This window comes from Jaculus jaculus, chromosome 2 (genome assembly GCF_020740685.1).
Source record: "Jaculus jaculus isolate mJacJac1 chromosome 2, mJacJac1.mat.Y.cur, whole genome shotgun sequence".
Lineage (NCBI taxonomy): Eukaryota > Metazoa > Chordata > Mammalia > Rodentia > Dipodidae > Jaculus > Jaculus jaculus.
In genome coordinates this window covers 99261198-99333286 of record NC_059103.1, presented here as the reverse complement: position 1 = coordinate 99333286, position 72089 = coordinate 99261198, and the positions used below count along the sequence as shown (strand labels likewise).

At 37.5% G+C, this 72089-nt stretch overlaps 1 protein-coding gene across 3 annotated transcripts; it reads right to left on the bottom strand.

Moving 5' to 3' along the window:
• Positions 1–26104: 26104 nt before the first annotated feature.
• On the bottom strand, positions 26105–54403 carry Cxxc4 (CXXC finger protein 4). Of its 3 annotated transcripts, XM_045144767.1 has the most exons (4): positions 54099–54403; positions 53896–53971; positions 50102–51421; positions 26105–29948 (listed from the first exon to the last, which is right to left on the bottom strand). In XM_045144767.1, exons 3-4 carry the CDS (start codon positions 51158–51160, stop codon positions 29904–29906), a joined length of 1104 nt encoding a protein of 367 aa, XP_045000702.1. In that variant the 5' UTR covers positions 51161–51421; positions 53896–53971; positions 54099–54403; the 3' UTR covers positions 26105–29903. The 3 variants fall into 3 exon arrangements, with proteins under 3 accessions (XP_045000702.1, XP_045000703.1, XP_045000701.1); XM_045144768.1 differs by lacking the exon at positions 53896–53971; XM_045144766.1 differs by lacking the exon at positions 54099–54403 and having other exon boundaries at positions 53896–54068.
• Positions 54404–72089: the final 17686 nt, after the last annotated feature.

Here is a 72089-nt window from a genome sequence, read left to right as displayed (position 1 = left end):
AGGCGGGTAAGGAAAAGACATCAAGTCATCACATTGAATCCATAGACATGGGAATGTTTCTGTGTGTGTCTATAGAAAAGTACTATTTGTCAATTTGAATAAAATATTTTTAAATAAAATAAGCAAAAGCATTTATAGCTAGCTTCTAAGAAAAACTAAAATAAGAACATAAAATGTTAAACCAATATAATGAAGCACAGTTTCCAAATATGTAAAATAAATGTTTTCATTCCTCCAAATAAAATATTTTATAGGATGGCACATCATATAGTATAGACAGGAATTTCTATCACTAGAACTATTTCTTATGGATCCCAAGTGTACCTTATCTACACTTTCCTTCATTTTTATTCATGTCCTGTACTTACAAAGATTGCTAAAATAAAACAATAAGGAGATAGTAGGTTATTCTGGAGAGGAGCTAGAAGATTTAAATTCTAGTCTAATTTTCATTAGTTGGTAGCATTGTGAACACAGCCTGCCACTGTAAATCAGAACTTCTTCACTTTGAGATTAACAAAGTGAGATGCCTCTAACCTTGGGACATGATAACAATCTAATTAGACATATGACAGTGACTACTGAAATGCCTACCACCCTTGGAACTATTTTTAATTTATTTCTTAGATTTTGCTGCTACAATCTTTGTTTTTCTCACTAAGTAAATACCTTTCCTAAGCTACCATAACAATAACCATACAATAGCAGTAGCAATAGTAGCAGTCTAGGTTTTATGGTGATGCTCAAATTTATGGCATTAACCCAGAGTTTTTCTCTGAACTGATTCTCTACACATGTCCCATAGAAAATCCTATCCCAAAGTGGACTCATTACCATCACATGTTTTACCTCAGATAATCTTCCCTTGTTTTCTGTTCCACAAAAGGATGCCAAAACTTCCAAGCCAGAGAACTATAGATATCCCAGGGTTCTCTTTTCCCTTCATCTTCATTTCCAATACATAGAGAGGTCTTATCAGTTCTGCCTTGTTAATGTTTGTTTATATCAGTGTTACTTTAACCAGCTCCTTACCTCTTTCCTTATCTTTTTGTCCTCTATATTTCCATTTTATTCTCTTTCAAATGAGTATTACTATTGCTAATGTGATTTATCTAAAGACAGTTTTTTGGTGTGTGTGTGTGTGTGTGTGTGTGTGTGTGTGTGTGTGTGTGTGTTTTGTTTTGTTTTTGCATTTGTGGCATATGGTTTTCAAGATCCCAGTGACATACAGAAAGGAGTCCAAATTTTTTATTATACCATACTATTACCCACCATTGAGATTTGTCTGAATCTTCTCTTCTACTATAAGCTCTGAGCATCATGAATTTGCAGTTGTCTGCAAGGCAATGATGCCATGCTTTGTTGCCTTACCAGTGCTACTCTCTCACCTCAGGATGCCCTTTAGGCCCTGGCCACAGCCCCATCCTTTCATAAATCCATTGATATCTAATCTAGCTGTCAAGGTATCACCTTAGCATTACTACAAGAAGCCCCCGCTGATATTCTGTTCCCCCTCAAACCAATCATCTTGTTTGGTATGGCCTCTTTGAGTCTTATATCTGCTTCTACCACAGGTGCTATAACTCATAACTCATTCATTTTTTTTATATGATCTATGACATCATTTCCACAGTCCCAGTGCCTCCAAGCTAACAACTGCATCTAATTCTTCAGGCTATACTTGGTGTCTGCAGTACTCATTTGAGATTGCTTCCACAAGCAAAGTTTGTAATATGGGGAGTGTTCAATTGTGAGATTTACTTAATATGCCTGTCTCTGCTAACCGTTGATTTCACAGTTATCCTGTGTAACTTAGCAAGAACCTGTCATAAAATTTAAAAATAAATAAAAACATAAATATATATAAATGGTCTATGAATATAGCTCAGTGATGCAACAACTGCGCTGGGTTCAAGTCCCAATACCACTAAATAAATAAATGAATAAAAATAAATAAGCAAATATTTCAAGGAATATAGGAAGGATTTGCGGAAATCAATAAAGGATGTCTGTACATGGAAAATAACACAGAGGAAAGCGATACTGAAGGGCAAGGGAAAGAACTAATTCTAGAACCCAAAGAGAATAGCAACATGGCAAGTTTTCTGCAGCCTACAAGCATGCTTTTACCATAGGGTACAGCCAGATCAAAGCAAACCCCACATGGAAAGAATAACAAATATTCTCTCCCTGTCAGTGTCTCCCATCCTCAGAATCCAACCCAAGACCCAGAAGCAATATACACAGGTCATTGATATAGCCTTTGCAGTTAGCTCTGCAATGAGGGAGGGTGGAAAGAGTATACTAGGACAAAAAAGAAAAATACATGGTGCAGAATGTAAAGGCACTCACAGATCTTAACTGCTTGCACGATGTGTGTTGAGTGAAATTTACTTGAAAGATAATGCATGAGCCTTTGAAAGCTGTACAAAGCGGGCAGTAAACAGTTAAAGGCAAACGCTCTGAAATAGCATTTCTGCCAGCTTTCCACAGGATTATGTTGTGCAGCCACTTAGCTGCAGCAGCAGAGAAATGCTTTAAAGGGGAAGAACAGGAAACAGTAGAAAGAAAGGTTCTGGCATGGTGCGGGGCGGGGTGGGGGGGCTGTCTTCCTGGTGGTGGTACCCAGGAGGTGGTCCTTCCTTACAAAATTGTGATGAGTATGGAGGACTGAGGAAAAAGTAATTAAGACCTGCATGTAAATGCAAATAAACAAGTAGACACAACCAGAGTGGTTTCTAAATGAGAATGTCAACAGCACAGGGAAAGAGTAAGTTTTAGTGAAAGAAAGAAGGGATGCTGCTGCAGCATGATTAGAAAGGAAGGAGATGGTGGAGAAATAAGGTGAGATAATCAGGATTTACTGCAAAGAAAGCAGGCAGGAGTATCAGCAAGTAAATGAGATATCCGCAGAAGAAATCTGTAAATCTCCTACAAAACTCATAACAACTGTGAGAGCCTTGGAATAGCATGTCTGCCAGCTTGGAAAGATTGTCCAGGAAATGACAGCCAGCTCAGCCAGCGGGATGTGTGAGGACAATGCAGACTCTTAAGGAAAACAAAACCAAAAGATGTGAAGAAGCAGCTTGGGACCCACACCATCCAAGTCGAGACTAATGAATTCCAAACAATTACTTAGAGATGCCTCTCATTAACTGTCCGTGTACAAATTAATTCCTCACTAAACTGATTATCATTTTAACATTCTGTGTTTACAGAACTAGTTTCAAATAAATCAAATAGTTGATTAAGCTTCTAATCATAGTGTTGCAAAATTTGCCAGCCAGGTATTGTCTGTGGAAGAAATGCATGACTTCATACAAGTGACCAACACCCTGAGCTCAAGAATATGGACTTAGTATCTGACAAACCTTTACTTTCATTCCGGCTCTATGTCCAGCATGTATGTAAACTTGATGTCAGTCTTGAAATGAGAATAATGCTTCTCCCTACTCCAGAGGTTTCTTAAAGGATTAGAAAGGTTGAGCTACTTTAAAATATATGTGGTTAATGGAGGTGAACACAGTGCCTTACATACATGTTGTCAAATCCCACAATATTGAAAAAAAATCCCACAGTATTATTTCTTGCTTACCATTTATTTGACTTGCTAGGTTGTAAGAAAACATGAATATTTTTATATTTTAACGATTGCAAACTATTAGATAGATTTAAGATACTGTTATTGCATGGAATTACTCATGACATATAGGGATTGATTTCAAAAGGGGTCTGAAAATGGAAATTTTTAGGGCTTAGAAAAGCCGTATACATATTGAATTGCTAAATGATCATATAGCACTATAATTATACAGAAAGATAAATATAGGTCACTATTTTGTGAATTAATTGTGTATTAGCTAATAACCTATAATGTGGTAAAGTATCCAAATATTCTACCATTTTAAAATTCTATTTTCTGGAGTCATATAGTTCTAAAAGTAATGTATGGAGGGACATGCCATATGTGTAGCATGTAAATTATACAGTGCATTAAAAATTATTCCAGTTTAATATATAGTGAGTGCAGGATTATGAAATCCTGAAAATGTCAGACTAAATAAGTGAGGTTTGCATCAATCAAATTGCATTTTGTCAAAGGCAACCATATTGAAAGAAAATCTTAGTTACTGATAGTTTTAATTAAATGGAAATCTGTAAATATAACTGTTGAAAATTACAGGTTTTGTATGTTGTATTGATGAGTGGGAGCCAACAAAAGCACATACGACACTGTATGTCCTCATTCTGCACCACTTCACAAGTTCCTCCTCCAGCAAATGAAAACTCAAGGAAGCCAAATCTATTGTGTGAAATAATTTGTTTGCCTTAACTATAAAATACGATTGTTTAGGGGGTAGATCACAGATGAGCCTAAATAATGGTACCAAACTGCCTGTACTCACTGAAAAGAAAACTAATAAATTAAATTAGAAAAAAAATACGATTGTTTAAATGTGTTTTCCATATTTATTTATTTATTTATTTATTTATTTGAGAGAGAGAGAATGAGAGAGAGACAGAAAGAATGGGCATGCCTGGGCCTCCAGCCACCGCAAATGTGTTCCAAGTACATGTGCCACCTTGTGCATCAGGCTTAAGTGGGTCCTGGGGAATTGAACCTGGGTGCTTTGTCTTTACAGGCAAGTTACATTACCACTAAACAATCTTTCCAGCCCTAAAATATTATTTTTTTAGCAAAAACATCTGGTTTTCTGTGCTCTATTTTCATTTTTCTCTAGACTTATTATAGAAGGATATCTGAGAAACATCTCCATTTATCAATAAAGTAGCTAAAGGAGGATTTGACTCTGGAGTAGTAAACTAGAAGTCTTTGAGGCTGCAGTGCTCAGGAAAAAAAGAAAACATGGACCCACTTAGGTGAATTTTTTATTCATTGTCAACAACACATGCTAGTAAAATAAAAAGAACAGAGGTCAAATATTTAAGCTATTTTAAGTTTGAACTGAAGCCCTGAACTTTCTCTTTTGTGTGACTAGAATGTCTGTGAAATTAAAGCCATAGGTGCTCTGCCCTGGTGCCTTTGTTCAAAGTGACCACTGTACTCGGTTGACTGTGATTCTACACAGCAATGATAGGACTTCTAAAACAGAGGCATGGGAGAGAAGTCAAATATATATATTCTACCTTAGACAGAAACAATGATCTTAATGGATTCTCTAGGGGAATATACATTCTTTTCATACTGTCTCCTTGATTAGTATTTATGTAAAGCAAAAAAAGAGAGAGAGAGAGAGAGAAATGCAAGAAGAAAACTTCATAAGCTAAAATTTACTCCTAATGTACTCTATTCAAAACAAAACTAAAAGTATAAGAAGATGTCCAACTTTTTAAGTGAGGTACTTTAAATACAGAGAGGATAAGTAGCTATAATCATAGATCAAGTTGTGAGAAATAATGTGTTTAAATCCCATATGTATGGCTGTAGAGAGCACAATTGATGGAAGACACTGAGGAGCCTCAAAACTCATCAAAGCTAAAAGCAAGAGGCTTTTGAGAGCCTGGCATTAAATGAGATATCTATCACACATTCTATAAAGCTCAGGGGATATTGCAGAAGAGCCACAGCTTTAGGAAGAGGATTTGAGAGGACTCTTCTCTGGACATAAACTGACTGGTGCATTCATGACTCCCACAAGACCTGCACTGTTCTGAGTCCATCAACATTTTGGCATGGAGGACTGAGGAGGACAAAAGGAATGAGACAACAAAACAGAGAAAACATTATACAGAAAGAAGAGGCTCCTTGGTGGAATGGGAGCAGGGGAGAGGGAAAAAAAACAGGATAATGAGATGAGAATATCAAATTATAGTATTAAAAAGTATAGTATTATATAGCTAAGTTCTACTTTTTTCTTTTCTTGCCCATCTTCTATTCATCCCTCAGAATAGCCTTACTTACAGACTATATCAAACCTTATTCAAAGGTGTCTTCTCCTTCCTCCCAGAGAAGCACAGGCCTCACTCCAATGGGGCTCTTTAGCAACTTCGAATCCAGAAAGTCACCAAAGCCATCATATGCCAAGCTCTGTGCTAGCTATGTACATCTTTTAACCGGCTTTGTTTTAACAATCTCTAGCTTTGATGAAAATCCTTTCCTCAATTTTGTACTTCACTACCTGGCTGTATTTGATGAGTTTTTAGTTGCAGTCAAGAGTTGCATCTGATGAAATTGATATTAATGACCCACAGTAACAGGCAAGGCCTATTCACACTATCATGAAATGTAGGTAGAAATTCAAACCAAATGGAAAATCTCTTATTTCAGTAATTTAATTAATATAGATTCAACATTTTTAAGTTCTTCATGTGTTAGACTATGTTAGATACTGAAGGTAATATAAGTACTAAACATGACTTTTTTCCAGTCTACAAGAAACATATAATCTAGGGGAAAAACAGAATATGTAGTAGACCACTTAAAATGAATATAGCAAGGACCACCATTATAAAGCAGGGAGGAAAAAAACTTGAGTCTTAGTGACTAAAAAAAAAATTCCCACAAAAGACATCTGAATTTCAGCTCAAATACATATGACTAATTGATGACAAAGAAATTTCAGAAATAGAAAAAAACAAAAATTGAAGCAATATATAGGGATAATATTTTGAGATATTAGCCAAGATTTTCCTATTGCCATATAGTTCCTCTTTGTCTTTCTTTCCTTCCCTTCCACATTAGAGAGCACCATAATTTTATACTGTGCAAATAAAAGGAACCTTTTTTTATTTTCAAAAATTGAAGCTTCTGATCTTAAAAGGCCAGACATTTTCAGTGAAAGAACCTAAGTCCCAAATCATTCAACACCAACAAGGTTCAAAGTTTATACTATAAACAAGTAATAAAGAGCCAGATCTCTGTCCTTAAACTACGTAAAAACTCTGCTAACTACAGGAAATAGAAAATAACCCAAGAGGAAGTTAGGGTTTAGATGCTGGTAACTTTCTTAAAAGAAGTCTGTATTTGGCTTCACCTTTATTTGGAAGGCATAATTAAACTCTTAGATCAGAATGAAATACCAACAACAGGATGAGGCCTATTCAACACAAAGGTAAGAACATTAGGAGTTTGACTTGTGCTTACTTAATATAGCCAGGTATTATTTAGCAAAGTTTATTTGAAATAATCACCTGCTTATGAGAAACCATAACAGTAACAGCATTTTAAAGATAACAAAACCAGGACACAGAGAAGTTATGAAAAGTATCAAGAGTCATTTAATTACTGAAGGCAGAGCTGATATTTGAGTTTCAGTGGCCGCTTTATATACAAGGCTTAATTTCATTGTGCTGAGGGTGACACATCATTACCCAGTATTTGCTTTAACCCAATCAAGGATGAACAGTCAGCATGAAACCAAGTTCAGCTACAAAAAAAGAAATTGTTTTTGAATGAGACTCCAGTGAACATAGTTCTAATAACATAGTCTAAAATGAATAACTTTTTAAATCATTTATTTGTTTTGAGAGAGAAAGAGAGAATGGGCATACCACGTCCTCAAGCCATTGCAAACAGCATGTGCCACCTCGTGCATCTGGCTTACATTGTGTACTGCAGAATCAAACCTGGCTCCCTAGGCTTCACAGGCAAGCTCTTTAACTGCTAAGTCATCTCTACAGCCTCCATGAATGACTTCTTTTAATCTTACTAAACTATTTGCTAAGTGAAATTATTCACAACAACTTAAAAGTTTATAAGGTCAAAATTTATCTAGAATTATATAGGTAATTTATGCCAAATAGTATGTGTGAACCCTGGCAATCTGATTGCCAAGCCAATGTCTCTAATCATTGTGTCATCCATGTTCCTCGTGTCAGGAAATGTCAGGAAATGACAAGTTCTGTTCATGAAATGTCCATGAAAAGGAGCTGCTTTAAATGAGATGCTACACAGTTGGCAGATTTCTCCAGCTAGTATCCTGTATCCACCACGCATGGCAAGGTTTCATCTAAGACTACTCCAGTGTAAATTTTTGGTTCAGCAAGTCTCCCATAGCCAAACCAAACTTCTATTAAACAGTAGACTGCAACTCTTTCTACCCAATCTTCCTCCCTTTTCTCTTTCATCACATTTGTCAAACACACAATGATCTGAGCCTGCTCTCCCCTTCTTTCTCCAATAAGTGTCATGCATTTGTAACCCATCATTGGCACATGCTTCTTTGCATACATGATGTAATATCAGAGTGAGCTGGAGAAAATGATAGATGTGAATTTAGTTATGGTTCACAGGCTACCCATTCTAAATAGTGAGTCCATAACACAAGATCTAATCTCTAAAGTCTTCACTGGGTGCTGATCTGCTTTGCAGGTGTCATGGTTCAGTCATGGCAGTGGAGCTGGCTAAGAAATGTTAAATTATACTGGTATTGGGCTGGAGAGATGGCTCAGCTCTTAAGATGCTTATTGAAAGCCTAAGGACCAGAGTTTGATTACCTAGTACCCATGTAAAGCATGATGCACAAAGTGGCTAAGGATCTGATACAGCACCCACGATTTGAAAATGTAGAGCAAAGGCATATATGCTATGTTAACTTCAGGGACATGGTTCAGAAGACCTGGGATCCTGAAAATAGAATGAGAAAATGTTGGTGAATATGGTGAATGCCCCTAAGAATGTTCATTCTGAGAATTCCTCTGATCCATCAGAACTTACAGAAAAAAGAAAGAAATTCAACATTCCACCAAGATACAGAGGAACACCACTCCTCAAGGGAACAGGTATCCACCCTCATGATTAATGCACAACTGTCTTCCTGATTTCTGAAATCATAACTAAACTCAGTACCAGAATTATCCAGCTACCTGTGGCTGGGCTCAAAAAAGGAGGGAAAGGACTATATTACAATAAACTTGCAAAAATGAGTTCACATCAAGAATCTGTCCTAAAGTTATATTAGAAACTACTTACCCAAGATGAGAAGGAAGTAAGACTAGTAAGGAAAATTTATGACAGAAGTCCTCAACAAATGGGCACGTTTACTCTGCATACAGACCAGCTTTGGAAACTCCTTCTTAGAGATGTGCAGCAACCTAACACTCATCCTACTAACTGTCCCATCCCTAACCTCTGTTTACACAGGTGTCAAACATCTATCATTACTTTCCCATGAACCTTCTGAAAGATTTGCCTTGCATTTCTAATATCATCATATCTCCCTCTTCTCAATGAACCTACACAATCTCCAAAAGCAAACATAGCTATAGGTTTTATCCAAACAAAAATAGAAAAGGAGAATAGAAACAAAGATCTGGATACGATCATATACTTTTAAAACCTAGAATGAGAAAGCAGTATCTCAACCCCATGAGAAAACTGATGATTTATGGTTAGTGTTTAACATAAACAAAATTTCTGTCATTATAATGTTTTTTGGTGAAGAGTATTTTGAGAATGTTGAGTCAAAAATTTTTGAAAGTTATTTAAAACTTCTTAGGTTTGAGGTCATAAAGCATGCATCATTTATGTAGATTTATGAGATGTTTGGTACTGCTATCATAAAATAGAAATGATTAGACAAAAGTCCAAGTTAAAAAAAAATGTTTTCTGGGCTAGAGAGATGGCTTAGTGATTAAGGTGTTTGTTTGCAAAGCTAAAGGAAGCAGATTCAACTCCCCAGGACTCACATAAGCCAGATGCACAGGTAGCACAAGTGTCTGGAATTCCTTTGCAGTAACTAGAGGCCCTGGTGCACCCATTCTGTCTCTCTCTCCCTATCTATCTGCCTCTCCCCCTCTCAAATAAATAAAATTAAATATTAAAAAATAAAAGGAAGTGTTGTCTGATTACATGTGGACAATGGACACATTTGTAAATAACTGTTCTGACTCCATGGGTTGGCTGAAGCCTGATGAAATATCATTACATAACAATGAAAGGAGTTATTTGCTGTCATTGGAAAAGGTGTGACTAACTTGATGACCCACCAAAGGCCAGTGGTAAGACCCTATTGCTGAAGACTCCATATGCAGCTGACATGTAAAATGGAATGGCATGGCTGGAAGCCAGGAGAGAGTCATTCCCTAGACAGTCAGCGTGTCTAGTGCCAGAAGGTGCTACATGGGCAACTGGGAGAAATGACCAATATCTGTCCAAGCAATTCATGGTCTAACCTAATTAGCAACAAATAACCTGATGAGATGCCCACACAAGTGCAATAGTGGCACACGGCCATGGTGGGGAACCAACTACTCTTGATTTGGCTAACTGATCCCCTCAGTGGTACGAGACCCATAGCTGGGGCTGGGAAACAAGTCAGAACCATACCCAAACATAAGCCCACTCTCCAATATCAAGCTACCATCAATCATGGGGTACAAGAGGGCCTACACCTATCAAACTCTCTATCAAAAAAGTAAGTGTTACCTCAATTTTCCGGGTGTAACTTACTCTCCGTTGGAGAATCTGCTTCTCTTTTTCAGATAGATGCAGATCCTAAGGAGAGAACTGCCCCAATATACCTCAAAAGGGCCCTGACTGAAACTAAGAATAATTGGCAAAACAAGCAAGGGTGATGTTTTCCTGATGAACCAGATACCAGCACAAACGGGAAGGAGACCAACACAGAGAAAAATCAACTCCTACCAAATCAGAGAGCCAGAGCCTCAGAGGCCCCCAACACCTCAGCACTGAAGCAGACCAAAAATGAACCCAACATGGCTCAGGGAAATTTTGCGCAAGAGGGGGTGGAAAGAATGTCAGAGTCACATGTTGGGTCATGATATGCAGAGACATTTATCATACCAATAACTGTGGGCTAACTCCACAATGCACGACTCATTTATATCAACAAGGAGGGTCCATTGGGAGGGGGTAGATCATGGATGAGCCTAAACAATGCTACCAAACTGCCTGTATTTGCTGAAAAGAAAACTAATAAATTAAATTAAAAAAAAAAAGAAGTAAATAAGAACATATCAGGTAGCAAACTTCAGCACTTTTATTTTCGACTTTACACACTCCAGAATTATAAGAATCACACTTTTCTATAAACTATTCATCCTATTAATTTGTTACAACAGCAAGGAATATACCAAGACAGGGGATTTCTTAGGAAACCATTTTTCTCCAGGTTTATATTCTGTTATGTAACTTCTAGGACCTTAGGATTTGTCATTTCCGGGCATGTTTGTGGTTCCTAATGGGGAACATTAGCCAGTCTCATAGCCAAATGCAAAATAACCCCATGCCATGTGAAGAACATCATCTTCCTGCTGGTTCCATTCTGAGAAATTCCCTGTGTGATGCAGAAAGAGATTAAGGGAAGTAGATTATGCCAAAGACAAGTAACACATGATGAACGTTTTGAACTGTTTTATGCAATGGATGTTAGCTTTCTTCTATGGATGGAGTTGTTGAGCCCTGAAAGGCCCAGGCGTAAGGCTTAGTGGAACTTCCTGAGCCTAGCTAAAGTTTGGTGATCTGCCTCGGACTCAGCAAGACGCCTAATGGCTTCTGGCTGCTTCTTCCGCACAGGAGTTGGAATTATCCTTTCAATAGTTACAGTTTACTATTGGCCTTTACCTTTCTCCCCATCCTAAAATCCCTTCCTTTGTCCCCAACATTATATAGGCAATTGCTTGTAACAAGAAAGCAAGTTCCTCCTTTAAAAAAAAAAAAAAAAAAAGGTGTGACTAATGCTGAATTCCACGTGGTGGAGGGAGACTTCAGGAGGGCAGACCTCTCTCAAAGTACCTAAAGTTGTTTTTAGCTCCCACTGCCCACCGCAATGATTTCCTGTTTCTATAAATTCTATTTTACAAGATTGAAAAACTTATAAGAACATCAAGTATTCATTCCATTAAAATGTAAGATAAACTGAAATTAATTCATGCTCATAGAACAGTGTCTAATATAAAAAGGCTTACTTCAAGGTACGTTTGTTTGCAGTCTACTTTTTTGCAATGAAATCTGGAAAGCATAATAGTTTGTGTGAGCATTACATTTTCAAGGAACATAAAGTAGTAAGCTCTAAGGAGCTGGCTTTTTAGTAATGAGTGAGCATGAGATGATTCATTGAGACAGCATCCTCATCTTAAAGAAAAATCAGGCACTGGGCATGGTAGTACACACCTTTAATCCCAACACTTGGGAGGCAGAGGTAGGAGAATTACCATGAGTTCAAGGACACCTTTAGGCTTCATAGTGAATTCCAGGCCAGCCTTGGCTAGAATGTGACCCTACCTCCAAAAAAAAAGAAAAGAAAATTAAAGTAAAAATAAAAACAAAGAAGAAGGATCATGCAAGTTAATAAACAAGAAATTATGCCAAAAGTTTGGATCAATAAAAAAAGCAGTATGGGTCACAAATTTATAATCTCAGTACCAGGAAGATGAAGCCAAAATAATCATGAGTTTGAGACCATCTGGGTAACATAATAAGACCCTGTCTCAATGAAAAAAAAAAGAAAGAAAAAAAGAAAAAGAGAGAGATAAAAAAAGAAAGATGAAAGAAGGAAGGACAATAAAAATAGAGCATCTTTATTTGAATGAAACAACCTCAAATATTAGCAGACTAATCCTCTTATTCAACTAGTTAGGGTTGATATGTGAACTCACCAGAATTATCAATGATGCAAACTGAAAGCTTTTTGATTTTAGAATGAGTAATACTGCTTTTTAAAAATCAACATTATTGTATATATTGTGCTAATAACTTAGGAATGACAAATAATTTGAAAATTCATAAATATAGACATAGGCACAGTATTACCTAACCATTATTTAAAGTAAGAAATAACATTTTAATTAAAAGCATTCATTGTCATCTACAGATGAAAACATTTTCTATGAATATATATATAGGTCAATGCACACAATGAACAAAAATGAGTTTAAAAAAAAATAAGGACTGTAGAGATGGACCAGCAGTTAAGGCACTTGCCTGTAAAGCCTAAGGACCTACGTTCAATTTCGTAGTACCCACATAAGGCAGATGCACAAAGTGACACATGCAATTAGAGTTTGTTTGCAATGGCTAGAGGCACACCCATGCTTACTCTCTGTCTCTCTCTCTCTCTCTCTCTCTCTCTGTCTGTCTCACTGCTTGAAAATAAATGAATAAAATATGTTTAAAAATAAAAAGAAAATAAATAAATAAATATCATGTTGGACATAACAGTGTCTCTGGATAAAACTTTTCCCATTAATAACTCCACCAAATTTCATCTTATTATTCAAATTTAATTTGAAGCCCAACATGAGATTTTACAAATAATTCTTCCTTAGCTTGTTTTATTTTAGGAATTTTATTTTTACACATACATATTTTAATCCCTGTATGTCTACTTCAATACAAAAGGTCAGATGATCTAAAATTTAGTTTTCCTTCTCAAATGAAGAAGAGAAAAGAACTCATATGTATACAAAGAACCAAATGTAAAACATCGTCACAAAGCAAGTAAGTTCCCCTCTCAGTCCCAAGGCTCAGTAAGGCTGACTGCACCACCCTAGCATTGGGGAGGGGGGCAAATACATTCCATTCACCTGTCCTGATTAACAAAGAAATTCTATTACATGGGATCAGTGACTGGGGAAAGGTATAATGTCATGCCAAACCAAGACAGAAAAATTTCCATCTCTTTCTCTATGAAATTACAGGACAAAAGAAAACCCTCTTTGTGCTGAGGTGCCAAGATGGCACATGATACGATGTAGTTACTGTTCAGAGTGATAGGGTGTAATCCAGTTGCAATTGAGGTTTTGACATCTGCCACTAATGAGTTCATTAATTAATCTATAGACAATAAGGAAAGGTAGTGAAATAACACCTAAACAAAGTTGGGGAACCACGGCTGTAGCTATTTAAACACTACAAGGCTTACTCATATTCTATAGTATGTGAAGCCAAATGTTTGGTTGACAGCTGTCAGTCAAATAAACCACTCCAAGCCTGAATGGCTGAATATTGAGGAAAAGGGACCTAACCTATTAAATAAATTGGTAACTTCATTTTCTCAGGAGGTTCTGACATGTGCATTTTAAGTTTGAACTAAGTCTTTCACGTGCCTGGATAAGGCTCTCCATCTCACACTTCTGAGTCTTTCGCACCCAAGCATCCATATGGTTGGGCCTATTATCTCAAGCAACATTTTGTGTGCCAGATTTTCATTAGCACTTTCTGGTTTCAGTGGTCTATGGAGACCTGTCTTTATGGTTGTGGATTCTACATTCCTCAGCTGGGTCAAGTTCACTGAGGTGCTATGTGCTTTGTCTCTGGTATTTCCATGTGATCCTCTCTTGCAGTTTCCATCTCAGCTGAAATCACTAAGGAGAGCTCACTGAGAGGCATGCTCTCTTGGACTCACATCTCTTCTCTCAGTAGGTGCCACTGCTGGAGCTTGGGCCTGTTAGCTTTCATGTGACAACTCTGACGGACTCTGGAATAAACTTGACTTTTGTCCAGCTTCTTCTCATTGTAAATTCTTGAGAGTCACTCATCCTAGCTCTCTCTTCCCAATTGAATACTAGAAATCTTACAGAGGATTTAGCTTTTTACCTGTTCAACAAAGAGCAAACATAAGCTGGTGGCACTATGAGGCATGGTTCTGTTTCTTCAATTTTGCCCACACTGAGGTAGGTATAACCATGTAAGTATTGTATTATCTGTAGTCTATTGTTTGTTAAAGAATTTGTTAAAATTGTTAAGAATTTTCTCAGAAGCACAAAGTAATTAAGTTCAGGATGAAAACATTAGGCATGTTAAAGCCAGTAGCCCTTGGCTTCATCTTCCTCATTGATTCAGGGGCGACATAGTAAATACAATGAAAGAATCAATAGGAAATACATGTTAAGGTTGGTAGTTAATGTCATTTGTATTTTACGATTTCTTTTTTGTGATCTCCTGTTAGTTCTCTGGAAAACTTTTGTCTTCTAAGTCTATTGCTCTTATTTGTAATATTTGCACACATTTCCATAAAGAAATGTGATGCCTATAGATGATGGACTGCTACAGAGTCTACCAAACATTGCAAGTCATATTCTTTATCCAGAAGTAGTGCTGTGTCCATATGAACCCAATTTCAGGTAAAAGATATTGTAGATGCCTATGTGCTGTGTCGGCTTATGCATATACATGATTAATTAATAAGAATAAATCATCCAAGTTAACCAAATAGAGTTATCAATTATACAGAAATTAATGACCCTATTAGAATTCTTAGTTAGAGCTGTCTCTGCCTCCTCCCTCCTCCCACTGCTCCCTTGTCCATTAACCCTTCAATCCCACACTCTGCTGCAGCCGTGCACTATCTTTCTCTTTCCTTCTTCTTCCTACCTGGCCTTTTCTACCTCTTCTCCATATCTCCCTTATTTTCTTTCTTTTTTCTCCACTGTTAGTCCTTCACTCATTTTTTTACTTTCATTCATTTCCTCCTATTAATTTTCCTTTGACTATTTTATAATTAAAGTAGGCTATAAAGTAATAGATTTCTGTAGAGCATTATAGGCATACTTAGTTTTGGTTGATCCTCCCCCACCTTTCTGCTTCTGTCCTCTAAGTCCCCTACCCCACTTGCACACTTCTGTGCCAAGTATCCCTCACTTCCACACCCACATCGCATGTACTCCATAGGCCCCTCCCTTAAAGCCTCTCCACCCTCCATGCACCCTGTTTGGAGTTTTCTAGGCTCTACCTCATTCACTCCTACATGAGTACATTTTTGATACTCATAATTCTATCCTGATTCTCCCTGAACAAGTCTTCCTTAATTCTTAATCTGATGAGAAATGGAGACAAAGACAAAAATATCTTACCTTAATCATACAGATAACATTAGCCAAAATCTTGTTTCTCTTAGCCCCTTACCACAGCTGTTGAAATGCTGGGAGTGGGATGCAATTAAGGCCAACTGAATCAACTAAGAATTAATTATTGGATTTTTGCTGAAATTGTCAGGAAATAAAAATGTCATTAGCATTTGGGGATTTCTAACAATAGAAAATAAACCTTAGATATACACAAGGTCTCAGAATAAAACCAGCTGAGAGAAGCAGACCAGGAAAAGTTTCAACCTGCCCCCAGTTCTTTGCACTCCAATTATTATTTAATCTATCATGTGCAATTACACTTCCTTCATGTCTCCAAATTTGGGGTTATTTTTACTTTTTGAAAACTTCACACACATGTATAATGCATTTTGATCATATTTGCCCCCTCAATTTCCTTCTCTTTTTTTTTTTTTCTCTTTATAGAGTAAGCAGGAAATAAATGATTCTGACATTTCCTATTCTCAGAGACCATTTAACCTCTAAGAAATTAAGAAGGAAGATTATATTGAAACTTATCAACAGACTTTTTAAATTCAATTTTAGCACTCAAAAACAATTTTTTTTTTTTTTTTTTGAGAGGTAAGATCTTGCACTAGCTCAGGCTGACCTGGAATTCATTATGCAGTCTCAAGATTTCCTTGAACTCATGGCAATCCTCCTACCTCTGCCTACCAAGTGCTGTGATTAAAGGCGTGCACCACCACGCCCAGCTTCAAAACAAATTTTAAAGTAGGAAATAAGGCTGTGAAAATAAGAATAGATGAATTTTACAGCCATTATTTATTTTTCAATGTAAAAATCTGTAGCAAATAATTTAGCCGTAAGTTTCTAAGTGAGGAGTAACATATTTTACTGCCTTGTAGGTACTTTAGATTCTAAGAACATGACCAAACTATAACTGGTCATTTCAAAACTTATTTTGTCATTATCCTCTGAAAAAAATATTTGTTACTCTCCTTTTTTTTTTTAAATTTATTTATTTGAGAGCGACAGACACAGAGAGAAAGACAGATAGAGGGAGAGAGAGAGAATGGGCGCACCAGGGCTTCCAGCCTCTGCAAACGAACTCCAGACGCGTGCGCCCCCTTGTGCATCTGGCTAACGTGGGACCTGGGGAACCGAGCCTCGAACTGGGGTCCTTAGGCTTCACAGGCAAGCGCTTGACCGCTAAGCCATCTCTCCAGCCCTGTTACTCTCCTTTTTAAAAATAATATATAGTCACTGATAATACAAGCATCAAAATTATTAACATAACTATTCAGAGAATACTCCAGAAGCATTACAGAAATAACAATGCCAAAGAGACTCACTGTCTCAAACTTCATAAACTAATATGGATTAAGTTCATGCCAGGAACAAAATGCAAATTTACCTTCCATATACAGTTGATATTTTCAGTATTTTATTTATTTGCGAGAGAGAGAGAAAGAGAAAGGAAGATGTATATAGGAAGAATAGGGGCACACCAGGGACTCCAGCCATTGCAAATGAAAAGACATGTGCACCATCTTGTCTATCTGGCTTATGTAGGTACTGGGTCCTTAGCCTTTGCAGGCAAGCATGTTAACTGTTAAGCCATCTCTCCATTTTAACTTACTTGAGCCACTTGGCTCAGTCTTGTTAAGAACTAGGTGTGGGGTATTTGTAGTATTTGTAGTGGGAAGAATCACTTGGGAGCACTGTCCTTCAGACATAAACCGACCAGAGTATGCATGACCTCACAGTGGGAGTCATTACCTCAACAAGACTTTTGCAACATTGTTCCCATCGATAATGGAGGAGAACAAAAGAATGAGACATCAAAATTAAAGGTCTTATTGGAAAGAGAAGAGTGCTTGATGCAATGGGGATGGGAGAAAGGAGACAAAAGAGGGCATAAAGGACAAAAGGTGTGCGAATAAAGTACGAGAATGAAACAGGGGAATGAACTTTGGGATGGGACTGTAGGAATATTTGTTATGAACATTCAATTCATTCTGAGAATATTGCCTTGACAAGCTTTTTCTGTTATATTCCTGACAAGTCAATCTTACAACCATATGACTAGGTTTCCTCTGTGCCAGTGTACCTTTGGCTTAAATAGCAAAGATGACCAATATTGACAAGGCACTTTTAGAGGTGCTGATTGATCTTAAGCTATGCTCTTTGCCCAATTTCCTTAGTGATCTGGTGGCCTTCCTGACCCAGAACAAGTGTGCATTCATGACCATAGTGAAGACAATAGGCCAGTAATGGATTGCTCACAGAACTGTCATGGGTCTATTGAAGACAACAGATGGGCTTAGTGTGAATACATTTGTAAGTAGAGTGTGTGTGTGTGTGTGTGTGTGTGTGTGTGTGTGTGTGTGTGTTGGATAAACAGAGGCCACATGCCCCTAAAATCCTTTCCTATAAAAAAAAAGTTTAAGTATTATTCAAAGTCAAAGGTTCTTTGCTCTTTTTCCATACAATGTTCAAATGTTCAACTTGTTCAGGTATCACTGTTTTGTTTTGTTTTGTTTTGTTCAATAAAAATACCAATGACTGCCTGTGAGCAGAAGCTACAGGCACAGAACATCAGAGCAGTGACAACAGCAGATGCAGCAGGTTGAACCTTGGTTTAAGTGACTCCCTCAGGCTTTGCTGCTAGAGGGAGGAAGCCCACTCTATATTTGCTGTGGTTAGTTTCCTACCCCTGAGGCACTGCTATAACAAGCAGCAAATCACACTTGAATAAACAACTCCATGGGTTGTGTTAGTTTTTATATACACCCAACTGGGCAAAAAGAGGATCATAGAAAAATATTTAAACTATAGTATGTTCATGTACTAATGATCTCAATTAAAAAATTAAAAATTGAACATCCAAAAAAGAATTCTAGTTAAAGCTACTTGAAGCAGATGAAAACCATAGACAATCCTGCAATCTATTCTGCCTAGGTTTTTAAGAAGCCTTGTGTTTTTCTCTTTGGAGATATTTTATTTATTTATATATTTGAGAGAAAGAGAGGGAGAGAGAAGGAGAGAAGAGGAGGGAGAGAATGGGCACACCAGGACCTCCAGCCACTGCAAATGAACTCCAGATGCACGTGCCGCTTTGTGCCTCTGGCTAATGTGGGTACTTGGGCATCAAACCTGGGAACTTAGGCTTTGAATGCAAGTGTCTTAACTGGTAATCCATCTCTCCAGCTCCTGTTCTACCTTTTAATAACAAAGTATCTAGTTAACATTTTATAAGTCAAGACAAGTTCAGTTTCCTATTACATACTGTCTCCACTCAGGACATTAGTAATATCTGAAGGCATTATGGATTGGAGATATAAACACACAATGCTGGCAGTATGTGTGATGATTACTAATAAGAAATAATCAGCATTCCCATCCCCCACACAATGCAGGTAGGATGGAAACAGCATATCTGTTCAAAAATGTGAACACATTTGGCATAAAAGATCAAGTAAGTAAAACTATGTCATCAGCCATAACTCAAATTACATCTTAAGTTTGTGTCAGCTTCCCTTTAAATAAACCATTTTAATAACTTGGTCTCTGATAGATTTTATAAACTGGAAAGCATTATTCTATTTTCCTAAACTCACAATTTTGTTCAAGTCACTGTCATAATACATATGACAGTTCAGCTAATAGTCGATACAACATGCATGTTGCTGTGTATGTTTACATATGTGATGGAACAGTGACTAAGACTTAGCTATGCTACACCATTCTTGATGGCAATGTTACTCATGATCCCAAAGCAAGTATGGCTTGTAGCTTCAGTCCTGTTTTTTTTTGTTTTTCTGCAACAGGGTATTTTTATTCATGACATTTTCATGAGATTCTCAACACATTTAGTGTGTGGAATGAAGCATTTCCATTTTGTCATAGTTATTGCTTGCTTTCTTGTTCTGAGTATGTTGAAATCCTTGAGATTTTAATGGACTGAAAGGATGACCATTCAGTTTCTTCTGATTTTGCACTAGTAAAGTGATAAGGACTTAATGAGGATCTTACACAGAGTTCTTTGTAGGATGATGGCATTTGAAACTGGGAAAGTCCTAAGGAAATTTTGGAAGAAAATGTTTTCTATCTACATACAAAAGATAAATAAACATACTTCTTTTAGTCATGCTCCCTGGAATGAATGTCAGCTACTAGTGAAAATGTTATTATTGACTTTATGAAGAAGGAATGATGGAGAAATGAGAGTAAAAAATTAATGAAAATTTGTACTGCAGTATTTTGTCTTTATGAGCCAACTTCTTGAGTTCTAAGAATAGTTCAGGTAAATCTAAAAATCTTGTCCCTTTTTGTGACTAAGAGTGAACAGAGATTGATCTCCACTGTAACATCTATCCAATTTCTCCTCCTGCGTTTTTTTCCCCAGAGATGTCACAGGAGCAATGATGATATCATCTCCTTTAAGGAATTGCTAGAAAGGAACACAAGAACAGAAAGATAAACTATAAAGGCAAAGTATAGTACAAGTGTGTTGAATTTCTTAAAACATTAGTTATCAACAATAATCTTTTAACTCAAGGTACTTACCTAGTGTTAGGGAAAGGATTTCTATGTTATTACTGTGTTAGAATACTGGATGTGAATAAATCTTATAATTATAAAATTCTACATGAACTGGAGAGTGGGTAAGTTGAAAGGAAGGAATAACAGTCACTTGTGGATGTAGGATGAAGACTGAAATAATAAAAGGTCAAGAGATTTTGGGACACAGAAAAGAGAGGAGACTGAAACAACTCACTACAGATATTTTCCAATTATTCTCTTTTTAAAAAACTATGCAATTCATATATTTATTTGTGAGCAGAGTGAGGAAGAAAGAATGGGAGATTGAGGACCTCTTGCCTCTGCAAATGGATTTCAGGTGCCACTTTGTGCAGCTGGCTTTACGTGGGTAATAGGGTATTGAGCCATGGTCATCAGGCTTTTCAAACAAGTGTCTTTATCCACTGAGACCTCTCTCCAGCCCCATAACTTATCCTTTGACTTTGTCGATGTGAATTTGGGCATCAAGAAGAAAGATTAAAATGTGAGTAAAGATATAAAAATTATAGGAGACTCCCAGATCTCAGTCCTGGGGTTCTTCTCCTAGAGCTATCCATACCTCCTTAGAAAGCCCATCCACCAATATCTATAATCAATGAGTCTACTTGTACCCCAGGCTCCTATGTCCCAGCTGTACAAATGGCATCTTTACTTGGAAGTTTGTGGAGCTGCTTAAACTGCATATGTCCAAAACAAAAATTTAGTCTTCCCTATGTCAGCCGATTGTAACTTATCGTTTTAGTTTTCCCATTTAAAAAAAAAAAAAGATAAGTGATATGGGCTGGAGAGATGGCTCAGCAGATAAGGCACTTGATTGCAAAGCCCAAGGACCTAAATATGATTTTCCAGTACCAACATAAAGGTAGATATACAATTGGCGCATGTATGAAGTTAATTTTCAGTGGCTAGAGGCCCTGGCCTGCCCATTGTCTCCCTCTCTCTATCTGCTCCCCCCCTTAAATAGTAAATGAATTAATTTTTTTTTAAAAAAACATGAAGTCATTACTAATTCTTCTCTTACTTGCATATCTAACTCCCCACATGTCTAAAGATTATATTACCTTCATTTCCATAATATTCTGAATTCAATCCAGTTTTACTCTCTCTACTACCTACCCCATCCTGATTCCACTTGTATTAGAATCGTGCCCTCAAATTGTAGCCATCCTTCCTCCACCTTTGACCTTCTGTGACTATTCTTAACACAGTAGCCAAAGTAGCATAGCAGTTTTATAATATACACTAGATCCTGTCTCACTCCATTCAAACACTATGATCTCCTTTCCCACTCTAAGTAGAAGTGAATTTCTTAACATTATACGTCTGCATCTTATCTTTCTTAAAATTCTATTAATTTTAGGGAATGAACTTCAGGCACAATAGGCTTCCTGCTGATTCTTGGACTTTAGGTTCATCCTTGTCACCAACGATGCTGTTGACTTTGCTGAGTTAACCATTTCTGACTTATTTCCCTGGCCCCCTTCAGTTCTGTTTAGTTCTTCTTGTTTAAGACATGGTCTGATACAGCCCTGGATGGCCTCAAATTCACTACATAGCTGAGGCTGTTCTTGAAATCATGTTTCTGCTTCTATATACTGCATGCTGAAATTACAGGTACCAGTAAGTCTAGCATCCTCCTTAAGTTCTTATTCCAACATCACCTTCTCAAGTTTTCCTAACTAGCCATATTACATATTACATATTACAGTTCTGTTCTTCAATGTCTCATCTCACAACTATTCCTAGCCATATTTCACATCCTAAATTGTATTTATAGTACATATTGTACTATCATGTGACAGATGTATATATATACAAAATATATTACACCATATATATATTTACTTTGTCAATATCCTCTGCTTTTTCACAAGAATGTCAATTCTTTGAGAACAAGGATATATTCTAGTTGCCTATGTGAATGGAAGGTTCATACCAATTATTTGTTGAGTGAGATAAATTATCAGTGGTTGCCTCTAATAGCACATGATGGATACATTTTACATAATAACAAAAGTTATGAAGGAATATCATTAAAAATGGAACTTTAAACTAGTTTTAAATAATGAAAAGACATTATCCAGGAGAAAAGAAAACTCTAGCTTAAGAGCAATATAAATCGATTGTTCCAAGATGCAAGGAAAATGTATCCTGTAAACATAAGGAGCACCAGAAACCCAAGTGGCTAGATCTTACACAGAAGAGAGAGACATGATACATGAGGAGATGGCAGGGTAAAATTGCAAAGGACCTTGTAGAGTACATTTAAGGATTAATTCTGAGAGTGATGAGAAACTACTGATGATAAGTATAACATCTCAAAAACTATGTGTGTGTGTAAGTTTTAGGCTGCTCACTTTCCAGGAGAAAATGTATTGATGCAGACATGAATGAGTGGGGTAGGATCACCAAGCTAGCAGTTTGGACTATGGTGGTTGTATCTTTCAGGTACTGGAACTTGTCCTCTTGGACTTTGTTGCCATTCTGGTCTCTTTGCCTTCACTACTTTATCATCGACTTTAACATCCAAGCAGTTGTCTAGTCTTGTTCTTGTCCCTCAGGTAACATGAGAAAGTTTTGCTTCACTTGATGCTTGCTCCATTCACAGAAGACATGTCCTATGGTTTCAATCTATTTGTAATATTTATCTCAGCCATTTAAGTTCCAAGGAGATATAAGTATGTCATGATCTATGTTTTGTTTCTGGTATATTGAATACATATGATAATACTTGCTGAAGGAATAAGATGTTGAATCAGTTACTGGTCTGCCAATACAAACAATTATAGAGTATCTCACTGATACACTGTGGACAACAGGGATTCATGAGATGCAGGCACTGTCTGTGTAGTTCATATATATAAACTACAGATGAAGTTATCTATCAGTAAGATGTGCACTTAAGGTACAAATACATAAATACCTCAATAGAATATAAATATACCCAAACATTCAATTAACTTAAAGATAAATAATGCATTTGAAAAACAAATTGAAAGCATAAATTTCAACATACTTCCTTAAGTGATTGAAAGGACATAATGAATTGGAGTGGGACAACACTAAAGAGCATATTAAAAACTTAAAATAATTCATGCAATTTCCCAAGATTCTGATTCCCATAGAATACATTATTGTAATATGCTGAGCCATCAAATTCCATTCAACCACTATAATTAAAGAATGCTTCCTATAACACTTTCTAATAGGGGGTTGGAGAGATGGCTTAGTGGTTAAGCACTTGTTTGTCAAGCTGAAGAGCCACCATTCAAGGCTAGATTCCCCAGGACCCATGTAAGCCAGATGTACAAGGTGACATACACATCTGGAGTTCATTTGCAGTGGCTGGAGGTCCTGGCATGCCCATTCTTTCTCACTCTATCTGCCTCTTTCTCTGTTTGGCACTCTCAAGTAAATAAAAATAAACAAAAAAAAATTATAAAACACACATGTACCTTTAGTTAATATGGGGCACAACCAGACTCTGTTGAATAAATAACAAAACAGAAACCAATTTGCATATACATATTCTAACCCATCTAACACAGGTATATGTGCATATATACACATAGCATATACATGCACACACTTCAATAATAAAGGTGTTGTGAAAGACTGAGAGAGAGAGAGAGAGAGAGAATTGGGACACCAGGGACTCTAGCCACTGCAGAACTCCAGACTCATGTGCCACCCTGTGCACACGTGCAACCTTGTGTTTGTAATAACGTTATGCATCTGGCTTATATGGGATCTGTTGAGTCAAACATGGGTCTTTGGGCTTCCCAGGCAAGCTCTTTAACCATTAATCCATCTTTCAAGCAAAACAATGAAGTTTTAGATGAAATCATAAGGCAAGTCATAGCAAAATAAGAAAAGTTCTTGAAGGATACATGAAATAAGAACTTTTAGCTATACATGTTTTATGATAGTATCAAAGGATAATAAGTAAAATTTAGATGATTTTCCTAATCTCCCCACTGTAGAATTTTCATTAAGCCATGGGATTATTTTTTTAGAAAAGTCTGTCATCAGAAAATCATAATTGCAACCAGGCCACAAGATTCTCCTACCATACATTTTAAAGAAGTTATGTAATCCAGTTAAAACCACTTTGTGGAAGAGGTGATGGAAAGACTGTAAGAGCCACATATTCAGATGTCATGCCCACAGGCATTGCCTCCCCTCAGTAACTGACTGCTGCTCCCACCATGCATGATCCACAACCCCATGGGGAATACCAGCAACCCCATAGAATGGAGGCAGGGAGGAGGGAAAAGATGGTACAACACGTGATGTAAACATAGTTTGAACTATAGCATTCCATTACCAATTTTATAACACCTGTAAACCACACTCATTTTTGCTGTAACACTAGAACAATGACAAATAAAGAGATAACTTGGTTAACAGATCAAATATATACATTTAGAAACACAAAGTAGATCTCGAGCAAAGATGTTCAAAAGTCCCAACCAAAATTTCATAACTTATATAGTGCATGTAAATATAGCCTTAAATTTGTATTAACTGGGCTTAATTTAAACATGTCCCCCCAAATAGACTCAAAATAAAGAGTGGGTAAAAAGGGAATGTAGATTTTGCATAAAACATAGAAACAAAATTTTTTACCACTACATTTGAAAAAACCAAATGCCATATGTTTAGAAATGTTAAAAGTTTATTTAATTTTATTCAATGTTAAATGAATTAACATTCATTCTTTCTCTCAAATTTTTGGGTAATTTAAATGATCCCAAAGAATTATCTCATCATTATATATGAATATTCAGGTAACTTGTACCCTTGCCAATTTTAAGAAAGTGCTATTTACCAAATTCTAATTCATTATACCCAACATGTTGTTGCTTATACCACAATTCCATAAAGGCACATGACAACTTACCTGAGAAATTGTTGTATGTACATGTTTGGGAGTTCTTCTAATTCAAATAAGTCTTCTTTCTCATCCTATATAATCCAGTTCTGTTCCTCCAGCTGATATTTTATATTTACAAAGTTTTTATATGTACAGAAAACATTTTGATGTTCAATACATTTATAAAATTCTTCTACTATGATACTATATTCTACGGACATTGAATCTTTCAATTGTAATTGTATAAAGTTCTGTGCTTAGAACTATATTAAGAATTTTCAAGTTTTAAAGCAATGTTTCCATAGGATTTTTGTACTTCAAAGGCACCAAAAAATTTAGACCTTTGTACTAAGAAGTAAAATAAGGTAAGCACATTCATCATCAACCTATGAACAGTAGGAGTGGATAACAATGTCCCATGGTAAAAACCAACACAGTAAGAAATGTGAATTAACATGAAATGAGAATGGCTGAAGGCAGAATCCCTGCATGGCACATTTCTTATACAATGTTTTCAAGCACTATCACCAGGACTGTTCACTCATGAACAAGGAAGGCCTATAATGTTTCTCTTGGCACATTTATAATGGAAAAGATAAGATAAAAGTGGGGACTCATTCAGTTCTTCCTCAATATAAGAATTTTTAAAAGTCTTCTAAAGTTTTCTAATCATCACATTTTTCTTTTATTTGTACCAATATTCATGTTCTTTGTTTATATAAGAAAAAAACATATATAAGAATACACAAAAAAGGACAACAGAATTTTTCTGTAAGATTTGTACACAGCTTCATGCCACTGAGGTAAGGACAAGTGAGGGGTTATACATTTTATGTCATAAACAATACTAGATTCTCAGAACCATTAAGTAAAATCCCACAAATAAAAATCTGTCCGTACTTTGAATACTAAATTCCTTTATTCAACAACACAGAAATTTCACAAAAACAACTTTACTGGGCAAATTGAAGTGATTTTTAAATTTTTTTTTTTACAGTTTTGTACATGCCCCATAAGTGATATTCTTTAATAAATACACTGTTTTCCAAAACTGCTTTTTTAAATAATTGCACAAGCATACATACACCTTACACAAATATCTATTAGAAAATTTAATAGATAACTGCACAGTTCAGAATAGGAGAACACTGTGAAAGGAGTACATTTTGCGGCCCATATCCTGAAATATCTGACTATTTTTTCAATGGTGAAAATGGAATCCCTCCTAACACAGTAGCTGTGTTTGATTCACTGTGAATACAGATCTCAGTGTGAAATGCCAAATTTAATAAAAACAAAAGCTGAAACATTTAGCTGTTACATGAGAACCAACTGTTTGATATCACTGTGAATCTAACCATGATCAAAGACCCACTATAGCTTTGTTTGACCCTTAGTAGTGTGTTCATTTAACTGCTTCCCTTTTTTCATTATTTGATTACTGATGCTATCAGCTTAAAGACCTCATATGCTGTAGCACTAATTGTAAAACTTACATGCCAGGGGTCCTGGATGAGAGGAAGGGAGTATTTCTTTCTTTTAGTGATTAATATTCATAGTAAGCCCATCATTTCTTGTTGCATCTGACCATGTGTACAGGAAGGAAGTTGAGGGATAGGGATTAAGCAACCATGAAATATTTTCGTGTATATGCTTATACTGGGGGAAGGTAATTACTGTTTTCTTTCCCAAGTATAGATACAATACTACTTTGTGAGCGTGTTTCTACTTATACAGAGGTAGAGTCCTTTAGAAAACCACGTTTATCCGGAGGTCGGAGAAGACATTGTTTGCATTATATTTTTGATATCATAGTGCTGAGTGACAGCTGAAATAAACATTTGCTCAGTCTGCGCACAAGAGGCCCAGGTATCGTCCATACCCCCTCAAATGCTGGCAGAGCATGGTATTGCCTTGAGAAGGCAGAACAGGTTTTTTTTTTTTTACTTTCTGATATGCAATTTTTAAGTTGTCTATATACAACCTCTAATTTGAGTTCTTAATCCTAAATTTATTTGCTATTGGATATGTAGCACACAGGAAGCAATTTTAAAATGTTATTTTTCATTGGTATTTTAGAATAATGAAAAATGTAAGCCTTCAAGTTAATAACAGAAGGTTACATAGATAGGCTTTGCAAGTTTTCAGCATGAGAACACTTGGGAAAGAAAACTAGAGAGAGTGATTTTGTCACCATCATCACTGAGTGCTCAATGTGGATTCCACATTGATACTTGGAGTTTAGGTAAAAGCATAAAGGTGAGTGGTATAGAATAGCAATAACCATAATAAAAACGTAAGAAAAGTAAAGAAAAGCTACACTGTTCCAATTTGGTACTAAGCATGTTTCTTTCATTTAAAAAAATGAACTGTCATGTAAAACACCACATTTTATAGTACACAGATTAGATCTTTAAAAAAAAACAAAAACACAACAAGACATGCAATACAATCATGTATTTTGGACTGTCCATACATTGCTATAAGATCATTATCATAGGCCTAATACAACCTGAATAGAAGTCTGTTTCATTTATATAATAATCATTTTACAAAATCAAGGCAAGCTTCCCATTCAAGTGTGAAAGTAAGTTTGCACTCACTTGTAGTTAACTAACAAAAATGTCAAACAAAAATAAAATAAAGTAACTAAAAAAAAATGGAGCAAAAATTACATAGCTCTCATTGGTCCTACTGCAGAAGTAGAAATTCTAATTAGAAACCCTCAAAGGAATAAACATCAAGTAGAAAATTATCTCAAAATCAATATATACCACATTTCAGCTGGTGATTCCTTGTCTTCTCTAAACATAGATAGGTATAATACACAATGAATTTGCCTCAGAAAAGTTTATTGACCACATGCTAGGCAAATCAAGTCACCCCTTGTTTTTCATGTTGGCATTTGTATATATGGAGTATACTTTTCCTCAAGTGCTCTAACAGTGATGTGCTCATCCTGTTTCCAGAAAACCTTTTATGTCTTATTCTCCATACAGAACTAAAACCAAACTGTAAAAAGTAATCACCTGCTAGTCTTTCAACCACTACATTTTCAACTTTTCACTATTACAGCACTCTCTTACCAAGTTATTTTTCTTCCAATCCATTTTGCTTATCTGTTGAACAGGCTTGTCGATGTAGTGGGCTACAATGACTAGCTCACAGATAAAGAGTAAAAATTGTAGTAACATGGCAACCTTGACATTTTATGTATTTTTGTTATTCCTAAAACTGAAAATGGCCCTTAGTGCCTAGGGAAAAATATATGTGCTCATAGGATAACCTTTGACACAGGGCTGTCCTAAAAAGATGAACTCAGCTTCAGTGAAGCATTAAGTCCATTGTGTGTAAGAGAGGACTATGATGAATTTACGAAGGCCCTCAGACTGGGGTCCTGCCTTCTTCGGAATAAACTTTGAGAGTCAAGAATTGGGGATGGATGTAAGAGAATATTTTGTTGAAAGACTAGAGGAAGACCACTGGTCCTACTGGGAGGCTATTAGAAAGGATGGTTAAAACACACACACACACACACACACACACACACACACACACACACCACACTTTTATGAATTTTTAAAATTATTATTAACTTAAAAAAATCCCCAGCCATGCTTCAATGTAGGCTTCTATGTATCCATGTTAAAAAGAAATCTTCCCATTTAATATCCCACATTGAATTAAAAACATTTGGATATTCTTATTTTCATTTTTCTTATTTCCCAAAAACAAATAATAAACAAATGTGTACAGGATGAAAAAATATCAGGCATGTATTTCTCCCTCTACGATCTGATGCTTTAGTCTAGAAAACACGTTTATCAATTAAAAAAAAATACAACTGATTCTGCATTTCCCAACTATTCTGCGTACTCCGCCTTACAGTGCAACCCAGGACACGTCAACTACACTAAGTATTTGGGAGGTATACCCTTCTGTACAGCTCATTTGTAAGCAATGCAAGTGCATAACCACTACTCTAATATAGTGCTCAAAAGATTAATTGAAACTTTCATAACATCTTCCCCTCTTATAACAATACAACTGAAGGTAACTGCTGGATGCATCATGATCTTTAAATTCTGCCAAACTTGTCATCAAGTCTCTCTGGAAAGATGCATGAAAACCCACCAGTGTTGTCTCTGCTTCTACAAACAACTGGCAAAAAATATTTAAAGCTAAAATTTATTGCTCCAGATTTAACTTGCAGAATCATACTGTTGTGTACAAACTGTTAATCTCCATAGATGCTCAGACATGATTGTCTCCTTGTGTCTAAACACACAAAATACAAGCTGCTATCTGTACAGTTTACAGTACTGAAACACATATATTTGAAAATGAAGTATAGATATGTACTTTGCAAAGATACATGATTTTACAGCAGGGGTTTACCCAAACTTATTTTTTACAGCCACTTTCAAAATAGACGACGACTTCACTAGTATAGCTAAGTTACATCAAAGAATCAGTGTATTGAAAGTAAACAGACTGGCCAATTCCTCAAGCTCACCCATTATTTTTAAAATGTCTTTTTTTTTTTCTTTTCTTCTTGCTTTTTGAAGAAACCTATACATAAAATGAAAATAATATCTGGATATTTTCTTCAATGGTGGACTAAGCAGTTTCTTAAAACAAGACATTAGTTTGCCCTTCATTTCCAAATGCCTTGAAAGTAAGAGATACTACTGCTTTAAAAGAACCATCGGAATGCCTCCGCGCTGGGAACAGGTGTTCTCTATGAAAAGAGAGAGAGAGAGAGAGCAAGAAAACAAGTTAAGCTTTCTTTCTGTCAATATAAAATTAGAATTTTCTCCCATACACTTCAGCAATATGTTTATTCATCCATATACCACATGATGGCATATACTCTAACATCTGAAAATAGAGGAAATGCTCAATCTTAGTATATTATGAAAATTAAACTATTCAATTTAATGCTAATTAACTACACATAATGACTACAACATACTATGGTCTTTAAAATATAGCAAGTAAATCCAGAAGTTCATTTAGCAATGATAATAAAGGAAATGACCAAGACTAAACAACAGCAGGAAGGGCAGCTTACCCCTGGTCCTTAAACTCTGTAGCTGCCTCATAGGATTTCTACGCCATTTCAAGTTGTCTTATATTACAACACACATCGATGGCACAATCACATAGTGAAATAGGAAGGGATTAATTTTCCTTGCTAACTTTCAAAGCTAATAATTTTCATGATGTTCTTTTGTTTAGTTTTCTATTTCAATAAAATTACCAGCTATGCATGCCATTTCCAAGACAAGACACATATGCACTATATACAGCTAATATGACTGCAACTGCCCACTACACCAAGAAAAACATAACCAAGCAAACTGAAATTTAGACCAACATATTGATGAACAAAGTCATAGTAAGTACATACACATATAATCTATATAAGGCTGATGTCAGAATTAAGTGAAGTAAATTTCTTTATGATGGAGAATTAACATGCCAAGTTAATGTTGCCAGATAAACACTTCCTATATGCATCTTAGGAAAATTTGATTAATACTTGAATTTTATATTTCAGAAAATGTGTGAACATTTCACTGTAATGCTCTAATAATGAAGGTTATCTTTTCCTTACTTTATACACATGGTTGATAATCTTTTATTGTAATAATGTAATCAAAAGCATAATAGCTTATTTACTCACTAAGATATTAGTTAGAAAGTTAAGTAAATAAAATAACCCTTTAGAAGGCTAATTTCTTTATATTATCTGTAGTGAAAATCATTTTTTTAAAAATGTGTCTTCACAACCAATAATAAACTCCAAAATGTTGAAAATTAGTAATTTACCATATTTTACATAAGTCAAGTTTGCACATATGTATAGAAAAATTAAAATTGTATTTTGTCAAATCACAAAATATCTGTTCTCAAAGTCAATACTAACTTTACTGATTTTCTTTTTACTTCCTTAGGCTGATGACTTAATTCATTTTTTCTTATTCTCACTGAATATACCTGGATCCTGCCATATGGTTTGGTTACTCTGAAAAATTCTATTACCAACTTTTAAAATTAACTTTTCAATAGTAGACATAATAATTTTATTTCTAGTTACATTGGCTTAGTTGTTCTTAAAAATTATATGAAGAAATAAGGAACATAAATAACATATCCATTCTGATATCCATAACACACAGATACACACAGACACACACACACACATATACACATACACACTCATGCATGCACACAGGAAATGAAACCTTAAAATTGTCTACCAGATGCTAGATTGCTTGTTTGATGCCAACCAAGGATAAATTTTTATAAGCATGTATAGTTATATAAATGCAGTCATTTTTAACAAGATAAATTAGTTCTAAGTATATCCATGCAATTATAGGTCTATGGTTACAGATCCATATATGAAAAATAAACATGTGTATATATATTCATATATATTCAATTAACAGTGATGCCAACTTACTCTCAATGCCAGCTGGAAACAAGTTTATAAATATATACTTATGTAATCCTGGATCTTGGTAAACATATATGTTTATCAAGATAAACAGAAAAAATACATAGAGTACATTTTTTTAAATGAGATGAAGTCCTTATGTCTTAGATAGACTTTCAAATCTGTTTTCCAGATTTACTCTTCTTCCATTCCTATACTCTATTTCCAATATTTGAAAAACAAAGCAAGCTTGCAAAATGCCACCTAGAGTCAAAGATCACTGTTATGAGGAAAAATAACCATTTCTCACTGCTTGCTCACAGCAAAATTTAGAGCAAACCTGAGAGAAGCAACACGTAAGTTTTCTAGACTAAAATGGTGTCATAAAGTAGCATTACGGTGATGCTCTTCTGTGAGTTCACTGTGAACTGTGGCACAGTGAGGCCAGTGTGTAGCCCCAGCAAGGAGGTAAACAGTGAGGCATGTTTTATATTTTTTCCTTATATTAAGATCTTCTCAGGTCATGCAAATGAAAATTGATTAGTTGGGAAGTCACCAAAAATATGTGAGAAAAATAAGAAAAGCCACCAGTGCATTAATTGCAACAAATTATCCATGTCTTCAACAGAAAGTTATCATAAGGTTTCCCTAACAGTTTTATCTTTGGGTGAAAGATACAGCTAAAACTCCTTAGTGCCCTGTGGTCACACAGACCTCCATAGATCTAAAGTGCAGTTCAGTTTTTATTAGGCTCATCAGAATTTACTTTAGGGAAAAACTGAGTTCTTTGCAGCCAAGCCGACTGAAAAATTCTGTTTTCATATAACTATTGGCTTAAATTACAGCTTTCTGGTTACTCTGTACAAATTTGAGCGCACACCTCCCTGACTTTGTCAGCTAATGAGGTCATCTTTGTAAGAAGACAATTGTCACTGAAAGGGCAGCTTAGCAGACCAAGAGGGAGAATTAAACACTCTGACCAGCTACTTCTGGGTTATATAAACTCAAGGTCCCTGCTGGGGAATCACACTCTTGATGAGATTATGGTGACTTTTTTGGATCTCAGTGATTCTTGCAGGGAATAGTTATCCTGAGTGACAGGAAAGCCAGATTCCTCTGGAAGAGAAGGAACAGGACTTAAAGGGCAGAACTGAGTTGAGCACATTGTTTCTGGAAGTCTTCACTGCAGGTGGGAACACAAATCCCAGTCTGGCTCCAGGAGGCCTATGGAGAAACCAGTAGTCTCCCATCCCACCCACCCTGCCTCATTCTTCCCCACTGCTCCACAATGATAAAGTACACCTTAGGCCAGGCACATCATGACCTTTAAGCTTCTTTTAAGAAGGATTTGTGTTCATGCCCTAAACAATTTTTAAATCAAGGAAATAACCTTGAATAAAAGGATGATATAGTGCAAGTCCAAATACTTGACACTTATTTTATGAGACTGTGATTGAGTCTTATAATACATTTGTTTTTAATATGAATATAAAAGCCATCATCAAAGGGCTGGAGAGATGGCTTAGCAGTTAAGGTACTTGCCTGCAAAGCCAAAGGATGCAGGTTTGATTTTCCAGGACCCACATAAGCCAGATGCACAAGGTGGCACATGAGTCTGGAGTTCATCTGCAGAGGCTGAAGGCCCAAGCACTCCCATTTCCCATTCTCTCTCTCTCTCTCTCTCTCTCTCTCTCTCTCTCTCTGTCACTCTTTCTTTTGCTCTCTCTCAAATAAATAAAATAAAATAATTAAAAAAGACATCATCAAAGACTAGCATCCATCAAATTCTCCCTAAATTAACAATGCTTATTCCATTTAATCTATGCTGACTCTCTCCATTGAAGAATTTTTCTTTTTCTGAAGGTAGCAAGATCCGAGGAAATAAACCACCCCTCACACCTTAGCCAAGACCCAGCTGAAAGTACAGAGTAACTGGAACATGAGCAAGAGTGCTGCTTCCATGGTGAGCCTGACAATCAGTGCCAGGGTGAAGGAGACAGACCCTGAGGACACTCAGCACATACCAAAGCAGAGATTCAGAGGCTCCTAAGAGCTCATCACTGAAGTAGACTTAAAACTCATCCACCATGGCTCAGGAAATTTTGTAGAAGAGGGGGTGAAAAGATTGCAAGAACCACATGTTGGGATGCCATACCGAGAGGTGTTACCTCCTCCCAATAACTGACTGCTGTTCCCATAATGCATAACCCACAACCCCATGGGGAATACCAGGAACCCCACTAAGGAGGGCTCCCAGGGGAATGGGAGCAGGGATGAGAGAAAGGATGTTCAAACACATGATGTATCCACACCAAGTATATCTGAAATAAATAAATAAACAAGGCATCATCCCTGGTAGAAATGAATTTCATTTTGTCATTTTGCCAGTTATGGAGAAATGAACACCCTAAAATGATGAAGAAACCCCAAAGCTGTGCTTAAAGAATCTGACCATGTTATTCATTTTGCTACCAGCTGGGTGTTCTGGAATCCTCAGGTCAAACGTACATCTACATATTCTTGTAAGAAATATGTCTATTATTATGAAAATTCATCTCCTAAAAGCTAGAAGTGCAACATCTGTAACTGTACATATGAGGCTATGTAGGCTGGCCATTCACATCTAGATATGATACGTGAAATGTAGCAGTATTCATAACATGGCATTTAAAACTAATCCTAGGCTGCAGACATGGCTTAGTGGTTGAGGTGTTTGCTGGTAAAGCCAAATAACCCAGGTTCAAATCCCAGTACCCACTTAAAATCAGATGTACAAGGTGGCACATGTGTTTAGAGTTCATTTGCAGTGGCTAGAGGTCCTAGTCTGCCTATTCTTTATCTGCCTCCTTCTCTCTCTCCTCATATAAATGAATAATAAATAAAATATTTTAAAACTAATTGCTTTTAATGAAGCTAGACCTGAGGTTTCAAAGAGCAAGTTACAGATAACCCCTAGATTGAAATTTATCTCAGAATGGAAATGGAAATTAAGATTAAAATTTTAGAATCTTCTATAGATAATGCTAAATAAATTTCTAATATTTGAATAATGACTCACCTATGCATTCAGACTTTTACTATGAACAAAGATGAGTCTAATACAATGAATTCTGAGTGAAGGTTGGGAGTAACATTATTCCTACATTAATTGAAATGTAATTTTCATTTTTCTCATTTATTATAAAGAAATGTGCATTTATCAGATATTTTTCTGATTCTCAATAATAATGAGAAATATTTTCTGACTAACATCAAAGCAATTCCAAGCTACAGTTACTCAATGAAGTCTCTTGTACGACCTTATGAAATACAGTTTTCATTGTGAAGAACCTTGCCTTCAACTTTTTAGACTCTGAACACCCCCCCCCCCCACACACACACACACTGTATTTGAATCTACTTTGTTAAACTAAACTTTGAACATCATAATGAATTCCTAAAATTTGCCAATAAAAGGCACATGAGTAAAAAGGACAAAAGATAGTAGTAGGTCTCATCGTTTTACTTTAGCTATTCATTTTTTTTTTTTTTTACAACTTCTTACAAAAATTTTCAAACTTTGGGATTTTCTTGTTTTTCTTCTGGTTTTATGAGGTAGGGTCTCACTGTAGGGCAGGCTGACCTGGAATGCATTCGGTAGTCTCAGGGGGTCCTCAAACTCACAGCGATCCTCCTACCTCTGCCTCCTGAGTGCTGGGATTAAAGGCGTATGCCATCATGCCCAGCTTGGGATTTTCTTTTTGAATGAAAAAAAAAGCCAAAGGATTCCTGATAATGCAAATCTACCTTTTTTTCCTGTGTTGCTTTACCAAAATATACTACAACACTACAACAGCGCCTCTTTTAATTTTAATCCTAACACAATTTCAAAATCAATGTTAAAATATGAGATACTGAAGTACATATACAATATAAATATGAACATATATATGCACATAATCTAATGTGTATGATAAAAAACTTTGTATAATTAATAATTATTCTATGAAGTCATTCCTAGCAAAAGTGAGTACCTCCCCAAAATGGTTTTTAACAAAAAAGTATATATTCTTCTGGAAGTAATATTTTATAAAAAGCATAATCTCTTAGAAAGAGAAAGCACTGTCACAAAACAGGTCTGTGCATATAAGAGAACTATTAATCTGTGATAAACCATCATCACAATGCCCAAGAACATGTTGTTATTGTAATTACATACAACTCTGTAGTCATAGTACCCCACCTAAAATATGTGACTACAGGAAAATGTTTTTCAATGTTTTTCTCTTTTATTTGTTTTCTTTTGTAGTTGGTATTTTGAAACAGTTTCACTGTGTCTCAATCTGGGCTAGAACTCAAGATCCTCTCCAGCTTCCTAAAGGCTACATTATAGATTGCCTCTGACCCTCCTGGCCTTCTACCTTTGCCTTCTACCTTTGCATCTCATTGACTCTTTTCTTTAGGGCTGACAAGCTGATGATATATAGATGGATGATAGATAGATGATTGATAGATACAAAGACATATATAGATTGATAGATAGATAGATGACAGATTGATATAGATAGATAGAGATACAGTTAAAGACAGATGATGATAATAGATAACTAGATAACAAATGAAACATTAATAGTTCAAATTTATTTACTACATAACTATAATTCTGCAGCCTAATGAAACCTTATTTTAGCCAATATCCAGATATAAATAAAAATCACCCATTGGTGTCATCACTAACTGGAATATTAGATCTTTATCTAAGAATAAGGAAGCACTAAATAAGTAACTACATTAACATTTATGACACAATTTTTTGTAGATTTACATGTAGGGATTTTTTGTTTGGTTTTTTTTTCAAGGTAAGGTCTAGCTCTAGTCAAGGCTGACCCGGAATTCACTATGTAGTCTCAGGTTGGGCTCTTAACAATTCTACCTCTGCCTCCTGAATGTTGGGATTAAAGGTGTGTACCACCTTGTCTGGCTAAAATGTAGGTTTTTAAATTGCCATTTGCAGTGAGGATTTCTCTGATTAATGGTGAATAAGCACAGATACCCTGTCAACCCTCCCTTCTCTATTGCCACTGCTCCTTCTCCTCCTTCTACCTTGTCAATGAATGAACTTTCCTTCTGCACCACCACTGTCCCTCGCCATCACCACTGGGGTCGCATGATTTCAGAAGGCAAATCTACCTAAATTTGTGAAGAGGATGGGTTATAAACTATATTGAAAAGGTAATAAATCCATATTGTCCAATATTAGTTACAGAAACACTGAAGGAGAACATGTGTTGGGGAGGTAGCAAAAATGGTCAGATTAATGGCATGAACCAAAAAGATACCAACTTTTGTTCTACTGTCACATGAAGGCACTGACACTTGGTAAATGTTACATATTCTATTTCAAGTAAATTTTGTAAAAATACTTCCAACCACAGCATCCCAATGGATTCTTAAATTTATTGTTATATAAATGGGTAGTTTAGTGATTAAATGGTCTTAACACTATAATATATGATGGTAACATATTATGCAAAGTGGAAATGTTTTCACTATCACAGACTACAAAAGGATTTTTCACAATTTATTTATATAGTATTTCTAACCATATGTGTACAGAGAGTGTAAAAGTAATATTGAAATTAAAAATGCAAGGGCTGGAGGGATGGATTAGCAGTTAAGACGCTTGCCTGCAAATTCAAAGGACCCAGCTTCGATTCCCCAGGACCCACATAAAGCAGTATAATCTATACTACATTGTTAATGATTTAAATGTGCAGTTTTTATTTCTATGCATATTTTTATTTGGCTGAGACATATATGTATACATATGTTTGATTGTAGAATCTTAATATATTTGTATATATATATATATATGTATATGTATATATATATATATATATATATATATATATGCATTAATATACTGTGTGTATGAAAGTTTAAGAATTCACTCTCTACTTGAACTTACTCTTGTAATATTTGTTGAATACAACAATGCTTCTAGAGGAAATCACTGGCAGTTAGCTATTGATCAACAATTTAAAAAATTTTAGCCAATTTTACTATAATCAGTAAATTATACCAAGTGTATCATTCTTTATTGACGAGAAGATATTCATATAAAATATGAGTAATGGGAGGTCACTTACACAAAGCTATTAAGATGTGATATTTAACTTATCAAAGCTATGATATGGACAGCTTCTAATTTTTGGTTTTTTTTGAGGTAGGGTTTCACTCTAGTCCAGGCTGACCTGTAATTCACTATGAAGTCTCAGGCTGACTTTGAACTCATGGTGATCCTTCAACCTCTGTCTCCCAAGTGTTGGGATTAAAGGTGTGCATGACCATGCCTGGCAGCTTTTAATTTTCATTAGAAGAAAAAATTAATAGTTGATTGATATATGGTGTCTTATTTTATTATCAATCTGAAATATTAGAGAAAAACTTATTTTTATATTATGTAAAAGTTAATACTAGCATTTTAATTGAGGTCATTAGGCACTGTGTTCACAATATTTTGTGAGAAAAGCTATTGGGATAGACCTAGCCTACAAATCATTGCATGTTTTTGTCCTGTAAATTGATAAAAGGAATTTAAAGAATATTAATTCTAAATATCTTAAGCAACTAGTTGTTATTATCAACAACAATGCACTAGGTTACAACTGCTTGTATGAACAACACACTGTTTTCTCTTTCTTTTATTCTCAATGTCTTCTTCCCCTCCCTCCCTTTCTTTTTCCCTCCCTTCTTTTCTTTCAAGTACAATGGCTAGCATATAGAATACTCCAATTTGCAATTGTGCTTTAACTTTTTGGTCTTTCACCTTAATATTTTTAAAAATGTTTTTATGTATTTGAGAGAGAGAGAAAGAGAGAGATTGTGTGTGTGTGTGTGTGTGTGTGTGTGTGTGTGTGTGTATGTGTCTATGTGTGTGCACCAAGATCTCTTGCTGCTGCAAACAAACTCCAGAAACATGCATCACATTGTGCATCTGACTTTATATAGGTACTGGGGAACCAAACATATGTGGGAAGGCTTTGCAAACAAGTGCCTTTAACTACTGGCCAATCTTCCCACACTTCTCTTTAATATTCTTCTTAAATAAAACAGCAGGGCTAGAGAGATTGCTCAGTGGTTAAGGCACTTGTCTGCAATGCCAGGTTCAACTCTCTAGTACCCACGTAAACCAGATGTCCAAGATGGCACATGCTTCTGGAGTTTGTTTGCAGTAGCTAGAGGGACTGGTGCACTCATTATCTCTCTCTCCCCTCTCCATAACTCTCTCTGCCTCTTTCTTATAAAGTAAGCAAAAACAAAGCATTAAAAAGTGAACTAATTTAATTTAATTTGTTCAAGTATTTGTACATACATCTTGGAACTTTGAGAATATAGTTTGGTTCATCTACCTTCATTAAGAGGAGATGCACAGTCAAAGATGCCCCACGACCATGAAATGAGCATGCCACGTACCAGAACAAACTCCCACATTTGTAGATCCTAGTTCATTCTCAGGAAATTTCCAAGGATTACTTTTTCCTGAGAGTATCATGAGTTCTATCTTTGTGCAAACAGAGTCACATTCACATAGTTAACTCTCAAATAAATTAATAATTCTTCTTTAGGAATAGGATTTATTTATAAGATATAGTAACTATTCTTTTCACCATCATTTTTCTGGAATCTTTTTGTATGATCCATGCTGTACTTTCTAGAAATTCTCTATATAAACACTTAAAATTACATTAATATTTTATGTTATTCATTGTTTATAATGTCAGATGGCCTTTATTTCCTTACCCATCATCATTAATTTGGGGGATTCTCTTTTCTCATATAGATCTCCCTATATTTGTAGCTGAATATTTGAATTTACTTTTTTGTTGCTATTGGTGTTGTTTTGGTTTTTTGAGGTAGGGTCTCACTCTAGCTCAGACTGACCTGGAATTCACTATGTAGTCTCAGGGTGGCCTCGAACTCATGGTGATCCTTCTACCTCAGCCTCCTGAGGGCTGGGATTAAAGGGGTGCACCACCACACCTGGTCTTGAATTTATTCTTAAAAAGAAATTTTAAAAAAGAAAGGAGAGGAGAGCAGAGGCGTAGAGGAGAGGAGTGGAATAAAGGAAAAGGAAAGTAAAGTGAAATTAAACTAGTTTCCCTAAAACTAGTTTTTCCATTTTGTTAAATTAAAAAAAAAAAGAAAGAAAAAACGGTACTGAGTAGTTCTAAGCCCGGATATAGTGTGACGTCCTTTCATATATTTAAGACATTAACTACTGTTACATGCTTCTTATTTAAATCAGACTCAAGTCTAACTTGAGCCATCACAATCCTTTCTGATTTTCCTAAGGTCTGAAGAAGTCCTCTAGTCGTCCTTCTTGCCTGCCTGCCTGCCCTTCTTCCTTCCTTCCTTCCTTCCTTCCTTCCTTCCTTCCTTCCTTCCTTCCTTCCTTCCTTCCTTCCTTCCTTCTCCCTCCCTTCTTTCCTTTCCTTTCCCTCCCTCCATTACTCCCTCCCATCTTTCTTTCCTTCCTCCATTCTGTCTTCCAATACACTCCTTTCTCTTATTCAAATGAAACAAAAATTCCCAACAGTATGCAAAATATGCTTTAATATGTAGCACAAACATCTTTGTACGACATCTCAGAACCACATGAGGTAGCACAGTACCTTTCTTATCAACCTGTGTTACTTATCTAGAACTAAAGTACTAAACCAAGGATGAATCAAGTGAATATTTATGAGATTGCTTCTGGAGTTGTCTAAATTTTTAATAAAGAGGTTTAAAATCTTCCATTTCTTGGACTAGACATTGAAAACATGAATAGGGAGTTAAGACTTAGAGTATTGTGAATAAATGGTATTAACACCAAGGGATAAGGAAGGTCTAAGTTCCTTAAGCCAGGAACTTGTGTGTATAACTGTGTATATGCATGTGTATCCACAGAATCTAAACTCACCTATTAGAAGATACTTCCTATGTAAACAGATTTACTTCATTGGATTCAATTTATCAATGGATTTTCTGTTTCTTTAGTAATAGCATAAATGCCCAGCATACGTAAGGATCCACTTAGAAGTAGTAAAGTAATACTATTCATACAACACTTAAATTTCACTCCTTCTTAGCAATGTTCAAATATAATTTTACCTCTCTGCATACTTGTTCAATTTTGTAGTTACTATTGCTAGTGTTTCCCACACTTTCTGAATGTAACCAATGCTTCACATTTTATATAGTGTTTCAATGCAAGCATACACACAATTCTGTAAGCATGTAAAACTAAAGCAGTAGCTGAAAAATACTGCATGAGATGCAGTCATGTATTTTCTACTTCATTCTATTTAAATATATAACAGCCAGCAAGTTGTTTATATGGCCACTAACATACTCTCACGTGCAGCTTGGAAATTATAACATTAAGGCTGAACTCCCCTCCAAATCATTCAAAGCCATATTTATGTGAAGGAAACACATGAGGAAAACTCAAAAATACTCCATATCATAATGAAGTTAATTATACATATCAAAGCCATATGGAGATGATATTTTTTTCTTCTGCGGTGAAACAAGTCAGCATTCACTGTTTTTTTTTTTCATGAGCTAAAAAATGGACACAATATACTTAATGTTTAATAAAAATTCCATATCCAAGTTTCCATCCACTTATATCTCATGTTTTCTTTTAGCCTATTCCTGACTCCATGAGGAACATAACCGGATCTCACTTAGCCTATGAAGAGATTTCCATAGAAAATCATTTCCCACCACAGTTATTTTCTAACACTGATTCGCCACCATTGCCACCATTTCCATACAATTAAATCTAAATGTATTTTTCTTACAAAAAAGTTATTTCATCACTTTTCATTCTGTGAACTTTCAGAGAAAATACATCTCCCTCAAAATTTCCCAGATTTGCTGAAATGCACATAAATGCCCATCACTCTTCTTGATCTACAGGCCAGTATCCCATCCTCTCTCATTCCACCTGGTTTCTCTCCCTTAAATGTTACTATCAATCACCCATCTACAGTATGGTTGCTGAGCAAGAAAAGGCACTTTCGGCACAGTGCCTTCCCTTGTTTAACACTCTACTTTCTCAATAATGTTGCCTCAAAAACAAATTTGAATGCAGACAAGACAAAAATGGAATCCAATTCTACCCATCTTGGAAGTATTTCAGCTATGCTTTGTGATTACACCTCCAAGTGTTTCAAAGGTATAAAAATAGTACCACCAACAACATTTAACCTTATACTGGTCTCTAATTCATCTGCCAAATCCAATCCACTTAAGCCTGACTCTCAAACCAAGTATATTGAGAAGTCATCAAAAATTTGTCCTCCTGTTGTTTGCTTGTCCATTCTCTACAAAAGTTCTTTAAATGCTAGAGGAGGGTAAGCATCCGTGTTCCATCTTGACGAAGGTCCCTTTGGATATTATGTTTATTCTGGATTGAACTTTGTCTTTCTTGGTTAATATTTCAAGTTTTTGAGGACTTATCACTATTTTTTTTCCTTAAAAACACCAGCCGATCTAATCACTGCCTAATAAGTTATCAATTCACAAAACTCTCTTATTAAAAAATAATAGGTAGCCACTTGACTTTTTATCTTAAAAATCACATTTACCTGTTTTAGTTCTATATTAAATTTATGTACATATTTCTTCCTATACTAATGTTTGTATATATTTTCCAGTTTTCCAAAATTTCTTAAATATTTTTCCAGCTAGAAATTATGCAAGGCATTGAATTATTTCTTTAATATGATGATTTTCTTGAACTCCAAACTTCACATTAAGAATAACTATTTATTCAAAGAGAAGTCAACTGAAAATATCAGGATAGTAACAGGAAACACGTGTCTGTGTGTGTATATGCACACACACACACACACACACACACATACACACATACAAATTTCATTTAAAGCTATAGGAATGGGGCTGGAGAGATGGCTTAACAGTTAAGCACTTGCCTGTGAAGCCTAAGGACCCCAGTTCGAGGCTAGATTTTTTCCAGGACACACATAGGCCAGATGCACAAGGGGGCGTACGCGTCTGGAGTTCGTTTGCAGTGGCTGGAAGCCCGGGTGTGCCCATCCTCTCTCTCTCTATCTGCCTCTTTCTCTCTCTCTCTCTCTCTGTCACTCTTAAATAAATAATAAAATAAAAATGAACAAAAAATGTTTTTTAATAAAAGCTATAGGAATGAAGGGTGCTGGTGAAAGAACATAAAATTATCTAGACTGGGTGGCCATATTGACCACTAGGTAATCTTTCCATCCTGCTCAAACATTGGACAATACAGGTATGGCAATGTAGAAACTTGTTTATCAGGTTTTTCTCTTTCCACAAAACTCAAGCTGGCTCTTAGCCGAATTGCACGATTAAAACAAATATTCGAAACACACACCACAGTATATTTGGCATGTAATGTCTGACTGAGAACTGTCAATTTGTCTGTAAATATAGTTGTTTGGAGACAGGACACTTTTTATTGTTTGAAGTGGAACTGAGAAATTAAATAGCATCTATTAATTTGAAAAGAGCACTAGCTATATAGAATATTAAAAAGCTTCAAGGTGCACTGATACACTCCTCCCATCTTATAGATGAGGAGATAAGTGGCATGGAAGTTATGCTGATGCACCCAAACACTGTTCATGTGGTGAGGTACCAGAGACTAATGGCTCTTTCCACAACTTCTGCTGTATGTATGCACATGGCCTAAAAAAAGTTTTTGACAAATACATTAAAATAAATATATCATTTATATATTATATTATATATATTGCCTAATATATTTCATTAAGTATATTAAAATAAAAATAAATGAAAGGGGCTGGAGAGATGGTGTAGCGGTAAAGCGCTTGCCTGTGAAGCCTAAGGACCCAGGTTCGAGGCTCAGTTCCCCAGGTCCCACGTTAGCCAGATGCACAAGGGGGCGCACGCGTCTGGAGTTCGTTTGCAGAGGCTGGAAGCCCTGGCGCGCCCATTCTCTCTCTCTCCCTCTACCCGTCTTTCTCTCTGTGCCTGTTGCTCTCAAATAAATAAATAAATAATTTAAAAAAAAAATTAAAAAAAAAATAAATGAAAGAAGAGCCAGGAAACTAAGAGTATGTATCAAGAATATAACTTAAATCATTTTTCCATCAGCTAAAGAAGTACACCTTGAATCTGAGCTCTTTGAAAAAAGTAGTTTTTTACTTTGGCATTAGGAAGAAATGTCTCAAGAAACAGTTAACATAAATATCATGAAAAAGAGAAAAAAACTGTCAGCATGCCTTGATCTTATATGTATGGATCCTTATGCTCTTAAAATAAATTAAGAGAAAGCCTAGATGTTTCATGAAGGAAAAAATATTGCTCATAATGTTTTCTAGTAGAAGTTAACAAGCCTGCTGGGATGCTTTCAGCCCCTGCAGAGCTAAGTCCTCAACATTATTAAATGGCTGTTGCATCTGAAGTATGGCACGACATAACTCAATAATAACAATAAAAAAAAAAAACAGAAAACATATGATACTGGATGGAGGGAGGAGTTTTGATTAACATGAGGAAAATTTCAGTTTCAGGACAGGTGTTTGCAATTGATGGAACAGGAGGTCAAAATTCCTAGTGTACAAAGCACTCATGCACCCCTTCCCACATGTTCAGAAACTTCTAAGGGCAAAAGGTTTAGAAACTTCTAAGGACAAAAGCATAATGTTAAATGAAAAGGTGTAAAAAGAGGCAGAAATACTAAATCAAATATGAAGGAACAAAATTCTACTGGCACAAAATTCCTAACATGTACAGACTACAAAAAAAAAAAAAAAACCTTTCTTTAAAACAACATTCTATTAAAATGTTGTCTATCCAGTTAGCACAGACACCTAATATCCTAATCAATGATTTTGAAGTCATACTTGAGAAGAAAACTACACCATGTATTTTGGCTCTTTTGGTTTTATAAAATTAACCTATAAATACAAGAAAAATATGTGAAAATAGTCCCTCCTTCAATTTTTCTACTATATTGGGTCTTTAAATAAATCTTGAGTTCAAGTTATTCCTTTAGACATTTCTATATGACAAATGCAAGAATTTAGTTTTTAAATTTTATATACCATAAGTGAAAGTACGTATGAGAATTTGAAATATATTCAATTGTGTGGAATTTATTGAATATTAGGATATTTCATTAAGGTTTTTCAATGTAAAAATTATATTAAATTGGTAAAAATTTCTAGTAACTACTGCATATTTAGACAATCAAACCAATTCTTTAAAATCCATCTGAAATTATTCCTGGGAAATATGATAGGCATATGTTTAATTTGTATTCAAAAAAGTTAATGACACTGAATGTTAAAAGGATCACACAAACCTGTGTGTCTTAGTTCCAGTTTGGAGGATACTGTTCCACTAGAGAAAACATGGGGGAGATACTCATCCTTCATCTTTCTATATACTGCTTTTTAGTCTCAGTGAGTGAATAACTTAAGTGAATTGTTCCATATCCATTTATAAGTCAAACTCTGCAGAACTTCATGTTCAACCAGAAGGGTAGATGGTACCTTCAGCCTTATCTCAGGATTAATTCATTAAAATTCTACAAGTCAAGTAACTTCTATGATATTCAATACTAAAAGTTCCCTTCCCTTTATACCTGAAGTCTAAAGTTTGCTGCTATTGTTCTTATTGGCTTTCCAAATGTTTTCTTGTATTCTGCTTGATAATGGCTGAGTTTCAAGCAACTATCCATATAGTAAAATCTACAAGTATATTTTACTTTTCCTAATTACCGTCTAAAAGAATGCTTTAAATTTTACAGGTTGCTAGGATAGATACAGGTATTGGTTACATTTAGGAATCATCAAAAATATATGCTGCTTTTTTATTATTTTACTTACAAATAGAGTCAGATGTATTTACCATGTAGGATTCATAATCTGACGAATATAAGAACAACTTTAACATACTTGGATTAAATTGATTGATATAAAAAGAACCTCGTTACAGTTCAGGCCTTAAAAACAAACCTGTCGAGTGCCTTTCAAGGGTGAACTTTTTTGAACATTTTTCTTGTCCTTTATTTATAAATTCAGAATTGGGCTGGAGTGATGGCTTAGTGGTTATGGCCCTTGCCTGAGAAACCTAAGGACTCAGGTTAAATTCCCTACTACTCCTGTCAACCATGCATCTGGAGATCCTTTGCAGTGGCTAGTGGTCCTTGTGCACCCATTCTCTTTCTATCTGCCCCCCTCAAATAAATAAATAAAATATTAAACTCAGAATCCTTTCCCTACATTATTTCTTTGTTGCACTTTAATGTAACAAAATATCATTTTGCTTGAATTTTATGGAAAAAGTCCTATTTTCCTTTATACTCAATTAGATATTTACATTTTATATCAAAAATTTATACTTGCTACTGGCATGTTTTTCATTTTTGAAACTAAAAACTGAAATCTCATTTTTAAATTATGACATAAAATGATAAACTGGAGAATGTTTCAGTTTTAAGAAATTATACATTTATATTCTTTAAAAAGCCACTACACTTCAAAACTTATACTGTGTTCAATTATTCACTGATTTTCCTTTCTCTACAGACTCTGAATTTGAGTCATTTCTATTTAATATGTGGCCTATACGTGAATGTCCTCAGCAGGAAGATGCTATCTTTCTATACAAATTATAGACAGGGCTTTGTCCAGAATCCCATAACTGCCTTAGAACACACACACACACACACACACACACACACACACACACACACACACACACCTATAGTCTCTTGACTTAAAACACTTCTGAGTTAAGTTACTAGGTTGCTTTTTCATGATGACATTTGGATGCTTTACAACAACTCCCTTAGAAGCTCAAACTAGCTTGTGAAAAAATTACTTCTAGTGTGTATCTTAGTATATGCATTGTTTTAAAGACAGAGAAAAGAAAAAGAAATGAAACACTCAGCATCTTCATTCCTGATTTTCTGGCTTTTGCAACTCTGTGAAGTGGTAGCAGTAGAAGGGGAGGGAAACCTCCTGAGGCACTACTTTTCTAATGTAATTCCATAAATCAACTAATGGGAGAGAAAGCAGATCTGTGTGGTCTCTAATGCTGCCCCACTGAGATCAATCCTGTCACCTGAACACTGTTCAGCCACTAAGAGGCTGGGGTTGCCCATGAGACAACTTAATCCTCTGGGCCATATCAGATGGGGATATTTAAAAAGTTAGATCTTCATATTAGAAAAGTAACTCTTGTATATGTAAACTCTGAAAGATTACTGTTCAAAGGGACAAGGTGACATAGGTAACTTAGTAACATAAAGACTCTCCTTTATAATCACACTGTTTAAAATATATAGGTCCTCAGTATTGATCACTGAGGATATCACTTTTTAAGCAAATTTTGGCCCACAAGGGTACAAAACATTTATCTCAAATATTTTCAGTTAGTGACTATTAGTGACTAAACGAACGGTGGCATTATGTAAATACACAGTATACAAATAATAGAACACTGAATGCTTCTTGGGCTTTATCATACTGAATATTACTAAAGGATGGTCTTATAAACATATTTCTAAGGTTTAAAAGTTGCTCTCAAAATTAGACTAAGCAGGAAAATGTAATTTTAAAAGGAAATTTTAGTGTAGGGGCTTGAACAAATGTGTGCATGAATTCTAACACATTGATGTGAATCTCTTAATCTTGGCTTACTTACCCTGAAAAAAAAAAAATTTGATTATGCCTTCAGTCTCTAAGATGAGAATAAGGGCACATGAGATTTGCAGTGATAAGCACACAAATTATGAATATGTTGTAGATGTCAATTGGTGTCCATAATTTGAAGCCACAAATATTAGATACTGAATTTACAACTGAACTCTGTAGGCTAAGACCCCAAATCCTTATTCTCAGACAATAATCTAACCAATTTTAAAAACAGCTCCTGAGATGATAACGTATGAAACTAAAGAAAGAAAAGCAAGTCTACAGGGGACTTTTTACTTTTCACTGACCAAAACCACTGTGCAGGCCTTGATTCAGTCATGTAAGCCCTATTATTCTGACATATGCTATCTGGCTTTATACAATCATAATCTATGGTTACACATGGGTCTGAGGTAGTCATACTGCCATTGCCTAACTCATGACCAGAATGGGGACACACTTTCTCTCTCTCTCTCTCTCTCTCTCTCTCTCTCTCTCTCTCTCTCTCTTTAAAGAACTTTGGCCTTCTTTCTGCCAAATGGTATTTGACTAGGGTCTTAGCCTTGGACCACAGCTCATACTCTTCTGGGAGGGACTCTTCAGTTAGGAGACTATCTACATAGGGTGAAACTTGCTTTCTCCCTACTGACACCACGCCATTTGAAGGTCACCAGAATTGTCATGCATGATAACTCTTTTAAATGAAGAAAGTGGTTCTGTGCAGCAACTTTGGAGTCTTTCCAAAAATGTCTAAGAAACTTACACATCACAACTTTGTAGAAAAATAAGAGAAGAATATGTATGAAACCTATCTAGATGTACTCATCAGGATAGAGACTTGTCCTAAACCTATGAGAATTCAGAGCAAGCTGCTCCAGAGTGGTTCCTTACTAAAACAGTCCCACTGATCTGTGGTCCTCTCCACTACATACCCTGCAGTGGGTTCAGATGGTACCACGGATCTAGTTGAAGAGGAGGCCTAAAAACACCTCCATATCTGCAACTCAATATACTACTTCTCAAAAGAGAAAACAGAAGCCACACAGTCCTAATCCACTGGGCATGAATAGAAAAACCTCAGCATACGCTGAATTTAGTTCCTCGTGGTCTTCCAGACCTATAAAAGTTATAAAAATATTAACCCCTGAGAGAAAATTCAAAAGTTAATTTTTGGAATCCGAACCTCCACTGGGGCAGCTATTATCTTTGCTTAAAGCAGAGTTCCCAAGGGAAGTAAGTACAATTAAGCGCATCCAAAAGTAAAGTTGAAACTTTGAACAAAGACGTGATTTTTCATAAGGAGAAAAAATACAATATTTTAATGGAATTGGTCATGATCAGTAATGACAACCATATGCTTCTTTTTCAGAATCCCAAAGTGTCCTCTGCCTTGATTTGTACTAATGAAAAGAAAATATTCTCTCTTCTTGGTGAACAGAACAGCAAAAAAACACCCTTACCCCTTACCTTTATTATTTTAAAGAGCACCTCTCAATTATTCAGAGAAAACTCCAGCACTGCTCATAATTTTTAAAAGAATGTGCAAGCACCCCTCTTTAAACTTTTGACAGGCTCTCTCATCATAAAGCTCAGCCCAAGGACTGGTCTCAGATACTAAATCTATCATCCATAGTCACATTCATACAGGCACACCTAACCTTCTCTAAATTTCATCAAGGGACTACAATTCCCTGTCCACATTTCTTTCCTTCCTTAATATGTTAACAAACCTGTACTTTTTGTGATGTAACCAGGATACCATATGATATTTTCATGAAACACATCAATCTCAGTTTTAAATATAGTTTAGAGCCAAATTTAACAATTACTTTAATGAACAATGTCTGTCTTAAGGACACAATATAAACTATATCATTGCCCATGTGAGAAGTCCACCAGAACTGTGCTTGGTGCACAGTGCAATTTTACAACCACAGAATGTCTACTTTGTCATACACAGAACCTAAGAGAAATACGTGTAAAAAATAAAAACCTGAATTTTAGCAGCCATTCATTTCTGGAACTGTGTGCAATTATTTTTGAATTCCCATGATTCACCTCAAAATCAAGTGACATCCCTTATGTCACATCTCTTTAAAAACTGCTGATGGCTATCGCCTTTCTAGACAGTTTGTGTTTTTTCAAAAAAAAAAAAAAGCCAGGCAGGGAAAAAAATAAAATAAGAAACAAATGGTCTATGAAGTTAAGGAGACAAACTAACTCTTCTAGAAGGTAGAAAACCTCCCTGTGAGTATAGGTGTTTCAGCTTCAATGAATATATGTGATATGCACACATACACACATGCATGTATATAGGTTTGTGTACCACACTGTGCCCTCTTATAACTGGGCCACTAGGGTTTCTATCTTTCTTTCTTTTTTTTTTTTTTTTTTTTTTTTTGGTTTGTTTTCCCTAAGGAAGATGCTTTGAAAGGAGCAAGGGACAATCCTGACCATGCTGAATGTAAAACTTCTGATTCTTGGACCAATTGCATTTTTCCCTGGAGATAAAAGGGAGGGGCACCCCCCTGAGGCTGCTAGAAAGGGCATTTCCAGGGGGAGTGCCATGGGAGAGGGTGCGAGGGGCCATGCCCTCTGCAAACCACCTCCAACCAAATCTTACAACCTGAAGGCATCTTCAGACACAGGGTGCTGCATCTTGAAGCCAGACAAGAAACCCTGCAGGGGAGAGGAGTAGGGAGTGAGGAGGGAGGGGAGAAGACTGGGGAACAAGAAATCATCTCCTCTGACCTCTAGCGAAGTGCCAGGTTTTTTCTTTAGCTCTTCACATTTCCTAAATTTGCAGATCTGGTGTCCCGTTTTGCGGTTCCTGCAACTGCTGCAGACGCCACAGTTGATAAGCCTCTTGCAGGGCACGCAGACCCCACACCTTTTCCTCTTCTTCTTGGCAGGGTTGGCTCCGCCAGCTCCCCCCGAGGAGGACGAGGAGGAGGAGGAATGATTCTGCGGGCAGTCTGCCAGATTGGCAATTTGAAACGCACTGTCTGAGACGGCTGCTGAGGCTGCTGCGGGGGAGTGAAGGGCTGTCATGACGATGACCCCTGGAGGTAATGAGATGCCCCCTAAAGCCGGGATAGCGGAAAAAGTCCCCACGCGCTCGGGGAGATTCATTATCTCTGCTTCAGCAGCGCCGCATTTGAGCTTGTTCATGCATTCCCCCGCCAAAGGTCTGCAGTGTTCGGGGGATAAGGTGGAGAGGAAATTAGTATTTGCCATTTGCAACGACGGCTCTGGCGGACAGCCAGCTTTCCCCAGCCGCTGGGAGTCGTTTCGGTGGTGCATGCTGGTCCTGCCGCCGCCGCCGCCGCCGCCGCCGCCGCCACCGCCGCCGCCGCCGCCGCCGCCGCCGCCGCCGGGGAGGATGGCCGAGGAGGAGGCGGAGGCGGAGGCGGAGGAGGAGGCGGCGGCGGAGGAGGATTTCCTGCCGCCCCCGCCGCCCCCGCCGCCGCCGCCGCCGCCGCTCCCCCCGCTGCCCCAGAGCATGGCGGTGGCGGCGGCGGCGGTGGCCGCGTTGTCGCAGTTCCAGGGGGACATGCCGATGCGCGCGGCGGCCGCGGCGGCGGCGGCGCTGCTGGGGAAGATGGGGGTGGTGATGCGCGCGATCTTGGCCGCCTGCGGGAAGGCGCCCCCGTTGGTCTTGTAGAAGGACGTGGCGAAGGAGCGGTAGCGCTCCATCTCCGAGTTGTAATCCACAAGGCTGTTGAGGGCCCCCTCGGGCAGGTGGCTGTCCTTGGGCAAGCCCGGGGCCTCCGGGCTCGGCCCGGGCTCCACGCAGACATTGGTGTTCATGGTGCAGGGGGGGAAGAAGGGGTGCAGGGTGGAAGTGGGGACCGCCGGGTCCGACACCTGGGTGGGAAAGGGGGGGAGGTGGGGGGGCGGGAAGCGGGTGATGGTGAGGTCGGGGCGGGGGGCCGAGCCGGGAAGGGAGAAGGGGGTCCGGGTGGGGAGAGAGCAAGGTGAGGTCTGCTCTATTCCTCTCTGGGGCGCATGTCCACAGACGGTGAATTCCCAGGCAGCGTCTTCCTTTGCATTATCCTCCAACTGTTACAACTAAAATAAAGAAAGTCATTCCAACGGGCTGCACGAGGAGAAAGATTAAAAATAAATAAACAGCCGCCCTCGCTACCCCAAGGCAGACACCACCAAACGCTCCCGCATTCTTCTGTCGGGTCGTTTGCATAACAATCACCAAGACGTGACCCCCTCGTTGCTAACCCCCCCAACACTCCAACCGCTGCTCTCTCCCTCCCCGCAGCAAATCCACAGCTCCTCCCCCGCTATTCTTGTTACCCTCCTGAGAAAATGTATTAATAGCTAGGGTACCCAGGGAAAGAGGGAAGACGGGGGTGACAAATGCCGAGGGAAAAGGGCAATTGGAGTGCTAAAGACATGCAAATCAGGGGTGGGAGGGCGATACTACCTATAAGCAGAGGGCATTTAAACATTATGAAATGTGTGAACAAGTGCTGCCTGGGCATGCAAAAGCTGTAAAGTAGAAAAACAGCAATAGCCCTATGAGGAAAATGAACAGGAAATTAGCAAATGAAGTACTGAGAAAGTCTACTATACATCCGAGTACTAACTGCAAGCAAACACAATACAACGGAGAGCTGGGAGACTGCCCACATACAATCTGAACTAAAGAGAGAGGGGGGAAAAAAAGAAAGAAAGAAAGAAAGAACTACCAGCTGCCACAGTGTCCTCCTGTGTCTGCGGTCATTAGTTTGAATCCCAGCACAGCTGGCTCTGTTAGGGTCTTAATTCAATGGACCACGGACAGGTCTCAATTGTACAAGCCATTTGGTGGTGGGGCTAGGTGGGGGTAACAGAGGTGGTGTGCTACTTGTTTAAAATAAAAGATAGAAAGATGGACTAGATTTAAAAAAAAAAAAAAACACTGTAAGCAATGTCACAGGCTGTGAACCAAGTGCCTGCAGCCTCTGTTAAGAATATCCCCAATCATTTCTAAGGGATATTGCTTTCTCTTCCTAAGACAAGAGAAAAGCACGGGACATTTATTTTTTAGCTTTCATCATCACTGATTTTACACTGATTGTAAGGGGAGGGAGTCCCTAAAGGTGCTGTTTACTCAAAGAAACAACCATTAAGATGATTTTTTTTCCTTCTTGCTCATAATAAGAGGAAAGTTTAATGTTAACTGGATATTTGCATTCATCTCTCTGCTTACAGACCATTATTATGCATTAGGAAGAGGTATTTCAGTTGCTTATTACAGAAAAAGGGGTGCACCATAACCACTCAAGAAGTAAAGCAAAGATATAAATTGCATATTCACCTAAAAAAACAGTTTCTTTGTTTCCAGATTATTTTTTTTCTTTTGCTAGACATATTTGGAAGCTCACAGAATGGTCTAGACTAATATGTGGAGTTCAAGGAATTCTAACTGGGGGCCCAGTAGTCTCAGCTTCAAATAGAGTTTAAAATGGATATCAATTATAGTAATTATGCTTATAATTAGATTAATGAACTATTTATGCCCAAACTCCAAGTGTAAAACTTCAAGACCTACTGATGAGGTGCCCTAAAAAAAAGGGTTTATGTAAACAAATCCCTATTAGGCAAAGTAAATCAAGATAAGGAACCCCCCCCACACACACCCCAGGCTGGATTAGATGTTAGCAGGCATCTTTCAATCACAGCAAGTCCCTAATCACTCTGGAACCTCCTCTCTGGTTTCACATTAGGGAAAACTGCTCCCTTCTGAGGTCTGATGACAATACAAAGGTGCCCCCAAATCCTCCTGGTTACATATTCTTGATGTTCGCAAGGGGCTGGGGAAAAACACAGCAAGAATATGCATATAGCTTCAGTTTCTGTGAATCACATTGTAAGTGCAAGACCATAACTGCTACTCACTAAAAACTAGTTATGCCAGCCATGCAGTAGACATCATCACAAGGAGTGAAGGGAAGATTTTCAACATTTTAGTCTTTTGACCTTGTTCCAAATAAAGAAAGAATTTAACATCCCCTTTTCAGAGTCTTAGAGTGGTGTTCCCAGACAAGCCCTCCTAGCTTTCCTGGTTGTCATCACCTCCCCCTTTCCCACCTCAAGGTTTAATGTCACCAGAAACTGTAGAAAATGATTGTGCCCAGTATCCAGGTCATTATTGTTTAATCAATGCATCTCTGGAGCATGAAAAAGGTAGCTAAGCCACAGCTATTGTTTGGATTTTATTTAACAACAAAATAAAACACATACCAATAACTACAGTCCTATACCAAAGCCACATAAGACATCCATACTTCATGATCCTGTCTTGCCTTTAAACAATGTGACTGTACATGCCTAACACTGAATGTCTGGTCGACCAGAGACAGAGAGATCAAAGGTCACATTTAACATTTAGGAGGAGGGGCTGGTGCAGATTAATTAATAAATTAATACAGCCACGTTTTTTATTGCTGGAGTCCCGCATTAATAATAATCTACTTTTACAATGCCAACGGACAGCAAACATTTAAGGGGGGGTAGCCAGAGAAAGAGAAAGAACAATCACTTACCAGTCTCTTTTTATTTGGGGAGCCTTAGAAATTGCAGACGTTGCCAGTCTGCCTTTAATTAGTTGCACATCACCCCCTAACACAAAGAAACACAAACCCAGATGTGTCTTGGCAGCTCCCAATTACAACTTTAATACTTGTAAACAAACTGTTGGGGATGGGGAGGGGGGTAAATAAATATGCGGATCAAAAAAAAAAAATACCTGTAAATGGCTTTTTTTTTTTCTTGTTGCAGAGAGGAGGAGGAGATGGTGTTAGTGGAGGGGGTGGAAGGAGGAGGAGGTGGGGGGAGAGGCAAGAGCCGAGTGTGAGCGAGCGTGAGAGCGCGGGGCTGCGGTCGGTGGTCTCCTCTCCCAGCGCGTTGCTCTCCGTCCGTCTCCAGTCGCTGTGTGCGAGGGAGGGAGGGAGCCGGGAGTCTCTCTCTCTCTCTCTCTCTTTCTCACCCTCCCCCCTCGCTCTGTTTGTGTGTGTGTGTGCGCGCGCGTGTGTGTGTGTGTGTGTGTGTGCGTGTGCGCGCGTGTGTGCGCTGCTGGGGGAGGGGAGCGCAGAGAAAGGCGAGGGAGGAGGTGCGGAGCTGGGGGCGGGGGCGGGGGCGGCTGGCGCCGAGGTGAGGAGGACGCAGGACGCGGACACCTACAGATGATTGGCTGCAAATTACACGGGGAACAAGAGGCGCACGCGGGCCAGCGCTCCTTTTCACAAATCCTCTCCCGGGCGGGCGAGCGGGCGGGCTGGCGGCGGAGCCACGTCTCCTCCCGCGCCGGCCCCGCCGAGCACGCAGCGCGCTTGATTATTTTCTCTGGCTCCCCGAGATAATTGTTTGCCGGGGATGGAGAGAGGGCGTTTCCGCCGCCGCCGGCTCGGCTCCCCGCACTGGTGTGTGTGTGTGTGTGTGTGTGTGTGTGTGTGTGTGTGTGTGTGTGTGTGTGTGTATGCGCGCGCGCTCGCGGGGACGGGTGTGTAAATAAACTTGTGTGGGTTCTCGGGCTGGGCGCACAAGAGCCACGCGAGACACTGGAAAGGTCGTGTGTGCTGCAGAAAGGCTTCTGGTTCGAAGCCCGTCACAGGGTTTTGAATGTACCTGAAGTGCCCAGGAAGACTGTTTAAACATAGCCATTGTCAGTTGGATGTTAAAGTAAGGGCGGAAATGGATTGGTGTCCTGATTGTTCGGACCTTTGATATATGTAATGCCGAATGGAATGTAGAGAAATTCGGTGGTGAGATGCTTGACCAAGCTTAATCAGTGACTGACCCTCTCCTCCTGGCCTTTCTGTCTGCCTGCCTGTCTGTCTGCCTTCCTCACACCCACCACTCCTTTTTCCTATTTCCCTTTTCCCCCTGGTAGTTCTAAGAAGTCCTTTTCTTTAAAAACAACAACAACAAAAACACACCCGTTTTTAATTCCAAACTTTACTTAAACAAAACAATACTTTCATATACAAATTAATCTACTTCATACGAATGTTTTTAACTTCTCATCACCTGGGAAAACAGTTTGATAACTGAAAGATAAATTTTAACTACAGATCAGATGTAAATAACAGTCATAAATTCATAAATTCAGTGATGAATGAACCCCCTCATTGCCTAAAAGAATAGCGAGATATTCTGGGTACATGCTGGCCTCCTATATTAATATACTCTGGTAGAAATTGAAATGAAATACAATGCAAAATGATGAATCCCCTTAAATAATTTTCTTTGTTTTTTGTCTTGGAGGGGATAGCTGTTGAGATACAATCTCCTACTATACCCTAAACTGGCCTGGAATTCAGTATGTGTTGCAGACTAGCCTTGAACTGGTGGTAGTCCACCTGCCTCAGCCTCACCTGCGTTAGGCATAATAACTAAACACTCCTGGGTCTACATAAGTTGTTTGAAAAGGAACATTGTGGCTAATGATAAGGAAGAAAAAAAATCAGATTAAACTTGTTATCAAGTAGAATAAAGTTATATATTTAAATTAAAACCATAGTGTAGAGTAATGCAGTAATTTAATTTCAGAGAAGGAAAAATATGCCATGATGAATTGTGAGAACAAAATGCTCAAAGACAGACTAATTCATTTTGAAAGAATAATCTAACATGATTGCAAGCATGGGAATTAATTGTGGAAGTAAGCAGGTCAGAATGATGGTGTCCATAAATGAAGTTGTTCTTTTCAAGAGTGGATGGTGATTGAAATAGGGGAAGATGTGTTTTGTGATTTGTTTGATATTCTTATTGTTTCATTTAAAATATTTTATTTATTTATTTGAGAGAGAGACAGACAGAAAGGGAGAGAGACAAGAGGCAGATAGTGAGAATAGTGAGAAAGAGAGATAGTGACCTCTGCAAATGAACTCTAGATGCATGCACCACCATGTACATCTGGTTTGCGGGTACTAGGGAATTGAACGTGGGTCCTTAGGCTTCACAGGTGAGTACCTTAACCACTAAGCCATCTCTCCAGCCCACATTTTGTCATTTTTTTAACCTAGACAAATTTGGTTATAAATGGTTATATGTCATTTTCAGACTATATAACTCAATAATTAGTTGCTTGCATTAACAAGCACTTTCTATATTTGTACTAGTGCCTTGTATAATCTAGGAAGGAAATTTCCCTGTCAGTGGTGTTTTTAAGATGAGCATCATATAAAACCTATCAGCAAACTATAGTCATTTTTTTATGGGTGGATGAATTCTGGAAAGATGATTTGTTTTTAAATGTTATTTCAAAATACATACATTTATATGCACAAATACATACAAATATACATATATATATAAACATGCAGATCATATATATTTATGCATATGTGTGTGTGTGTGTATATATATATATATATATATATATATATATATATATATATATATATATATGGTTTGAGGGTTTTGTTTTATTTTCTTTTGTTTTTTGAGATAGACTGGCCTTGAGCTGGCCTTTGCCTCATGAGTGCTAGTACTGGAAGTGTGCACCACCATGCCCATCTCCATGTCTTCAAATATTTTAAAATACTGATCTGTAATTAGAAGTTTTGAAGTATGTAAATAAACAGTTTTACTTAAGCATATAAAAGTTCCATGATTTCTCATGTCAAATTTTTTTTCTGGACTCTTTTTTTTTTCTTTATTGTGAGGTAGGGTCTCACTATAGCACAGGCTAACCTGGAATTCACTATGTATTTTCAAAGTAGCCTTGAACTCATGGCTCCTCCTTCCTCTGCCTCCCGAGTGAAGGGATTAAAGGCATGTACCACCACACCAGACTTGGTCTTTTCCTTTCTGAAAATTCGTTTCATTATATTTTCCTTCAGGGATTCTCAAAGTTCTTTTCCAAATCTTAAACAAGCAACAGGAAATATGCTTCTAATCCCAAGAAACCTTATTTTCTGGCTGAGAGAGCCACATATCACTTTGTCTTTGTAATTAAGTGCTGCTATTGATGACCAATCTGTGTCAGGCACTGTATTAAGTTATTTGCAGTATTTCATTTTGCTCTTGAAATAACCCTATCAGGTAGACAGTAGTTACATTTTACAAATATAGAAATTGAACCCCAGAGAAAGTAAGCAGTATAGATTATTTCATGAATTTAATATGTAAGAAAGCTAAAATGTATACTGAATCCTGTCTTTATCCCCAAATCCTTATGGTTATAATCTCCAGCTGCTGTGGGTCCCTGGTTACTCAAGGGGCTATTGTGCACCCACTCCCTAGAGGCGTCCAGGCAATTGTGGAGCAGGGTGTTGAGTGGCCCAGAGTGAGATGGGAAGAAACACCCAGGAGACAGCTTCAGAGAACAGCTCCTTTATTTGTCAGGGGACTGAGTTTTTATAAGCAGTTGGGAGAGAGAGAGAGAGGGAGAGAGAGAGAGAGAGCGTGGGAAGAGGGTCCTAATGGGATTGGTGGATTCAAAGGCTGCTTGCCATGCCTAATTGGCATATAGGGAGGTTCATTCCAGCAACAGGGAGACAATCAGGTGATCTACCTAGTGGCAGGAAAAGGTGTAGGGTACCTCACAGGGGGATGGGCTGGGTGAAGGCTTCTGGCTGATATCATATAAGAAGTTTTCTAGGCACCTTGGCCAAAAGTCACAGGGCTGAGTGTCCTTATCAGTACCTCCAGGTGCCCTGGGCTGGAAGGAGGGAGTGGCCCTTCTCCTCCTGCCAGTCTCCCCTGAGATTTGTCTGGGGTTCAGGCTCGCTGCATCCTGAGAGAATGGGGGAAAAAGCCTTTATCCTACCAGTCCAGGGACCCAAGATTTGTCCAGGGATCAGGCTGCTGCAAGCTCTCCATAGCCTGAGGCCTTAGTCGTGTCTGATACCTTAAGCCTGCCTTAACCTGGGGCCATGCCTGTATCCGACTGCCAAGACTCATGATCAATAGCTCAATAACTAATTGATCAGTAGATCCTCTCAGAATACTAAAACCTTATGTTTAATTATGATTGCAGGCTCCTAGTTAATATGACATTGACTGAACATGCAAAGGAAAACATAAACAGTGCACCTTGTCTCTCATATAGTATTCATGGTCTTTCTACTCGGAAACCAACCGTACAAGCCAAATATGATGAAAAGAAACATCTCTGCTCTGCTCCATTGCTAATCTCTTAATACTTTGAATCGAGTTACAGCACATGTGTGTCCACCAAGTCTCATGCTAGTCTATGCCTCTATTATCTTCTGCAGGATCATATGTCAGGGCATTGATTAAAATGACTGACCACAGTTAATTCTCAGTGCTCATTCAGGATCCATAGTTCCATGAAATATTGAAACAAAAGGTTTGTTCTGTTCACAAGATGCCTGCCATAATTTCCAACTACCTGGAAGTGGTTTGTGCCTTTACTCTGTTTTATATGCTTTGCAATACACCACAAGAGTATATGAGCTTCACTGAAAACCTCCTGGGAAAACAGTGTCAACTTGAATGCTACCTGGAAAGCAAGTGTCTGCACTCTGCATAATACTGTGTCACGGCATCAAATATGTTTAAAGTATTGCTAATGTCCACATGGTTGTGATCAATATCATTATCATTATCCCAAGATCTCCAAAAAGAGAGCTATCACAGGTTAACAGATCTCTAAATCTATCAAGATGGAAACCATAAAGGTGTATTCATTACTTATGAAACAGTTTAGGATGGAATCAGGTCAGAGGTCTGCTCAGCTGAGAGATTCCTAGACCCAGTTCCCTTCTGTTTTGAGGCTTTGCCATCAATATCACCCACATCAGACAAGCAGAAGAGTATGTAGAAGGAGGAGGGAGTGCTTCCTGAAGACTGTGGCCCTCAGGTGGAACACAGTACCCCAGCTACTAGTATCCATCAAGAGCTAGGAGTATGTCAGGCCTAGCTGCCAAATTTTCTGGGCCCTTACCTCATGGATATAGGCTTCTTACTATGGAGTACAGAGTGGCTGTTACTATGGAGTATGGAAGCCGCGTTGGTGCTCTGGATGGGTAGCCATCCACAAGAATTCAGGAGAACAACATGCTGGAGCGAATTAGCCTACTACAAAGCTCAGAATCTCACCTGGAGCTTCCTCCTCTCCCAGGAGTACTTTGCTAATTTACTGCCCTTTGAGATTCCTACTGACAACAATACCTTAGTGACTCTGGGAAATGTTTGGCAACTGTGAACAAATTATGTTTTCTTAAATTCTTACAGTTCTAGACTACTCAAAAATGTACTCAAATTATTAATAAAGCGGAAATAATTCTAATGAAAATATCATAACTCTAAAATTAATGACTTAGAGCTCAACCTTAGGTGGTGTTGGCTTATCTCACTAATGTTAGGGTTTTCAAAACCCAACATTAACTTTTAGGTACTCCGTCAAGGAAATGTTCCTGAAGTACACACAAGAAATATCAGAGGGCTGGAGAGATGGCTTAGCGGTTAAGCGCTTGCCTGTGAAACCTAAGGACCCTGGTTTGAGGCTCGGTTCCCCAGGTCCCACGTTAGCCAGATGCACAAGGGGGCGCACGTGTCTGGAGTTCGTTTGCAGAGGCTGGAAGCCCTGGCGCACCCATTCTCTCTCTCTCCCTCCATCTGTCTTTCTCTCTGTGTCTGTCACTCTCAAATAAATAAATAAATAATTTATTAAAAAAAAAAGAAAGAAATATCAGAAATTCAGGTCAGGAAGGCAAGTGGAGCAATCTCACCTAACTTCCTAGAGTGCTCATTCCAGCTCATGTCCATGGTCTCTGACAACCACCTCTCTCCAGAGCCATCCACACTGTAAATAAAACAATCACTTCCTTTAAAGAAGGATTATGCTAACAAAAAAATAGGAAATAATTTGTCTCCTTTTTTATATTTTTATTTATTTATTTGACAGAGAAAGAGGGAGAGGGAGAGAGAATGAGAATGGCCACACCAGGGCTTCCAGCCACTGCTAACAAACTCCAGATGCATGTGCCCCCTTGTACATCTGGCTAACATGAGTCCTGGGGAATCGGACCTGGGTCCTTTGGCTTTGCAGGCAAATGCCTTAACCACTAAGCCATCCCTTCAGCCCAATTTGTCTCTTTTTTAAATGACTGTCTGGATTGTCTTATTTATTTGATGTCATTATCAATATTCTAGATTCTTGACTTCAGAGATAGGCTGATATCCTGCTGCATGTCCCACCTCACAAACTGTGCCACTCACATGGGGGTTTCCTGGCCATGCACATTGAATTAAACTAGCATGCATAAAAGGGAAGCAAGTATCTTCATTTCCAATAGAATAAAATATGCAAAATTCATATAATATTGTCCAATGCCCTTCTCCAGCCAGTGCCTGCTCTTCTCCTATATCATCTCCTACTTCTCCCTCCATGAAGATGCACTTCTTTTTGAAAGCACAGTTCACCTTGCTATTACCAGAAGGGAAAATGAGTAAATAACTAAATAATGTCTAAGTACTGTTATTTATTTAATAGATCAGTGCATATAACGATTATATAACAATTAAATAATATTTCATATGTCCTTAAAAGAGCACGTTAAGATCATTTAGAACTTTTTTTTTTAACTTATTTATTTATTTATTTATTTGAGAGCCACAGACACAGAGAGAAAGACAGATAGAGGGAGAGAGAGAGAATGGGCGCGCCAGGGCTTCCAGCCACTGCAAACGAACTCTAGACGCGTGCGCCCCCTTGTGCATCTGGCTAACGTGGGACCTGGGAAACCGAGCCTCAAACCGGGGTTCTTAGGCTTCACAGGCAAGCGCTTAACTGCTAAGCCATCTCTCCAGCCCCATTTAGAACATTTTTAGAAGTTTTCTTGGTGACTCAACAGCTGAGATTTGATTGAACTGAGTTTTAAAAATCAGCGATCTGTTCATCTATCATTTTCTTTCACTTTTAATTAAATATCAATACATCATTGTTATTGTACTGGACTTCACAGTGCAACTTGGTACTGTTAACCTACCAACACCATAGGTCATGTCTTTGAGCTGCCTGTTCCAGCTATCTTCATTCTCTTACCTTGTCTTTCTAATAACTAACTGGATTCACCTATGGACTGGCTGGTCACAGCTAGGGATTAAAAACTGTGACAATTGAGTATAATGAAAACAAAGTGTTCACAGGGTTAAACCCATTACCCTGGCCTCATTAGCACTGCATTCAAATAAACTATGGTAATCAGGCTAAGCATACCCACATGTTTTTACACACAGTATGCATACTAGACAAGTACATACTAAGAAAAATTCTGGACTGGAGAGATAGCTTAACACTTAAGGCTTTTGCCTGGAAAGCCTAAGGAGCCTGGTTCAATTCCCCAGTACCATGTAAACTACAGGCACAAGGTGGCATGTGCACCTGGAATTCATTTGCAATGGCTAAAAGTACTGGTAAGCCCATTCTCTCTCTCTTTCTCTCTCTCTCTTTCTATATGTGTGTGTGTGTGTGTGTGTGTGTGTGTGTATGATATGTGTGTGTGTGTATGTATTCTACTTCTTTCTATCTCTCTCATATAATATATAAAACACTTTAAAAAATCCTAGATTTTGGTTTTTAGAATTATTCATAGCATAAAATTTGGCCTCACTTTCTTCTTGTGGCATTTCTTGTACATGTTCATTTCTTTCTTTCTTTTTGGGGTGTGTGTGTATCAGTGTGTGTGAATGCAGATGAACACATGCCAAGGAATGTATATTGAGGTCACAGGACAAGTTTTGGGTATCAATCCTCATGTTCCATTTATTGAGTTTAAGGCAGAGAGAAACAAGTTCTCACTTTCTCTCATTCCCTTTGTTGGTTTTCATTGTAGCACTGCATTCACCAGACAAGTTGGTCCTTAAGCCTCTGAGAAATTCCCCTGTTATTGCATCTCATTTCACCATCAGCCATCATAGAAGCAAACTATGCTTCAGACTTTCACGTAAAATCTAGGGATCCAAAATCAGCTACTCAGGCTTGAGTTACAAGTGATGCACTTTGCCCCCATAAATTCTCATTTCTAAAGTTTTAACTCTGATACTCATTGCAATATAAGAGGAATTGTTTTCTTATACAAAAATCTGTATACTTTGTGCTATAGCCTAGAAAAGGACCTCTCCAGAAGAATATTCCTTCCACAAGCTCTCTAACCTGGTTTACTTTCAATTACAAATATTTTACTTTGTACTTTACCACAATTATTTGGTATGCTTTGTTCACTGGATTATTAGAGAACCCAAGCCAAAAAAAAAAAAAAAAAATTATCATCTCACACCCGCCAAGGCTCAGAGTCCATTGCAGAAGAGGTGGCAGAAAGAGAATATAAGAGCCAAAGGAAGGGTACCACTCCTTACATACAACTGTCCGGACAGAAATTGGCCTCAATATCCAAGACCTCACAATGCCTAGCAATACCTACACAAGACCTTCATGATGGGTGAAAAAGATGATTATATCAAATTAAAAGAAAGACTAATTGAGAGAGGGAGGAAATATGACAGAGAGCAGAGTTATGAAGAGGAAAGTGGGGGAGGGGAGGGACATGCCATTGTTTGTTGTCTGTAAGTATAGAACTTGTCAATAAAAAAATTTTTTTAATTTTATATTTTTAAAAGATTTATTTCTAAATAAATTACTGGTTTCAATTTGCCAAACACTAAGCTGGCTGGGGAGATGACTCAGCAGCTAAAGACGCTTGCAACACCTTGTATCCTGGCTTTTATTCTCCAGTACCCATGTAGAACCAGATGTACAACATGGCACATGCACCTATAGTTTATAGTGGAAAATTGCCCTGGTGTACCCATATTCATTCTCTCTCTATCTCTCATAAATTATAAAAATAATTTTAAAAAGAAAAACAACATGCCATGCAAAGTATCCTGGAGCAACTAACAGAGCTGAAAATAAACAGGCAGGTTCAATCCAGCAGCTGTCCTCCTTGAGGTAGCTCCCTTTTCCTGTGCAGAGAAATGCCCCTATTTGGGACCTTTTCCCAGGAACCTGCTTTAGATTCTATAATATCTCTTCAAATAATGGTGAAACAACATGAAGTGTGGAAATGTTGTGGCGACATTTGTAACTATGAGCTGACCAGAAACCATTTGCCCTGATCTGTCAGCAGGCTTTCAGTATGATTGCAGCCAGCACCCTTGTGACATCAATCCCTGCTCTCAGCACGTCTCTTAGGCACACAAGTCTTATCTGACAGGGTTTATAGGACACTAGAAATAAGGCACAGAATCCATTCTTGGCCCTTACTCCCTGCCAAAGTTCCAAACTTAATTATCGTCTAAAGTTTTCCCTAGCAAAGTTCTCCTTAGCTCATGTTGTATCCAATGTCCTCCTTGGCTTGATGAAAATGGATGGTGCATTGGGTAAGAGGCAGTGTCCCTGCAGAGCCTGGGTCCTCTACAAACCCACCCTAAAACCTAGACTTGCCGGGTAGCAATCACCTTCAGTCATCAGCAACCAACAAAGTCATCTCAATAACCCTTAGTAATGAAGTTATGTCTGAACTTTACTTTTTAAAGGCATAAGTTGTACTTATAACTACTTATAACTACCATACATTTTAAGTTCTGTAAAACTTAAGTTAACATATATAAAACCATTTCCTATTAAGTAATGTTAATAGAAATCACTGCTTTCATTTTGCCTTTTGTTGTTGTTGTTTTGTTTTTTAGAGGTAGGGTTTCACTCTGGCCTGGGCTGACCTGAAATTAACTATGTAGTCTCAAGGTGGCCTCAAACTCACTGTAATCCTTCTACCTCTGCCTCCCAAGTGCTGGGATTAAAGGCGTGCACCACCACGCCCGGCCCATTTTGCCACTTTTAAATCTAATAAATAAATTTGTTGAAAGAAATTTTGTGAAGATAGAATTTAAATTTCTTGTCTTGAATTTGAGATTTTAGCTTCCACTGTAACAATCCTTATTTGCAAAAGTACATATTTATGAACAATAGTCTTAATACGTTGTTTCAAATCAAAACTATTCTGTGTTTTTTAAAATGTGTTTCTATTATTTAGTTTATCTTTAATTTACCCTTAAAACAAAAAAACAGCAAAAAAGAAACACACATCTCCATTTTCCTTGGTTGAGGGGAAAAATTCAAGACAATATTCCTAGGTTGTTAGCATTCAATCCAAGAAGATTTTTCCCCCCATTGCTGACCTTTGTTATACCGTAGTTATAGCAACAAGAAGAGTTCCTTCTGTCTGTCTGCTGTGTTCTCTTTCCAAAGTAATGACAGTCTTTTATATGCTGTTGTGTAGTAGGGAGGGTGCTCCACGTGTGATGATTTCTTGATTTACAGTTGCATTTAGCTAAACCAGCCATTTAAATGAAAAAAAAAACTATTTAATAAATGCAATTAATTCAAATGGAGTTATCATATTATATATGGCATTTATGAAATATGTTTCATGCATTGTTTCTCATTGTACTCAAGCTTCCCAATCAACTTTCAGTTTAAACTCTCAATAATCAAGTTTATTTATCCTTCTTAATCTAAACTAAGGGAGGAAGAGAGGGAGAGAGAGAGGAGAGTGAGCAAACCCCTTCTAGGGAAAAATCTGATGTAAGAACGTGCAGCTTATCTGCCAAACTGGGCCATACACTCTTACTTTGACCTTGGGTATTTTAAATCTCATTTTACCAATCTGAAATATCAGTTTAATTATAGCAATTACCTATCTCACAGGGTTTGTGAGGTTTAATTAATGTTAGCAAAGTGTTAGCACTATTTAGTAGAATTGTACTATAGAAGGCAAACTACCTGAAAAATCACACCTCCCTCCTCCCTACATAGTTCTTAATTGAACACACTTTTTTTTAATGTTCAGAGTGAAGGATCCATTTATTGCTCTTTTACTCTTAACTTTCATATTATTTTCTTTCCTACTTGGAATTTACCTTGACTGAAAACCTGACTCAAATGATATTGGGAATAACAGTAGTGTCCAGCAAGTGCACATTACATTCTTCTTTTAAGTCAGAATCATAAACTGAGAGGCAATGATTTGAATGTGACATTTGTTTGGGTTGAGTGAATTAAATAAATTAGATTAGACTTCAAGTCTCTTTTAGATAGTTATGACATCTGCACACATTGTGTCTACGTTCCCTTCTGCAATCACTACGTGGGGCTTCAATGATGGATCCACTAGTCTGTTGGCCCTTTAAGTTTTCCTTTACTATCTAGCACCACCTGCACACATACGCATTACAACTCACTGTGACTATATTTGTGTTTGCTGTTCCCTGGACAATAATACTTGGCCAGATGGACAAATGGGCCTGGAATCCAGTCCATTGCTGTGCTTGCCAGGCCATGTTATATGGTTCTAACTTCTACAAAGACATTCAAGGGAGCAGAAATGATCTGGTTCCTAGCCCAAATATACAACAAGGTAGTGAAAATCACAGTCATGTTTACTAGTATTAAAAATTAGCATTGCATCTTTGAAATTATATACTAGATTAGATAAAGGAAAAATATATTCAAGTGTATCTTTACCTCTTTTATTTTGGACATTTTTTTCCCTAAAACACGTTACACTATCATCTAATGTTCAATACAATGCAAGTACCATGGAAATTTCCATTGTGCCAACTCTCTGATGCCAAATTGGAAACTATATTAATTTAAAAATTATGAAGTGATTGAAACAATATATACTCAGGATGGTCATAATAATGTTATATTTCTTTCTGTGTGATAAACTGTTTTTTAAAAGAGATACCATTGTTCACAGTCTGGTCTCTATATTAACTGCTAAAATTTTGTAATGGTAACTTTGCTTGAAAGAACACTTGTTTTTACCTATTTGCAATTTGGCTCATTTGGAATGCACAATGATATGATGATATTTCTCTTGGAGTACTTCTATTTTTAAAGAAATTCTATTCCAGCAATTCTTGGCCACCTTATATTGATAAAAAGAGAAGCGGCCTGGTTACTCAATAACAGCAATATCTGATTTACACATCTTTCTTTTATTTCTTTTCCTTTGTTCTTTTTGAGAGAAAGAGAGAGAGAGAAAGAGAAAAGAGAGAGTCACACACACACACACACACACACACACACACACACACACACACAGAAAGGCGGGGGTGGGTGCATTAGGGCCTCCAGTTACTGCAAACAAACTCCAGATGCGTGTGCCACCTTATGCATCTGGCTTCCATGGGAACTAGGGAATTGAACCCAGGCCCTTACGGTTCACAGGCAGTACCACAACCACTAAGGCATCCCTCCAGTCCTACACATCTTTCTTGAACCAACTGTCAAGAGTATAAAATGTAAATAGGATCCAACCTAAGTTATTGTACTGCCCACTAGGCTTCTTGAAAAACAAATCCTGGTACTTATATCATTTTATAATAAAAAACACAAAGTAACTTTACTCCTCAGCCATAGACACAAGGTGGTCAGAAGTCTGATGGCTGCAAGGGAGAGATGGCTTCTCCAACTGACCTAAATTATAAAATCTAGGTACAGCCACATGTAGCCGAGAGCCACCATGGCTTACTGATATCTCAGTTGGCATGAGTCCTTCCTATGCCTTATTGAGTCGTCCCCCACCCAACATCAGTTTGGCTCTTTCTTCAGGCAAGTTTACCTGAAAATTATTTCTGTACAATTCCAGATATCATATCCATGTGTACAATGTTTTCAGGGAAAGGAAAGTGCTTTTTTATGTGTCTGTATCTTTAGAGTGAGGAACTTTCCCAGAGGTACTACTACTGACTTTCTCTAATTAGCCAAAATCAGGTCACATGCCCACATAAACCAGCCACTGTCCAAGTGAATACCATTGTTACATTCCTTGGGAGGGGCAAGAAAATTAAAGATCGGATTGGTGGTAAGACAAATATTATTGTTTGTTGCCTCATGTAACTCAAATAGCACTTGATTTCTACTGTCTTTGTAAAGCTACCCAAACTACTATGAATCATGCCCCATTCTATAAAGGGAAGTTAGTTTTCAGATGTCAACTCTTTATTGCGAGCAGATTAGCCCATTTTTTTAAATTATTTATTTATTTATTTGAGAGCGACAGACACAGAGAGAAAGACAGATAGAGGGAGAGAGAGAGAATGGGGGCGCCAGGGCTTCCAGCCTCTGCAAACGAACTCCAGATGCGTGTGCCCTCTTGTGCATCTGGCTAATGTGGGACCTAGGGAACCGAGCCTCGAACTGGGGTCCTTAGGCTTCACAGGCAAGTGCTTAACCGCTAAGCCATCTCTCCAGCCCAGCCCATTTTTATTAACATGGATTTCTGGCAGTTTTGGTTGCTCTGCTTTTCTTTGTTGATATGTATCTCATGTTCATAACCACAGATCTTTTTTTCTTTCTTTCTTTCTTTTTACTATCTCTGTTCCGGGAATGTTTGGGCATTAGAGGTATAAGAAGCAAGGACTAACAACTCAATGTGAGAAGCAAGGAAGAAGAGTGGGAGGTAAAATGAAACCATGTTAAGAGAAATCATTAAAAAAATGTGGTATGGCACATCTATCTCTGTAATTTGGTCTACTTTGGGGTATTCTTCCTATCCTCTTTCTTTTGGGTCTTCAAAGTATCAACTTCTATATTTTCAAGGTATCAGAAGCCAAGGAAATAGCCAGTCTTTAAAATTTCAAGTTGATTTCCAAACTGACGGAAATTTGAAAAAACTCTGGCATAATTGAAAAGTAAATAAATAGAAGCAACACTTAGCAGAAGGTTCCAACATAAACAAAGCTGTGCACATTGTGTTTATTTATGGGATCCATGCAAAGTGTCATATTCACTTAAAATGTTCAGCATGAGAGTGATTGATTTTAAAAAAATTAAATAGAGTTTAGTCACAAGAATTTTTTAAATTAAAATTTTGGTAAAAGAAAAAGAAAATGTATTTTTTGTTATATTTTGCTTGGGAAAATACTTTTATTCATTTTATCTGTTCATATTTTTTTGAAGATTATGAGAAAAAATTGCCAGTTTATTCTTTTCTTTTTTAAAAAGGGGTATTTGAATTGGGATGTAACAAACCCCACCATTCATAGAGGACTTGTATGTTGCTCAAGATTAGGTATTATGAAATAAATGTGAAATGTCATGTAATAATCTTTTTCATTCAATACAATTTTTTCTCATTCTAAAAAGACATAGTAGGTTAAAATCCCTATGCTAACAAGGGCTTTTATGTTTTGTCCTCTCTCTACTCAGTTAGTATGCATTTCTTCACTTGTCCACTTCAGCCTAAATTATTTCATAGCACATTGTCATCAAATAAATGTTTCTCAAATACTTCCTATGTGCATGATATAATGGCAAATGCTAAAGAACTGCCCTTCATTTACCTGACTATATTCAGACAATATCTTTTACTTTCTCATTGCTGTGAACCTGAGCCACTTATGAAGGAAAGAACTTATTTTGGTGAACATTTCCAGAAGATGGACTCCCGGGAGCTTGTAATGTCAGCAAGCAGGAAGCAGAGGATTCATTGGATGGTGGGCAAGGCTATAAAAACTCAAGGTCTGATCCCAGTGACCTACTTCCCCTCAGCATGGCTCTGTCTTCTAAAGGTTCCACAACCTTACACACAGTGCAACCAACTGGGGACTAACTGCTCAAACACCTGAGCTTACTGGGTTGGGGGGGGTATTTTACATTCAAACCACAATAGATAGCAATAACACAAATATATATATCTATGTGATAATAGTTATCTTACCTCTTTCAGAAAACTAAGTCTTTAAATGGATATAAGTAAAATATAACCAGTAAACACGCTCTGAAAACTTCGGTAAGTGTAACTAAAGTGTAAAAAAGTGAACAAAAATAAATGGACAATTTAGCAGGCTGGAGCTCCTGAAGAAAACTTTACAGAGGTTTTCTTTAGATGGGTGACCAAAAAGTGTGGAAGAGGGAAACAATATTATTGAAAAGGAAATGGTACCAGTAAAAGAGCCTAAGCCAGGCTAGGTGGCAATGCCTTTAATTCATTCAGGAGGAAGAGGTAGGAGGATCGTAGTGAGTTGGAGGCCAGCCTGGAGTTACACAGTGAGTTCCTGGTCAGCCTGGGCTAGAGTGAGATACTGCCTGGGTTAAGAACATAGGAAAACAGCTGAATTTGACTATCATAATGGGATTCTTCTAGACGTGGAAAAGTAATGGGAATAAGATCCAGGAAGAACAGAGTTACATTGTTTATAGCTTCTAACATTATGATGAAGAAAAAGGTTTGAAATGCTCTGGATATGGACAATCAATTGTGCTTTTTGCTTGCTGACCTGTTTGTGATTGTTTTAAAAGACTCCCACTGACTTACTTCAGAGAAGATGATTTGGAGGGACAACACATTCTGCCCTCTAAGGACACTTTTTCTACCTACAAAATGGACAGAAAGGAGACGACAGGTGATGCAGGGAATGTCTACAGCTGTTGTAAGGGATAGCCAAGCTTTAGAAGGCAAGGAAGCTGATACTGAAGCGTCACCAGAAAGGGAAATGGTGACAGGAAATCCTAAAGGAGTTATATTTCTGAATTGATAGATGATCCACAGAGATGCTAAATGGTCCAGAATGTTCTTAAACAAGCTTCTAGGGGTGATGCTGTTGTTGCTGTTAGAACATTCTATTTTTTCCACAGATATTTGGTAGCCTTCCATGACTCTTACTGCTCTAAGAGCAACTCCATGATTATGGTCTTTCGATTACTATACTCAAACTATCATCCATTTTATATGAAAATCATGAACTAAAGTCTCTTGCTGTAAATTTTAACTTGATCATGTAAAGACAAACAACTGTGCCACAGATTTTTTTTTTTTTTTTTTTTTTGGTCACGAATTGTTGGATTACCTGCATGAAGACCTAGTGGGGGTTGCAATGGAGACTCAGTAGAGATGCCAAGACTAAGTAATGGCTGTCGACGAGAACTGCTAAATAAAGTTTTCCAGGACTGTGAATAGCCTAGCTGGAAGGGTGGAATTGGAACTTCAAAGACTTGTAGCTGGTTAGAATTATCAGACTTGGAGGCATCCCTGGCTAGACTTGTTGGACTTGGAAATACAGAGTTTGATGTTTGCCCTGGTTGTCTTAAATCTTGTGTTGGTTGAATATTTCTTTGCTATGCCCTATGCCATCTTTTGGAGTGTGAATGTTTATTCTGTGCCATGAGGGTATTTTTTTTCCTTTGGAATTACAGCTCACTTAAAAGATCTCAGACTCGGGGCTGGAGAGATGGCTTAGGGGTTAAGCGCTTGCCTGTGAAGCCTAAGGACCCTGGTTTGAGGCTTGGTTCCCCAGGTCCCACGTTAGCCAGATGCACAAGGGGGCACACACGTCTGGAGTTTGTTTGCAGAGGCTGGAAGCCCTGGTGCGCCCATTCTCTCTCTCTCCCTCTGTCTTTCTCTCTGTGTCTGTCGCTCTTAAATAAATAAATAAATAAATAAATAAATAAATAAATAAATAAATAAATGAATAAATAAATAAATAAATAAATAAAAAGATCTCGGACTCTAGGAATCATTGAATATCAGTGGGCTGAACCAAAAAGTACAGAGACTTTTAAAGTTGGATGAATGATTGCATATTATATCATGTATTATTATTAGTTTGTGGGGGACAGAGACCAAATGCAGTGGTTTGATTCAGGTATTCCCCATAAACTTAGGTATTCTGAATGCTAGGTTCCCAGCTGATGGCAAATTGGGAATTAAAACCTCCTGGAGGTAGTATATTGTTAGAGGTGGGCTTGTGTATGTTATAGCCATCTTCCTCTTGCCAGTGTTTGGCACACTCTCCTGTTGCTGTTCCCCATCTATTGTTGCCCAGGAGGTGATGTCCACCCTCTGCACATGTCATCATTTTCTCCTGCCATCCTGGAGCTTACCCTCAAGTCTGTAAGCCAAAATAAACCTTTCTACCCACAAGTTTCTCCTGGTCAGGTGTTTTCTGCCAGCAATACAAACCTGATGGCTTTACAAAGGTTCTGGGGAATCAAACCTGAGTTGCTGAGCCCATCAGTATCTTTTCCTCAACCACATCTATATGGTTACCTTTTTCTACCCTACCTAAATTGTGTGCTCAAATTCTGAACTCCCTATCACCTCTATGTCTAGATCATTCCCTCCAATCCTTGAGTCTCATTCTTCAGTGCTCCTTGCCATAGAAACTACAGTCCATTCACCTACCACCATTCCCATTTTCCCTTCATGCTTTTGCTTCCATGTTTTAGCTCAATCAACTTATAAGCACTCCCTTCCAAACACTCTCAACTGTTCATTATCAATCATTTTGAACACTCTTTTTATTGCCTTAAATTCACTTAACTTTCTCTTGGCTAAACTTTCTAGACAAAACTCTCAACATTGGCTAAAGACAAATCTGTTTCTTTCATTTATATGTCTGAATATTCAAAAGTGACTGGAAAATATATGAATCTGTCTCACTCTACCTTTATTGCAACTGTTCAAATAGGCTGGAGGGGAATTTATATCACATTCATTCTTTCTCTTTCTGTTTCAAAGCTTCTTTCCTCAAACATAAAATATTCTTCTTCTTCAATCCAGTCTTTACTTCACTGTGTTTATTCATATAATCTACTGGAAGAAAAATTTCATAGGTTTTATAACATTTTACTCACATATTCTGTACTTTCTACCAATTAGAGTCTTTCTACCTATTAGAGTTAATGCTCAGTGTTTCTATTTAAGGTCAAACCCTTGGCCTTCTATGCATGCCTTATTTGCTCTAGCCATGCTAAAGA

Coding starts and splice junctions, on each gene's coding strand:
- Cxxc4 (XM_045144767.1), bottom strand. CDS start 51,160: ATGAACACCAATGTCTGCGTGGAGCCCGGGCCGAGCCCGGAGGCCCCG. Junction 29,949..50,101: donor AACCTGGCACTTCGCTAGAG/GTCAGAGGAGAT, acceptor CTCTTTTCATAG/AGAACACCTGTTCCCAGCGC.